The 72,089-nt window shown below is 33.8% G+C and overlaps 2 protein-coding genes across 41 annotated transcripts; both read left to right on the forward strand.

Moving 5' to 3' along the window:
* The first annotated feature begins 635 nt into the window (after nucleotides 1-635).
* Nucleotides 636-15,464, forward strand: LOC131160880 (F-box protein At4g22280-like). 40 transcript variants are annotated; one of them, XR_009138156.1, is made up of 11 exons: nucleotides 655-985; nucleotides 1,144-1,221; nucleotides 4,432-5,436; nucleotides 5,575-5,718; nucleotides 5,891-6,270; nucleotides 9,786-9,873; nucleotides 10,449-10,601; nucleotides 11,636-11,779; nucleotides 11,928-12,069; nucleotides 14,321-14,452; nucleotides 14,816-15,464. XR_009138156.1 is itself a non-coding variant. In XM_058116833.1 (5 exons), exons 3-5 carry the CDS (start codon nucleotides 4,507-4,509, stop codon nucleotides 6,182-6,184), a joined length of 1,368 nt encoding a protein of 455 aa, XP_057972816.1. In that variant the 5' UTR covers nucleotides 636-985; nucleotides 1,060-1,221; nucleotides 4,432-4,506; the 3' UTR covers nucleotides 6,185-6,461. The 40 variants fall into 40 exon arrangements, 5 of the variants coding, with proteins under 5 accessions (XP_057972816.1, XP_057972826.1, XP_057972788.1 ...); XR_009138151.1 differs by having other exon boundaries at nucleotides 655-1,221; nucleotides 9,759-9,873; XR_009138163.1 differs by lacking the exons at nucleotides 14,321-14,452; nucleotides 14,816-15,464 and adding an exon at nucleotides 12,324-12,827 and having other exon boundaries at nucleotides 4,354-5,436; nucleotides 9,759-9,873.
* A 2,398-nt stretch (nucleotides 15,465-17,862) lies between these two features.
* On the forward strand, nucleotides 17,863-33,440 carry LOC131157890 (small ribosomal subunit protein bS20c). The gene is made up of 3 exons (XM_058112342.1): nucleotides 17,863-18,188; nucleotides 18,266-18,432; nucleotides 32,988-33,440. Exons 1-3 carry the CDS (start codon nucleotides 18,020-18,022, stop codon nucleotides 33,216-33,218), a joined length of 567 nt encoding a protein of 188 aa, XP_057968325.1. The 5' UTR covers nucleotides 17,863-18,019; the 3' UTR covers nucleotides 33,219-33,440.
* Nucleotides 33,441-72,089: the final 38,649 nt, after the last annotated feature.

The following is a 72,089-nucleotide window of genomic DNA, read 5'->3' on the forward strand; positions in this document are numbered from 1 at the left end:
TGGGGGAGCCCATGGGTGGGCTTAATACACATGAGTGAACACCAACTTGACCCAAAAGCTTAAACCTATTGGGTCTTGGTCCCAACCATGTACATAAGCACCCATCATGCACTCAAATTTTCTAATATGAGATAAGCTTATAAGTAGAATTCTCAACAGGCGACGCAAACAGAGAGGATCAAGATTTGCAATGAAATAAAAACAACTCATGATAGATTATATTTTCTAATGTGTGTTAAGAGAAACTAAAAGTAACCGCCTCCCTTTCCAATTTATGTGTGTTTGATACCTATAAAATGTGTGCGTGTGTGTGTTTTAATTCTATGTATAACTAATTTACTATGCATTTTTTTTAAAGTTTTGTAACTTATTTAAAAATTCATTTTCACAATACAAATTATTATAAATTGTTGAAAATATGGTTCAACAAATATTTGATTGAAAATTTGATGTATAGAAATGTTTTAGACAAAAAGAGAGAAAAAATTATAGTTATGAATTGAATAGTCTATTTTGAAACGTGTGTATTTGAATTTGGAGAAACTAAATACAAAATGTATTATTCGGATTAAATTTTAAAATGTGTTTTTAAATTTGTGTCAAATACATAATCTATTTTAAAACTCAAAATACACGGATTTGAAATTACTTCCCAACCCATAAATTTCATATAGCCAAATTCATATCACAGCCTCGGACGGATCATGGCAGGAGCTCCTCCGGCAGTCTAGCAGGTTCTCCCTCGACCCCGCCCTCAGCCTCAGCCTCTATGGCTGAAGCTCCATGTTCCACAAGCTCACAGCTGCTGAACCACATCATCGTTGTCATCTTCTTCTTCTTGTTGCTCTCATGCTTCCCTTGCCTCTCCTTTTCATTTGTGCTTCTGTAGATCTATTTCATTTATGGATTGACCCCCTGAACTGGAAGGTTTTGCCAATTTTTCGACACCAATTGAAGAAGATCTGCCAATCAATCTTACATTCTGGTACAAATCGATTTTTTTTTCGTCATTTTTAATTTTGTGCTTTGGGAGTTAGGGTTTCGATCTCTCCACAGCAGAAGCTACAGCTACGCACGGGGTTCTTTTTTGTCCTTTCTTCTCTCATGGTAGCTGATCCTAATCATCTGTGATTCCATACTCAGAAATCCTTCTGCAGGTCTCCACAAATTTGTTTGGCTATCCCTGTGTTGTATTGTTGTGTGTTGCTGCAATAACTCACTGTAAGTATGCAATTTCATTCTAATACATTGAGCTGTCTATCTTTGTATATTTTTCAATTAATTAAGGTATAGGCCATATATGTTTGTGTAACTAGACACAAAAGACCAGGGGAAAAAAATGAATGAATTTCAACTCCTAATTTTGCTCTTGCAGCTGCAAGTCTGCAGAATACTCGACTATACCCAACAATCTGAGTTCATGTATCAACACTTAAACAATTCTTTAAAACAGAAAAAGCTCCCAAATTTGGGAATACTTCTAACCATGAGGTTTACATTGCTCCTAGATCTTTATTTTTGATTTGAAAAAAGCTTCACTGTGTGGTCATGCTAATGAGATTGCTAAGGTCTTCCATTGTTTTTAATTCCTTGACATTTGCAATTAAAATAATTATGTTTCCTTGGGAATTTTGACCTTGCATTAGGAGTTCTTTGAGCTGCCTCTATTATTACCTAGGATTATAAGAATATTGGAAGTTTTATATTGGAGTGCCATATTGGTACAGATTCACATGATAGTCCTCTTACAATGGCTTTGAAACCAAATGTAGCTGTTTTGGGCACAATTTTTGTGAGATATTGTCCACTTTAATTCACTGATAAGTTGCTTTACATAGTTAGAACTCAAATCAACCTGCCGAAAATTTCTATAGTACACATCTAATGTGGAGCTGTGACAGCTACTGTGTGTGTGTTCATTGTTTTAGCTGAATATTCTTGTCAATATTATCCAATTGGCATAGTTGTTTGATGCTTTGCTTATATTATGTTATAGATTAGATGGGAATTGCATGAAGTTGCTCTGCATATATGTATGTAGTATTATAATCATTGACAGCACATTGGCCTCCACATTTACATTTTTATTATTATTTGTTATGGCTGCATCTCTTAGCATTAGGAAACCATAATCTTGTCATTATGGATGTTGAAACCATTCTTGTTTCACCCCGATAAATGTATGTTCTTAAGAATCGTTTGGAGCCGCTTATGCATTAGTATATTTCAGAATAGGTGTTGAATTTAATAAGTGCTGATAATAAGTGTTCAACTCGAAAAGTACTGAAAGTTATAAGTGGTATTTAGTTCTGTTTAAAATAAGTGGTAGTTGGATACTTACTTTTATTGTAGTACCACTATAAGATTATTTTTAAACATATTTTAAATTATAAAAAAATTAATATTTTTAATTAACAATTTCTTTAATAATTATTTTAATTATTTATATTTAAAATTTAAATATTTTTTATTAAAAAATAATATAAGATTATTATTTTTTAATTAATAATAATCTTGTTATTAATGTATATTTATAACATATTACTATAAAATTAAATTATGATAAAAATAATATTATTAATTAAATTTAAAATTTTAATGTATTTAATATTAATTTAAATTAATAAATAATTCTTGTTCAATCTGTAATTGAACTATAATATTTAATATGTATTTTCAAATATATTTTAAATAAAAATATTAATATTTTTATAATTAAAAAATTAAATGATAATTATATTATTTTTAATTAAAATTTAAATATTTTTCTATTAACTAAGATAATATAATATTATTTATTAATTAACAATAATTTTGTTATTAATGTATATTTATAATATGATTATCATATTCTGTTAAAAATAGTATTAATAACTAAATTAAAAAATTTAATTTATTTAATATTAATTTAAATTTATTGGTGTTTTTTTTAATTCATTCTAGAATTTAATTGTATTTTATTAATAATTGATAGATTTAATTAGTTTTTTATTTTAACTATTATTTTTAATTAATATTTAAATATTTTATTAAGCAAAAATATTATTTTTTATTTAGAATGATCTTGTTCTTAATACATACTTATAAACATATGATTATCATATTCATTTATGTTAAAATAATATTATTAATTAATTTATTATTTTTAATTTTTAATATTAATTTAAATTAAGTGATGATTTTTCTTCTTTGTTCCAAAATTTGATTATGTTTCATTAATAATTTATATATTATAATATGTAGTAAAATAATATATGATTATCTTATAATATATTTTTTAAATTGTAAAATAGTCACTAAAGTTTCTTATATTTATAAAATTGATCCTGTTAGCACTTAAGTGTCCAAAAGTTATCTTAAATTGTTTCTTAAAATATACTTAAATAGTTTTTAAAAAAGTGATTCTAGAAAAGTAATATTTTTTTAAGTGTTTCTTGTGATGTAATCTAAATTTTATTTTATTTTTTATAAAAATATTTATTTTAAATGATAAGTGTTATAAATATATTTTTTTTATGTGCTCCCAAATGGTTGCTTAGTAGAAGATGCCTTTTAAGAATCCCTTGTGGCTTTGTAGATGCCTGAGTTTTACTCGGTGGTGGATGCCTTCAAGTATTTCCTTTTTCTACCTATAAATAAAATAAATGCATGACCCCTCTGCTAATAAATGTACATAAAAGTAATCCATCTTTTAATAATAATGCCTTTTTTAGAGTATAAAGTTTAGATTTTAGATTTGACTTTAATTAAATAAATGTACATAAAGTAATCCATCTTTTAATTATAATGCCTTTTTTAGAGTACAAAGTTTAGATTTTAGATTTGACTTTAAATTAATTAAATTTAAATATATATATATATATATATATATTATATTTTACTTAAATTTACGACCTCTTCAAACATAGATTAAGTAAACTTCCGATCTTTATACTTCACTTTAGAGCCCTTAAAAAAAATTTATATATGGTGCTTATCACTTAAATTAAGTATTTTTAATGAAAAAAAAGAGATGTTTATATTATATTGCTGTAAATATTTATAAAAAAATTATTTAAAAAAAAATTAATTAAGGGAAATTTGGGAAGCAATTTAAGATGATTTTTTGAATTGGGTCAATTTAGTAAATATAAAAAAATTTAATTGCTATTTTATAATTTAAACAAATAATTAAAGGATAATTATTTATTATTTTATTTTATATTATAATATATTTATTATTAATAAAATATAATTTCATTTTAAAATAAAAAAGAACAGCCATCTATTAATTTAAATTAATATTAAAAAAATAAAAAATACATGTATTTTAAATGTTAAAATTCATGTGTTTGAGCAAATACAAAATTGCAGTTTGCCAAGCACGGAATCAGAAAGAGAAGTTGAATAAAATCGCCAAACCGTAAACCCTAAAATCAAGTTGAATCTCAGGTCCCTGAATCGATTCTCCTGGACAAACCTAGCTCCGAAATTTCGAAGGATTGAGCTGCTCCATCCACACAAATCATGGATTCGCCGCAGAAATGCGAGAAGGTCCTTGAGGATTCCGAGGATAGAATCAGCAACCTTCCAGACTCCGTTCTCTGTTACATTCTCTCTTTTCTGCCCACAAAAGATGCAGGCAGAACCAGCGTCTTATCCACCCGGTGGAAGTACCTCTTCATCTCCAGCCCTAATCTCGACTTCGACGATTCTTTCCGCCGTAAAGGGTCTCGTCATAGATTCGTGAATTTCATCTACGGATTGTTGGCTTTGCGTGGTCCATCGCAAATGAATCGATTCCGTCTTAAATGCGATGTGTACCTCGATGTTCCACATGTTAATACGTGGGTATCTGCTGCTGTGCGCCGTAATGTTCAAGAACTTGACATTGACCTACAAATGGCGCATAATACAGGAGGCACAAACTTGAGTTTGCTGCCGTACGACCTCTTCACTTGTAGAACGCTAGTTGTTCTAAAACTTGATGTGGATTATGACCTCAATGTTCCTAGTAACGTTTCTTTACCACGTCTGAAGACCCTGCATCTTCAATATCTGTCTCTTCAGTATGACTCCTTTAAGAGAATGTTATCCGGCTGTCCTGTGCTTGAAGATTTGCTTACATGTGACTGTAGGTTTGAGGGGGTACAAATTTTTGATATTTCAGTTTCTACGCTTAAAAGGCTTGCTTTGCTCTATGCTCAAGTTGGCAACTTGGCGGAAGTAGTGATTGATGCTCCATATCTTCAATACCTACGCTATGAAGATGATATGGTGAGAAAAGGCTATACTTTGAAGGGGCTAACATGTCTAGTTGAAGCTCATTTATGCATTGAACTGAGTGCGCAGCAAGAGACTGAACAAAATTTGTTATTCTATGCTCCTCCTGTTGCCAAAATTTTTGAAGCAGTCTCTAAGGTGGTGTCTCTTCATTTAACTGGATATTCTGTGTCGGTAAGAAGCTGCAATAATTACATCTCTTGATCTCACAAACTTCTTTATTATGTGACCAAATTCGTTTCTGTTGATTTGTTGTTGGAGAAAAAATAAAAAATGAAAAGTGAAGCTTCTATAACTATTATCTGTATGCAGGTTCTTGAAGTCATCCAACGTTCTGTGCCTACATTTCCTAACTTGATCCGTTTGGAGGTTGATTCCCATAATGATACTGGATTGGAAATGCTGGCTGAATTACTTCGCTGTTCACCTAATCTTGAGGTGCTAGTAGTTGGACATGTGAGTTAAGCTAGATGCAATGAAACCAAGTTTCTTTGTGTGCTAAGCACATCACCACCATTCATTGGATCCACCAAATGAATGGTGGTGATGTGCTTGACACACTTTTCGCTTTCAACAGTTTTCCAATAAAGGATTTTTAACTTGCTTTGCTTCCCCATTTTCTCCATAGGTTTATAAAGATGTTGGGAGTTTGACGAGTTTCCGAATATTTACTGGTTATCTGTCATTACGTCTTAAGGAAGTTGAACTGCATGAATTCACTGGGAGCGAACATGAACTAGAGGTAGTAGAGTATTTATTAGAGAGTGCAGAGTCTTTGGAGAAGATGACAATTGGAATTCCTTCCTCCAGGAGGAAACCACATATCAGCAAAAAATTATTAACATTTCCAAGGCGGTCGAGGACTTGTCGCATCTTCGTCACTGGAAAAAGAAACAGAAGATATTTGTCTGATATTATGTGATTGAAGCAGAGTAAGAGAAGTTGCTTAATTACCACAATGAAGCAAATGAGAAGAAACTGCTACAGTGCTAGAGAATGTTTGTTTTGGTATGCATATTTTCATTTTCTTTGTCCTTCCCGGTTATAGTGGATTTGTCTTTGTTGTAACCATAGAGCTTTCATATGCAACTTTGATGAGTTATTGCGCATTCAATTGGTTTTTTTTTCCTGAACAACTTGTGGCATTATACTCTCTCTCTTTTTTTGATAGTCGGACTGAGGATTATGCTGTGGATAAACAGATGGTTTTATTTTCTTGCCCTTTTTTTGCCTCCTATATCACCCTTAGAAATTTTATATGCAACAATGATGGTAAGGGCTAGGTGGGCCAGTTTGATTTTTTTTCCCCCTTATTTTTGAAAGAAACTAGTAAACATTTCACATGCGTTCAATGTGATTGTATTTGACTAATATTATATAAAATATTCTTATAATTTATAATAAATTTTAGATATATTTTTAAAGCAAATTAATAGTATATTGCCATAACTTAGTCTACAAAATACTAAAGTGCAAATATTGAAAGGAGGTTGTAAAAATTAATATTTTGTTTAAAACATATAAAACACAAATATCCATATGAGATACTATTATGACCTCATGTAAATATAGGGATGTGAAAAATATTAAACAATATAAGATGCAATATGACACAAATATTCTAATTAAAATTATGAAAATTATTGAAATTTGATATTACATAACATTATAGATAAAAATTATAATAATTAAAATTTTAAAATTTTTTATTTGATAAAAATCAATCTCAACATATGACTTTTCCCGTGAAAATATTAATAAGTTTATTAGTATTTCTAAGTGCAATTTGCTATCTAAAATCTTAATTGTTAATGTTTTTTATTATTTATTTAATGGTCAATTATGAGCTTATTTTAAATAAATTAAAAATTTATCATTTGGAGGGTATTTCTAGGTTTACAATTTCATTTCTAAAATTTATCTTTTAGAAACCATATTATTATTTATCTAAATAATGTTAGATATTTTGCAATAATTTGTGAAGACAGAAGGGGAATTTACCTTTTTTGTCTGAGACGTTCATTTTATTTAACATTTGTAAACCATTGCATTTATATTTATATTTTGAATGAAATGGATTTTCTAGGTCCAAATCTTGACCTTTTCAAAATAAATTTTTTAAAGTCAGGTTTATCCAATATTATTGAATTTTTTTTAGAAATGCTTGTTTTGCTTCTAAAAGACAATAATATTTTGTCTTCAAAATTATTTACACTATTTTTACTTTTATATATATGATATGTATATACCCTTTGTTTTTTTTTTTTTTCAGTTAAATAGAAATTCTTTTTTAATTTCAAACTTTAACATATCTAAAGTAGATTTTATAAATGTAATTTTATCTAATTTTGCTTGAATTTATGAATGTTTTTGTGTTACTTTTAAAATAAGATATAGATATCTATATGTAATGTTAGTTTATTTTTTTTTTACAAATATATTTTTTTCATTGAGTTCGAATATAAACTTTTAGTCATTCCAAGTGTAATTTTATCTAATTTTGTGTAAATTTATTTTCTAATATGTATTATAAGAATTTATTTATTTTAAGACCATTTGCTTTTACTTTCAAAAGGTAAGTATGTTTATTTTAAGAATTTTGCTTTTTTTAGGAATGTTGGTCTTATATTATGACCCGGAAGTCCAACATGGTCTTATAGAAATTTACTTTTGAAAATAAATATACTTTTGTCATTGATTTAAAATTATATTCTTTATATGAGCTTTTAGTTTTTTTTTTTTTTCAAAAGATAAGGATATTTTTTGCCCATATAATGATTTATACCATTTGTACATTTATATATAATATAAATTTACTTTCTTTTAGGAATATTTTTTTCATACTTTAAAATTATAAAGTTTTTTTCTTAAAATGATTTATCTTATTTGTACTATTATTAATTTAAAGTATAGATATACTATTACCTTTTGTATAAGTACGGAATTTAGATGTTGGATTTGGATTTATATAGATTTTGGCAAAATGTAGTATAAGATTGTTGAGTTTAATTTTTGTTGAATTACTTTATATTATAGCAACTTATTTCTACTAAGAATATTCGATCTTACTTTTAAAAGATAAATAATATATATTTTTTTTGTACAAAATAAATTACACTATTTACACTTCTATATATAGTATAAAAATATATTTCGTTTTAAAATATTAAGTCTTACTTTTAAAAGATTATATTTTTGTCTACAAATTGATTTTCCATTATTTATACTTTTATACATCGTAAGAAATTTGTTTCTTTAGAATTTTTTTGTCTTAATCTAAAAAGATAAGGACATTTTAGTCGATAATTACTCTCTTTCTAATAGTAACTTACATCTTTTATCTGAAGCCCCAACTCTTATTTGTTAATATTGCATTCAACTCATCTTTTTCTTGAAAATGATTCCTTCATGAGTTGTGGATGGTTATTGATTTCTGTGCAATTAACATATTCATTGTTAATCATGGAATTATATAGTTATTAATTGCACCTTGTCAAATTACATGCTAAACCTGGGGCAATCCCTTAGTGCTGAACAAAGAAAACCGTATAAGCTGAGCACCCAATAAGAAAATATAAAAGAAATGTACCTAAATTGTCAAGAGCAAAACGGTAAAAGGAAAAAACCAAAACCAAAAAAAAAAACAAAAAAATAAAAAAATTAAAGAAAGGAAAATTGAAAGAGCAATTTCGATGGAAAGATAGCCATAGTGTATTGCTCAAGGATGGTAAATATGGGAACTTTATCTTGATAGATAATGTTGTAACATTAGTTCTTATATGGACAGCATACTGTAATTCTCTTTTTATGGCAGAACTAAAATTATCTCTTGGACAGCCTAAATGCAGCCAGTCTTAAGGTCTTTTTGCTAATACTACTTGTCTAACATTGTTGACCATTTCATTTTAAATTTTTTAATGTGTCATTGGCATTATGCATTGCTCACCCAAAAATGGTGTCAGCTTTGGTTCCTAGTCATGCCAAGTCTTGTTTGAACTGTTGCATTGCCGACATTGGCTGATGTTTGCACTGTAGCCTTGTAGAGGGAAGTATTGTATTGTTAAAGAGGAAGTTTGGTTCCTCTTGTAAGCTTTTTTAGAGCCTTACCCTCAGTGTGCTAATAATTGGAAGGTACCATGTAGCTTCTCGCAAGATTGGCTGGCTACAAGCTTTATAACTGATCAAAATTATTTATGAAAGTCTTTCTTTGTCATTACGTCATTTAGGGGATTGTTGGGATGACTTAAGAAAACAACTTAGGGCCTGTTTGGAAACACTTAAAAATATGTACTTAAAAGTATTTTTACTTAAATAAATGATTGTAATTTAATTAAATAGTGTTTGCATAATTATAAATAAGTATTATGTTAAATATATTTATTACTTAGTTAAGAGGATAAGCATAAGTAGAAAATCTTCACTTCTACCTGCAAGAAATTTCTTTCTATATGATTTCTTTTTTACTTTTTAAAGCTAGTCATTTATTTCTTTTTAAGGAGCTGCCTGATACTCTCCTGCAACAGCCCCGATCCTTCATGCTAGAGCGATTCTCTCCGAAAAAGACGACGATGAAAATCTGTAACAATTCTCTCATCAAGAATCAGATTTCATGTAAGTCTCGACTGAATTCAAGTTTGATTTGATTAATTGGTTGATTTATCAAGTTCAGTTCAAGCAGGAGTTTTGATTTTTCAAATCCGATTTCAATTTCAATTCACTTTTGATTTGAAGAGTTTGATTCATTTTTGGGATCTGATTTAAACTTCAATCTCTCAAGTTTGATTCAATTTGTTGCATTCTAAATTTATTGTATTTTACTGTGTATAATCTGCTTGTGTTCACTCTCAAATTGCCTATGCCCTATGGGTGTTGATTTGAGCGTCTTCAGGTTTTTGAGTATATGTTTGTAACTTTTTGGACAAAAATGCTTGCTTCAGCATGAGCATAATATGTTTGAGGAAATATCTAGCAGAAAAATGTTGTCCTGGAAGGGGTGCTTCCCTTTCTTTTATCTAATCATTTTTCTTTTCTTGCCTAATTTTCATGTCAAAAACATAATTCTACTATTAGATTATATTTGCCACCATATCTTTTTATTTCACTACATTATTTTCCATTTCAAAAACATAGTTCTACTAAAAGACTGTATAGGCCACAATAAATGTGATACTATACGTGGAATATAGGTGTGGGAGAAGAATATGAGTATCCCTCTTGACTTAGCTGGAAGAAGAATGTGAGTATCCTTGTTGACTTAGCTAACATGTAGTTACAGCTGACAGCTACGCCTGCTGTGGCCTCTGCTGAAGTACACAGTTTACTTGCAAACAACTTAAAAGGTAAGAACCAATTTTTTTTAACTTAAATAAACACTGTTTGGAAACGCCTTTGAACAAAGGTTAGGCTTAATTCTGGCTTTAAACAATCCCAGCATCTGCAGGTGTATCTGTATCTTGTTTGATACAACTTGGTTCTCTTTATTTTTCTTGCTGATATTTATGATGATATTGTCCCTTGTATTTGAGGATTATTACACTCAAATACAAAAATTGCATTTAATCATGATATTGTCCTAAATTTATGGGTACTATCAGGGGCTGAGTTTGAATGAACACTATTCTGCCAGTGTAAATCTAAATTAATTAGTGTTAATCTAAACGCACTGTTAAATGCATGATTATTTAAAGGCACTGTTCTTTTTTTTAAGAAGTAGAAGAATTTTCTGTTTGTAAATGGTGGACTTTTGTTTCTTTCTTTGAGATAATGTTTTTATCTCATTTTATCATCTCTCTGCTTTATATCCATGAATCAGAGATGGTGGATAGCCTTTCTTTAAATAATTTTTCATTTGGTTAGTATGTTTTTTGAACCTCCTTTTTATTATCTTTTTGATGGGTGATTTTGTCTTATTTCTTACCGTTCACTGTAACTTGATATTATTGTTAAACATTTCTTAAGTTTGTAGTTTTGCCAGTCACCATGCTTAGTTTGCATGTGTTTAATTTTATTTATTTTTGTATGTTTGATAAGTTTAGGTAGATTATATTAATATTCAAAATTATTGGCTATGACAATCCAAATTTTCCTATTCACCAATAAACTTGAACATGTTTACTTAGCTTCAATAGTAAGAGAAAAAAAATAAAAAAAAATAAACAGAACATGTGTGTAGTTGGATGTTAATTGATACTTGCTGTAGAATTCATTGTCATGTTTATAACTCTGAGGCAATCGTTGTCTCTCAAACACTCTGAAAAGTTCCATTAGAATATAGTTTTTGCAATTCTGGGAACCTGCTTGGGAGTGATTTATTTTGGACATTTGTGAGGCATGGCTAAATTTTGACTTTTTCCCCTCTCTGATATTGAGCTAGGTAAAGGAACAGAAGCTTATATCTCAGTTTCTTGAAGTCATGTCCTACCGTCTTTTTCTTGTACCCCCTTTCCACATGAATTAAACCCTTTCCAAAAGTGAAACAATAAGGCCCAGTTTGGAGCTCAGAATATATTATGGGAAGGTAAAGAAAATATTAAGGAATTCACATTTTCATGTTTTGTTATCAAGGAAACTTTAAAAAAGAAAAAAATATCAAATTTATGAACAAAATTTTGATTTTACAAATCATTAATATTTGAATTTTCTCAATTTTTTTTTGGATGACCCAGGGACTCCAGCCACCACCGCACCACTTTGTGATCGGTGGTGTGGCACCAAAACTGGGGGCAGCCTAACACACCCCAATGCCGGCCACCTGATAAATCACGTGTCTCCAAAGGCAGCAGCGGGTTTCAAACCCTCGACCATCCGGTAAAGGGCCTGGAACTATACCACCCGAGCAACCCCGTGGGGGTGAATTTTCCTAATTTTTAATTGTATTTAAACAAACTTTCATTTTTAATGGTATTTTTTCATATGGAAGGAAAGAATAATGGAAAATGAGTTTTCTTCGTATTTTCATTTGCTTTCCTTTTCCTATCAAAATCCTTGATCCAAAAGGACCCTAAATGAGAAATTTTTTTTTCCCCAATTATTTATCTTCTGTTTTCTGTTTTCCATTTTAGATCGCTCTTAGTGGGGGCTTCCAGACCCAAAAGCAAAACTGATGAAACAGCACAAAGAACCTGTTCAAGCCTATAGTAGTTGGGTTTTCATTCGCTTAGCTTTAGAAGTTGAAAAGGATGAGGAAATGTGGCAGTCATTGTACACTCATCTGCTTTAATTTGACCAGTCCGTTCTGCCCAAAAAGCTATGCTTATCGGCACATTTTGATTCACAAAAATTTGAATGCGCTTTGAGTAACTTCGGTGTCAAGGCTTTATGTAAATATTTGTTCTGGTTGGGAAAAAAAGAAGGAAGGATTGTGGTTATCTTTAGTATTGATAAATTGGGCTTTCTGGTAGTATTGAAAAAAATCCTGCTGCTGAGTTTTGGTTTGTTTGTGTTTGTTGCTGCTGGTTTTGATGTGTGTTGTGCTTGTTGCTGCTGTTGAAGAACTGGAACTGGTTGGTTGTTAATAATGAAGTTGCAACCTTAAAATATTATTTATCGTACTTATTGTTTTGTTTGAATTTTGTTACTGTTTCTATTGTTGAATATCATTACCGTTTAGCTTAATTTTATGAATGGATTAAATTACAACTATTAATATAGCTGACCCAACCTAGTGGGACTAAGGCTTGGTTTTGTTGTTGTTAAACATCCTGACTGCAAGGACTTTCGGAAAAAGCAATTGGCAAATGCAAAAAAATAAAAAAATAAAAAATTGAACATCCTCTTTTGTGGTACAATAGCTATGGGAAAGCATTCATGGGCACCCTCTCAAGTGACACTCCCGTCATTCACTTTTGAAGATTATATATATGTAGAGGGGACTGCTTAGTTGAAGGAGGAATTGCTATTGGAGAGCAAAGTGCTACTAAAGACATGGTTTTTAAATGGTGCCGGATTGTGGCATGATTGGTTGCAATTTATGAGACCATACTCGAGCAGTCGAGCCAATACAAGCCCTAGTTAATTTCATTTCTAACGAATAGTTAATTTCATTTCTAATGAATAGTACTAATACTCTTGGAATATCAATTTTCCTTCCTTCACTAAAATCTATGGCTTATGACAATTACTTGTCCAAATTTAAGGATTTTATGACTGTTGTTGGCAAAGGATTTTAGATCATTATTAGTAAACTATAATTGATTTGAGCTTTATATCTTCCTTTTACATATATTATAATTTTGCCAATGTTTGTTTTTTTTTTTTTTTAATTGAAATGATGGCTAATCTGATAAGGGCACCAAGTCGGTGAATCAATTAGACTGGTGGGTTAACATTGTGATCAAACTAGTGATGTTTGGACCAATTTTCGATGTGCAAATTCATAATTATAAATAATAAATAATAAAAAATATGTTATTTAAATTATAATAAATTAAACTGAGTTGACCTAGGTTATGAACCCAAGTTTGGCCAATTTAGATTGAGTTGGTTGATTTTGGATTGGGTTGCTCTGTTTGCAGTTTTCCATCTTCCATGTTGAATAGGTGGCAGGTCTGGTCCGCCTAAAAGTGAATAGAAGCACTTTTGATTTGAAGAGTTTGATTCATTTTTGGGATCTGATTTAATCTTCAATCTCTCGAGTTTGATTCAATTTATTCCATTATAAATTTATTGTATTTTAATGTGTATAATCTGCTTATGTTCACTCTCAAATTGCCTATGCCCTGCGGTTGTTGATTTGAGCATCTTCTGGTTTTTGAGTATATGTTTGTAATTTTTTGGACAAACATGCTTGCTTCAGCATGAGCATAATATGTTTGAGGAAATATCTAGCAGAAAAATGTTGTCCTGGAAGGGGTGCTTCCCTTTCTTGTATCTTATCATTTTTCTTTTCTTGCCTAATTTTCATGTCAAAAACATAATTCTACTAATAGACTTTATATATGTATGCCACCTTATCTTTTTATTTCACTACATTATTTTCCATTTCAAAAACATAGTTCTACTAGAAGACTGTATTTGCCACAATAAATGTGATTTTTGATGCACTATACGTGGAATATAGGTGTGGAAGAAGAATATGAGTATCCCTCCTGACTTAGCTAACATGTAATTACAGCTGACAGCTACCCCTGCTGTGGCCTCTGCTGAAGTCTACTAATATATTTACACGGTTTACTTGCAGACAAATTAAAAGGTAAGAAACAATTTTATTTTAACTTAAATAAACCCTGTTTGGAAACACTGTTGAACAAAGGTTACGCTTAATTCTGGCTTTAAACGGTCCCAACATCTGCAGGTGTATCTGTATATTCTTTGATACAACTTGGTTATCTCTTTCTTTTTCTTGCTGATATTAATGATGATATTGCCCCCTATATTTGAAAATTGTTACACTCAAATACAAAAATTGCATTTAATCTTTGATATTGTCCCCTAAATTTATGGATACTTGATGTGTTTAATTTCTGTACAAGTTTTGTCATATTTTCACTCTTATTTTTATGCTAGTTTGTGTTTAATTTTATTATTTATTTGAGTTTTGATTTATTTTGTTTAGGAATAAATAAATTAAAGTAGTCATGGGGTAAGGAGGAAACCTTCCTTTTCAAATTCAAAGTCCCTTCATCAAGATTCCTTTTCAAACTCAAATTCTTCTCTCGAATTTCTTGACACGCCCTTCAGTATTTGAAGCATAACTTTTGCTAAAGAACTCCAAAAAGGGTGATCTGGGTATCTATGGAAAGTTAAGAAAAAATCTCACAACTTTTGTGTTGAAGATTTTTAAAGATGGAAGATCTCGATAGAGAAAATCGCACATCAAGGTCGCGGCATAAAAGAAGGGAATTTGGAGAATCTTATTTTGGGGAGATAAGAAGGGAGGACGATCAGAGCTTTATAGAAGGAGGAGATTCGAAGATAAAAAAATAAGGAAGAGAATTTTCTTCACCATTAGAGAGGGGAATTCAAAGCTTGGAAAAGAAGAAGAGAGAGGCCGAATTGGAGTTGTTGATGATTGAGATTCTTAATCTACATACAGTTTCCTTTTTAATTATTTTATCTTCTCTTTGTACAATTTTCATTATGAATTTTAGAATTATTTTGGTTTGTTTTGATTCTATAATGAGCTAATTGTTATTGCTAAGGTTACGATGTAACCTCTCCATGACAATTCCGAATCTTATTTCTATGTGATCATAATTTTATCATTTCTTTTGAGTATACATCATTGAGTTTAATGCTTTCAATTATTTGGTCAATAGTTGAGTGATTTGTCGTTCATGTTAATTCGAGAGATGATGCATGTTGTTTAGCTTCTTATGATGTATGCCATGAATTGAACGAAAAATAGGAATGTGCCAACGTGATTTGTGTGGCTTTTATGTCAAATATTTTTAATCTGTACTTAAAATGCTTTTACATTCGCATAGACATATCGTGGGTTATCATATTTTGGGTAATTCTAATTCTACTCGAGAGAGGGTCTTAGAGAAGTTAGAATATTTTGCCGTCAAATAGGATGATGATTGATTGCATGATTAGGATTTGAGATTAGATTGCTCAGGTGAGGCGGATGCCTTAGTGTTTTCTTTTTAGGTGAAATCTTTTTCTTTTTAAGTATTTAGTTGATTTAATTTTCTTTGTTTTTATTTTACTTTTTAGATTTAAAATCCATCACTTTTCTTGATTTTCAAATAATTTATAATTAGAACAATTATAATAGTTAATAGGTAAATAGTCCTCATGGTTCGACACCCTTCTTTATCATTATATTACTTGTTACGATTTCTTGCACTTGCGAAACTATTAGGTGCTGAGTTTGATTGAACAATATACTGCCATTGTATGTCTAAATTAGTTAGTGTTAATCTAAATGCACTGTTAAATACATGGTTATTTAAAGGCACTGCTCTTTTGTTTTTTAAGAAGTAGAAGAATTTTCTGCTTGTAAATGGTGGAATTTTATCTCTTTCTTTGAGATAATGTTTTTATCTCATTGTATCATCTCTGTGCTCTAAACTTCATACAATTGTTGAACATTTCTTAAGTTTGTAGTCTTGCGAGACAGCATGCTTAGTTTGCATGTGGGAGTGATTTATTTTGGACATTTGTGAGGCATAGCTAAATTTGACTGTGCTTTGAGTAACTTAAGTGTTCAGGCTTTATGTAAGAGGCTATCCATTCGATTTCGTAACTAGTTGGTGTGTTTGAATAATCAAAAGAGGTTCTGTTTTGATAAATTGGGCTTTCTGGTAGTATTAAAAAAATCCTGCTGCTGGCTTTGGTGTGTTCGTGTTTGCAGCAGCTGGTTTTGATGTGTGCTGTGTTTGTTGCTGCTGTTGAAGGACTGGTTGGTTAATAATGAAGTTGAACCTTAAAATATTTTTTATGGTACTCATGACTCTTTTTTTGTTGAATATTGTTGAATATTACTGGTTAGCTTAAATTTATGAATGGATTAAACTACAACTATTACATTATTATTTTACATGAACATCCTGGCTGCAAGGACTTTCGGAAAAAGCAATTGGCATATGCAAAAATAATTGAGCATTCTCTTTGGTGCTACAATAGCCATAGTTAGCATTCATGGGCACCATCTCAAGTGACACTCCCATCATTCATTTCTGAAGACTATATTTGTAGAGGGGACTGCTTAGTTGAAGGAGGAATTGCTACTGCAGAGCAAAGTGCTACTAAAGACATGGCTTTTAGATGGAACCGGATTGTGGCATAGTTGGTTGCAATTTATTAGACCACACTCAAGCTGTCGAGCCATTACTAGCCCTAGTTAATTTCATTTCTAACTAATGATACTAATTCTCTTGTAATATTGATTTTTCTTTGTTTTTATGACAATCCAAATTTAAGGATTTTAAGATCTTTGTTGGCAAAGGATTTTAAGGATTGCGCTCACTAAACTATAATATCATACGTTAAGATTGTAAGAAAGTAATTTTATCTAAATGCACAAAAAGTATTGTAAAGTGTTTTGATTATATTATAAGAAATTAAATATTTTTAAGATTGTTATCTACTATTCTTGATTTTGGAAAAAAAAAATAAAAATACAAGAGTAATGAAAAAGGTCAGTTGAAAGTTTTTGATACAAAAATCTTGATCGTTGTAAGATAAAGTGATATACAAGGTGAAAAAAAGATTTATTATTTTTGACATGTGATCATAAATCGAAATCAGTTGTGCTTGGATTTTCATCTTATGCGTTTTATTTATTTTTTATGTTATTTTCAAAATTAATTAGCATTTTTTTAGATTTCTTACTAGTGCAATGTTTTAATTTAATTTAGTTCTAAAATATAATTTATTCCAATCATCTCATGATTTGTTTGGTATGCAGTGATTGTTCATTTCATTTTAACATATCAATATTATGTCAGACATCAACTTTAAAAATTAATTTGTTTTATTAAATTATTTATTATTTATTATTTTTGAAAGATGCCCTTCTATAGTTTCTTAAATTTTTTTTTTTATAAATTAATTAAAATATTTACGTTACTATTTATTTTATAAAAACTCATTTCTATTTGTAAGTCGTCAAATTTTGTACTACAACTATTTAAATCATAAAAATAAACATTGAGCAGATCAGCAATGTTAAATTTTATAAAAAACGATGATACGCCGTCGTTTTGAAGGAAGAACTCCCACCCTCCCCCCGGGTCCAATTCCGTGGATAACGATCGAGTAAAACCCCCAGGAGGAATGCAGATTACAGAGTAGTTCGCAGGGAGTGCGAGAGATGGCTGTATCAGCTGTTCAATCCATATATTCTTCTTGTTTGGCTCTTCCTTGCAAGCTTAGAAATCTCTCTCTTAGTAGCTATTCTTCTGCTTCTACTTGCTCCAACCCGGCCCCTTACAGGTCTCTCAGCTTCTCGGCAAACCTGTCTCACGATGTCTTCTCCAAAGGTGACGCATTGCCCCAGCCCGCCCCTTGTCACTCTCTCGTTTTGTCGGTTTTCAGTTTTTGGGTATGTGAATTTCAGGGTGTTTGTCGATGAGCACAACCCAGAAGCCAATTGGTAGCGCCGTAGTTTGCCAGGCAGCTCCAACGAAGAAAGCCGACTCGGCTGCGAAGAGAGCCCGTCAAGCTGAGAAAAGGCGCATCTACAACAAAGCTCGAAAGTCTGAAATCAGAACCCGGATGAAGAAGGTACCCCGTAATCCGGAATTTAGTATTTGAATTTATCTGTTTGTACTATACTTTCTTTTGTTTGTGAGAAAATTTAGGAACCCATTGATATGGTAAAAAAGGTTGTGCGGGGATGTGGGCGGGGTGCGAGGAATGTGAAATATTGGGTGTATTCGTAAAAATTTTCCAAGCTTCTAATAACGAATTTGTATGGAAATGCCTAGGGAATGTGGTTCATGGACTGGTGCAGCTTGCACCGTCGGTAAATGGAATAAGGATATTGGGAAACGGAGATCAGTAAAATTAAAGGGTGGTAGGAAATTAGACGAAATGAGATGGAAAGAGAGAATTGTAGGTAGATAGCAAAAGGGGTGGGGGAAGGAATTTAATTGTACTGAACTAACTGCAGGAAAATAATTGACTTAGAATGGAAATCCATACGAGCTTTTTGATCTTGAGGAAGATTCTTTACAATAAGAGCTCACCCCTCATTACTACTAATTACAATCCTTTTCTCCCAAGCTTCCTTACCTTAAGTATCCATTTGGATCAAGGATTATGCTTGGAGAAAGGAAAAGAAAAGAAAATAAGAAAGAAAAATTTATTTTCCCTTGTATTTTCCTTTTCTATGAATTACTATAAAAAAATGAAAGTTTGCTTTAATATGAATAAAAATTGAAAAAACTAAATATTAATGATGTGTAAAATTAAAATTTTGTTCATAGATTTGGTATATTTTTTATTTTCTTTTCCACTTTCCTTGATAACCAAACATGAAGATGTGGATTCTTTGATATTTTTCTTTCCTTTCCATAATATTTTCCAAGTTCCAAAAGGAGCCTAATGGAATTACATTTCCACTAAAAAAAAAAGAATCTATTTAAAGATAAAAAAGAACAGAATAAAAATTAGATAAAGAATACCAATCCTAAACAATCATGAACTCTCTTCTCCCATACGAAGTTTTTTGATTATTGAGTTTAGTATAGTCTCCTTAACTTGGCTGATATATATGCATGTTAATTAACTAATACACGCAGCCACTTGGTCGCCCTGTAATAACTTCACTCGCTGCCAAGTGCCAAGCATTAGTTGAAAAACAACCACGGTTGGCTATGTATGGATGATGGTCCAATATTGAAACTTCTTGATTGGTACAACTTGTAGTCATTTAATGTATTGAGAAAAGGATTGCTCTTTGCTTGGACAAATTCACATGTTTCATTTGCTTGAGCCATGCATTCTTCACCTTAGATCCTTGATTTATCATGGCTTTGCAAAGACCACTTTGCATTTTGCTTCCTTGGCTGATTAACTCAACCATAATCAACATGAGTCCCACTTGACCATATCTAACTATTTATTTTCTGCCAACTTTTATTAACCAAATTGGCTTCGCTCATCATGAATTCATCCTAAATAAATTCATACCACTCAAACATAAAATAAGAATTTTATTTTTTCCTTAGCTGAGTGGTCTCTTGGTTAGTCAAATGACAATACAAACAATAACATGTTGAGTGGAAGGAGTATAATTCACCTTGCAGCCTTCCCAAGGATTTGGTTGAGCCATGACTTATGATGAACTAATTCATCAAAGTTTGGCCATTTTCAGATCCCTTGAGGGGCAAATGATGAGGGGCAAGTGTTTACCCAACCATTTGGCTGGATCCAATAGCTTGAGGGGCATCAGAATTCTTCTTTGGGCATTGTTACTATGATGATTATAAGGATCTTGCACTCGTCGATTATGTTGACAATTATGAAAATCCCAAGCTTGTGATAATGGAGAGGATCATGTGCTCGCCAATTATCTTGATGAGCACAAGAATACTTAGCCCACTAACAAAGAAGATTACGAGGATCCTGTGCTTGTTATTTTCACAATGATTATGAAAATTCCAACCCAAGCTCATAAAAAATGGAGGTTTATAAGGGTTTTGCTGTTGTTGTTCATCTAAACAATTATGAGAATCTCAAGCTTGTTAAACATGGAAGTGCCATTTATGAGGGCCCCATGTTTGCGCATCCTCCATAATATTTGGATCCTAAGCATGTCAATTATGAGGGCCTCATTCCCTATATAGAGGCTTCAATGATTGAAGAAACTGCATATTTAAATGAAGGTAAGTTTGTTGGAAAACCAATGATAATGAGCTATGTGAGGGGTTTAGAACCCAAATAAGGATGATTGAATTGTGCATATGACACCTAATAGGTTAAATAAGCTTTGAGAGGACATCTCTTAATCTTCCTTGACAGTTAGGTAAAGAGATGGGGGGCATTGTTTGTACCATTATTTGGTTGAGGAGATCAATTGGAAGAGGAAAAAGTAATGAAATTTATTGCTTATTATGGCCAAATGGTATAAGTTCATGTTGAACCAAGCCATTTGGGAGAATACACTTGGAAAAAAAATAAATAGTAAAATATGGCCAAATAGGACTCATGTTTTTCATGGCTGAATTAACCTATCAAGGAAACGAAATGCTAAGAGACCAAAATTGCGTGTAGAAATAGATTTTTCCAAAGCAATGGCAAAGCAAAGATCTGCATGAGGAATGCATGACCCATGAAATGAACCATGTGAATTTGGTTAGGAAAAGTGTAATCCTTTTCTCAATAGATCAATTGAATGCAAATGTTATCCATCAAGTAGGGCCACAAATGAGCCAAACCGTTCGTGAGCTACTCAGTGCTCGGCTTGATAATGACTCGTTCGAGTGTGTTCATTAAGATAAATGAGCCAAGGTTGAGCTTAGATTTAAAGTTTGAAAACTAAAAGAGCCGAACTTGAGCGAGATGATACTCTACTTGCCAAGTTTGCGAGTCGCTCATTTAACTAGGTTGCAAGTTGGCTTATTTAAAAACTCAAACTAGGCTTGTTTAATAGGCTTCCAAGTTAACTAGTCAAAATTTATTCGCTTGCTTGCTCATTAAGAGGCTCATTAATTTATATATTTCGTTTGTAGTTCATTTTAAATTGACAACATTTCAAAAGTATTTTATGCCTAGCGATTACTAATTAGTAATTACATATTTTTATTATCTTTTAGAACTTATTTCAGATTGTAGGAACACAAATTATAATATTACATTTATGTTTTAAATAAACTAAATTATTTATTTGTTTAAACTCCGCCCGTGATGCACTTAATGTCCTAATTTTTTCACACACAACCGGTCCCAAGCCCGGATAAAGGAGGAGGGTTGCGTTAGGTAGTTGACGGCCAGCGTAAAATTTGTTAGATCACTATGATATGAATCCTTACTGAATATTTGTTGGGGCGTGCCCTACGAGTGACGCGTTGCACTTGAAGCACCCGGGTGTAGTGAAAAGTGGGCAAAAGTGAGCTAGGTAGTCGCCCCAAAGCGACGCGCCGTGTCGGCGTCCGGTTACGGTGTCAAATATGCGAGGGTTCTTGCATTATTCTGGACGTGGGCAGGTAAAGACGTTAGTTAAGGAAGCTAAGATTAGATTAGCAACTTGGAATATAGGGACACTTACGGGTAAAAGTATGGACATTGTGGATACAATGATTAGAAGAAGAATTAATATAATTTGCTTTCAAGAAACTAAGTGGGTGGGGGAGAAAGTTAGAGAAATCTATAAATCAGGATTTAAACTTTGGTACACTAGAAAAGAAAAAACATAAGAATGGAGTAGACATTATTATAGACAAAAACTTAAAAGATAGCGTTGTGGATGTAACTAGAGTAAGGGATAGAATTATAAAAATCAAGATGGTATTAGGATGAGATAATAAATATCATTAGTGCTTATGCTCCTCAAGTTGGCTTAGTAGAAAATCTTAAGAGACAATTTTGGAAAGATATGGATAGTATTATACAAGGCATACCAGGGACTGAGAAAATATTTATAGGAGGAGATCTGAATGGACACGTTGGAAGAGATAATAAAAATTATGAGAGGATACATAGAGGATATGGATATGGAGACGAAAATGAGTCTGGGGAGATGATCTTAGATTTTGCTATGTCATATGATTTTAGTATAATGAATACTTGCTTTAAGAGAAAAGAACACTTAATAACCTTTAAAAGTGGACGAAATAGAAGTCAAATAGAATTTTTTTTTTAAATAGGAGAGTAGATCGTTTATCATGCAAGGATTGTAAAGTTATTCCAGGTGAAAGCCTAACCACACAACATAAAGTCTTAGTGTTAGATATATGTATTAAAAAATGGAAGAAAAAAGGATAAAATAAACCAGTGTAAGAGAACTAGATGATCGAACCTAAAAGGAGAAAATATAATAAAATTTAAAGATAAAATGATCAAAGATGGGGATTGGACCATAGAGGATGGGATAGATACAAATACTCTTTGGAATAGATTAGCTAGCTCTATTTAAAAGATAGCAAAAGAGATTTTAGGTGAATCAAGGGGAAGATTCTTGAATAGCAAAGAGAGTTGGTGGTGGGATAAAGATGTACAAAAAATCATAAAGACAAAAAGAATTTGGTATAAAACGTGGAAAAAATGTAGAAACAGAGATAACTTTGAAAAATACAAGGAGGAAAGAAAAGATGCAAAAAAGGCCGTTAGTGAAGCTAAATATAGATCATTTAATAGTTTGTATGATAGATTAGGTACAAAAGAAGGGGAAAGAGATATATTTAAACTTGCTAAAGTTAGAAAAAGGAAGAGTAAGGACTTAGGAAATGTAAAATGTATAAAAAGTGAGGATGATATTGTCTTGGTTAAGGACGAAGATATTAAAGAAAGTTGGCGAAGTTACTTTAGTAAGTTGTTTACCGAAAACCAAATAGAAGACTTAAACTTAGAATTGTCAAATGAGGAAAAGATTAAAAATATAAGATTTATTTGCAAAATTAGAGTTAATAAAGTTAAGTTTGTATTAAAAAAGATGAAAAATGGGAAAGCTATGGGAGTTGATAACATCCCAATTGAAGTTTGGAAATGCTTGGGTGATAACGGAATTATATGGTTAAGTAATTTATTTAATACAATTGTAAAAACTAAGAAAGTGCCATATGAATGGAGGAAAAACACTTAAATACCTATATACAAAAATAAAAGAGATATTCAAAATTGTAATAACTATCGTGGAATTAAACTTATGAGTCATACGATGAAATTATGGGAAAGAGTAGTTGAACAAAGATTAAGGTTAGAAATGAAGATCTCAGAAAATCAATTTGGTTTTATGACTGGGGGATCTACCACAAAAGCTATTTATCTTTTAAGAAGATTAATTGAAAAGTTTAGGGAAAAGAAGAGGGACTTGCATATGATATTTATTGACCTTGAGAAAGCATATGATAGGATACCTAGGGAAGTTCTATGGTGGGTTTTAGAAAAAAAAGGTGTATGTTGTAGATATACCATTGTCATTAAGGATATGTACGATGGAGTAATGACTAGTGTAAGGACTATAGATGGAGAAACTAGAGAATTTCCAATTACCATAGGTGTACATCAAGGATCTGCTTTAAGTCCTTATCTTTTTGCTTTCTTGATGGACCAATTGACTAAGAGTATTGAAAAGGAGGTTCCATGGTGTATGTTGTTTGCAGATGATATTATATTAATTGATGAAACTAGGGATCAAGTAGAGACTGAGTTAGAATTATGGAGAGAAGCTTTGGAATCTAGAGGCTTTAGGATAAGTAGAAATAAAACAGAATATATGAAATGTAATTTTAGTAATGATAGGAGGAATATTGGAGACAAAGTTAAACTTGATGATGAAGAAATAAATATCATTTGTTTCGATATCTTGGATCTATTATGCAAGCTGAAGGAGAAATTGAAGATGATGTAATGCATAGAGTTAAAGCAGGTTGGGCATAATGGAGAAGTGTTTCAAGTGTGTTATGTGATCATAGAATACCCTTAAAATTGAAAGGGAAGTTTTATAGGACAACTATAAGACCAGCTATGTTATACGGATCGGAATGTTGGACGATGAAGAAACATAATATCCAAAAAGTAAAAGTTGCCAAGATGAGAATGCTTAGATGGATGAGTGGTATAACATTGAAAGATAAATTAAGGAATGAACATATTTTTGGTAAGTTAGGTGTAGCTCCTATAGAAGATAAGATAAGGGAGGGACGACTCAGATGGTATGGGCACTTGCAACGTAGGCCACATAGTGCACCTGTGAGGAAGAGTGACTTAGTTACTGTGGGGGGCAGTAGAAGGGGTATAGGGGTAGACCTAAAATGACTTGAGAGGAGATAGTTAATAAGGATTTAATATCCTTGAATCTATCAAAAGAAATGGTCCATGATCGCATAAATTGGCGGAATATGATTCATATAACCGACCCCACTTAGTGAGACTAAGGCTTGGTTTTGTTGTTATTGTTTATTTGTTTACATTAATGAGTAGTTTTAGGTTTAATTTAAGGCTCATTAATGTATAACTAAAATTTTTATGGGATTAGAGGTGGCTCCTTTAGGCTCGTTTAAGACAACTATTATTCCTTGTATAATTTTATTCTGCTTTTATATTTTTCTTTAATGGAGTCCCTATTTGAGTGGAATGCGATTCTGGGATGGTAAAAACTCTTATGAGATGAGGATTGCATGTAAGTAAAGGGTCTCATTGGTAATGGTTTTCCTCAAGATCAAAACACCCATATCAGTTAAATTTTATTTCAATTATTTTCTTGCAATTAGTTTACTGCAGTTAAATTCCTTAATTTTTATAATATTGTCTAGTTCTCATCCTCTTCTTGCTACCTCCCTACAATTCCCTCTCTCTCAACAATTTCTATCTTCATTCATGTTTCACATATTCTTGTTCAGCTCACTGAGGATATGACATGGTTTCTAGTCACTAAATTGAATTTCCATAAATATTCCCAATTCCCAGTTTGAGAAAATTTTTATTAGAAACTGTTAGATCACCGCTTTACCTAAAAGCTTAAGCTATTAGGTTGTGTGCCAACAATGTATATCAAACTTTAACACTCCCTCACACGTGCAGCTTGACAACACGTGGAGAGATAAACCGACAATAAATATCCATTACAAGGATTACAATTATTATTTTTAAAACACCACATAGTAAACACAGGCAACAAGACTAGAACCCAAGACCTCCTAGTAACCAGCTCTAATACCATGTTAGATCACCACTTTACTTAAAAGCTTAATCTCTTAGGTTGAAGGCCAACAATGTATATCAAGCTTTAACAGAAACAGTATATTGGCATGCCTGGTGGGACTAGCATGGTGCAAAATATTAGGAATGAGAATAAGAATTTAGCCTCCAGGGACTCTTGGGGCCCCTCATGGAAGAGGTGCGGGCTAGTCAACATTGTTTGTGCCCTCAACTGCCTCACTGATGGTATTGCAGGGATGGTCATGACCCAGTTGTGGATGTCATTCACAGTGGTAAGGTTTCACACCCAAGTTGGCTGAACCATCACTTACGATCGAGACTAATGTGTCTGGTGCCTATCATCCTTAAATTTCTTTTGGGGCAAAACCTAAAGGGTTATCTCATTCACATATTGCCTCCCCAAGAATTTGGCCAAACCTTCACTCATGGTTGAATTGATCTATTTTTGTTTGGCCATCCTCAAATTCTTCAAAGGTAGACCTCATGTGGCTAATGTTTCCTATGCCGCTTGGCCAAGGGGCACCAATATTCTTCTTTGGGCATCACTGACGATTGTGAGGGTACTACACTCACTAATTATCTTGACGATTATGAGAATTTATCTTATTATGGGTTGTGCAAATACATGAAATTAGTTCATTGGATTGGAATCGAGGACAGTCATCAGTAATCATGAGATTTCTTTACTGAAGTCATTTCTCCAGTGCCATATAAATGTTTGAAAATGCAGTTTTGTTGAAATTATACGAAGCCTGTGTAAGTGAAGGTTCTAAAACCCTATATAGATGAGGTTTGTGTGTGTGTGAGTGTGGCATTTGATGGTGTAATGCAGCTGAATTGTTGATTTTACGAACTGATCTTCAGAAAAGAAGAGTCTATGTATTCAAGTCTATTAGAATTTGAATGAAATTGTCAGCACACCGCTCGTAATGTAGCTGTTATGCTATGTTGCTAAATCATGCAGAATAGTAGAAGAGGATTCATGTAGCCAACCCCGCGGAGTAGGACTTAAGGCTTAGTTGTTATTGTTGACGTTGTTATAAGAGTTGAAGGACTTTAGGCACTCGCAATGAACAGAGATCAGTGTCAACTGCGGTCAGCTGTCTCTTTCACACAATGAATAATCTTTATATTTAATTTAGAGGATGAATATTCAGCCTATATTCTAAATATTAGATATATTATGCTGATTTGAGCCAATGTCTCTTGAGTTCAGCCTCTACTTATGTGCAGGTGAAATGATTCTAGCAATGAAAAGACAATTTTCCTAAGGAGGCTTGTATGCTAGTTCTGACGATGGTAAGCTCTCAGTAAAGTTACTTTGCAATTCTATGATGATGGAAAGAGGGAAATCAATTTCCTAGTTAGTTTGAAATTAGCTATTATTTCTCTTAGAGCTTTAGAAGTGTCAGGTCTTTGGAGTTGGCTTCCTTAGCTGGGTTTGGCATTCTTAAGTGTCACTTTTCTTATTTAGGAGTTCCTTTGCTGGGTAAAATTAGGTCTGTTGGGTTATTGGATCCAGTATTGGGGAAGTGCTTTATTTTCACTAAGTGGTTGTATCACGCGTATCTAGGCTTGTCTCTCTAGTATCCCTCTTTCTTATTTATTTGTTTTTTAGAATCCCGGTTGAGGTAGCCAGTAAAATTGAGAAAGAGAGATTTGTTTTGGTCAGGGGTAGGGGAGAAGAGAGATCATTTGGTAGTTGGCAGGATTTGTGTAGATCTGGGTTGGAGGGTTGTTAGGGCCTTGGAAATTTGGTGTCTAAAAACACTGCCTTGTTGGGTAAATGGCTGTTGAATTTTCCTTTAGAGGAGAACTCTCTTTAGCTTAAAGTTATAAAAAATAAATTTAGCTTACATTTTAATGCGTTAGGGGAATTTTAAGAGAGTAAGCTTTTCGGATATGCAGCGCAATTGGCGATATGTGTTGGTTTGATATTGTGGGCTGGAATATTTTGTTTGTTTTTATTTTTCTTTCTTGTATATATATATATATTTTTTTTTGTATTTTTATCTAGTTTATCCCAGATTTTGTTGAGGAGGTGTCTTATTCTCCTGGCTCCAGATTCTTAATCTATTCTTCTCTTGCTGTAAAAAAATAATTTTTTAAGATGTTCTATGGAGAGTCCTTGGAAAAGTAGTGCTCATATTTATCATTTGATTATTTCTTATTTAAAATATGTTGTGGTAATAGGTCTTGGATCCTCTTTCGGGAATCATGTGCTTTCTTCTTCATTCCCTTGTTTATATTCTCTTTTTAGTGCATAATAATGTCATTACTGCCTCCTATAATTCAAATGCACTTATCTTTCTTTGAGCATTTAACCAAAATTTTTCAATCCATTCCACTTCATTGTTTCATCTGGAAAGGTATCGTCTCCTCTCAGAGAAGACGACTTTGTTGGTTGGTCTTAATAGAGTTAGTACCAACAATCTGCTGCAACCGTAGGATGCCTTTGGAGGCATTATCTTCAGATGTTTGTTTCTTGTGTTTTGATAGCTCAGAATCTACTTTGCATCTATTTTTGTGTTGCCCTTTCTCTTAGGGGATCTGGAAGAGGATATTTGCTGTTTTTGGGGAGATTTGAGTTTGGGCAGATTCAATGGAGAAACTATTACATTTCTCTTTTATAGGTTTTGGGAAGAGTCATGATGGTTTAGCATTGTGGACTTGTGGCATCTTTGCAGTTTTATGGGGAATTTGAATGGAAAGGAATGCTCTTATATTTTTGGGAAAAGGAGTTCTAATATTTTACTTTGGGACAGAATTTAGTGCTTGGCTTCTCTCTGGTCGCACCTGGCAGTTTTAAAGGGGTGCCTTTCTGGGATCTTCAGAAAGATTAGAAGACATGTTTATTTTGATTGTTTTTCGCCTAATTTGATTCTTCTTTTAATAGGAGGATCTTTTCTCCTTTTTGTACATTCTTTCCTCTTCAATGTCAATTGGAATTTCCTTTTATATTTACTTAGGAGAATGGGATTTGGGGATCTTTGTTGCAGCTGGATTGCACAATGCATCAAAACTCCAAGTTTCCTGGCAGTTTTAAAGGGGTGCCTTTCTGGGATCTTCAGAGTGATTAGAAGACATTTTTATTTTGATTGTTTTTAGCCTATTTTGATTCTTCTTTTAATGGGAGGATCTTTTCTCCTTTTTGTACATTCTTTCCTCTTCAATGTCAATTGGAATTTCCTTTTATATTTACTTAGGAGAATGGGATTTGGGGATCTTTGTTGCAGCTGGATTGCCCAATGCATCAAAACTCCAAGCTTCTCAGTACTTATAAATAGCTGTCTATTTGACTTCTTTTGCTCCTTTAGAGGATTGAGGCCAGGGGATCGCCTGTCCCCCTTTTGGTTTATCTTGGCGATGGGGGTGTTAAGCCTCATGTTGATGGAAGCTACTAAAGGAGGGCATTTTAAAGGTCTCAAGGGGGCAAAAATGGAAAGTTTGTGGAAGTTTCATATCTTCTCTTCGCAGGTGATACCATCATTTTTTGCGAAGACAGCACCCTTAATATCCTTTGATGCATTTTGGTAGGGTTTGAGGCTGTCTTTGGCTTGAAAGTGAACCTTGGAAAAAGTGAGCCCATTCCGATTGGTGATGGCACAGTGGGGAGCTTTCCTCACTGGTCTTCTGGGTTGTAAGATGGGAACCTTCCCCATTAGTTACCTCGGACTCCCTTTTGGAGACAAATTCAAAGATAAAGGAGTGTGGGACCCCATTGTTGAGAAGTGTGAAACAAGATTGGCAGGCTGGAAAGGGAAATTCTTGTCAAAAGGTGGTCTCTACCACTCTTATCAAGAACACTTTGACAAGCCTTCTCGACTACTACACGTTCCTCTTTCCCTTACTGGCGTTAGTTGCTAGGAAATTGGAGGGAATTCAAAGTAGAATTCTTTGTGGAAGCTTGGGGGAGGAGTTTAAATTTCACCTCATTAAATGTGGGATGGTCAAACAACCTTTTCATTGGGAGGTTTGGTTGAGATCCCTTCGCACATTCAACAAAACCCTTCTCAGGAAATGGTTGTGGATGTTCATGAAGGAGAATGATCACCTTTGGTGGGGAATCATCGCTTCTAAATGTGGGTTTGAGCATAATGAATGGATCACCCATACTAGCAAAGGAAACTTTGGAGTGGGAGGGTTGAAATTCATCAGGAAAAGCTGAGATGACTTCTTCCCCTGTGTCAGATTTCAAGTGGGGAATGGGGACAATGTTTACTTTTGGCATGATGCCTGGGTCTGGCGCAATGTATCTGAGAGCTGCATTCGTCTATAGTTTGGCCTGTGACAAGGATACCCTCATCAATCATGATCTTGAAATCTCAGATCAGGGGATCTTTTGGAATATTCCCTTTACAAGAAATGTGGCAGATTGGGAACTATGTGCTCTCCCTTGACATTTACTGCAATCTCTTTAATTTCCGGTACCAAAACATCCCCAACGAAGCAAAATGGACTTTGGACGGTAATGGCGTCTTCACTGTCAGATCTTTCTACAGGAAGCTATCTCCAGTGGGAACAAATTGCAACAAACTCACTTGGATTCATATTTGGAAGAAAGCAGCCCCTTCAAAGGTCGCCTTTCTTGCCTGGGAGGCAACACGTGGAAAAATTTTAACCTTGGAGAACTTGCAGAAAAGGCTTTGTATGGCTGTTTCAGGATCAGTCAACCACATCCTTCGTCACTGTCCCTGGACTAGATATCTGTGGAATATGGCTCTGTCCCTGACCAGACATCAGTGTGTTGCTGCCAACTCTGTGAGAGGGGAGCTTTGGGCTTGGAAATGCATAAGAGCCAACTAGGAGAAGAGAAAGGCTTTGAATCTGATTCCTCTTGCCATTTTTGGTGTGCTTGGAAAGAAAGGAAGAACTTTCTAATATTCAATTACTTCAGTGTTGCAAAGAGCAGTAGGTTGCTGATGTTTCAAGCTGGCACAGTGGGCAAATTGTGAATCATAATGTAATTCTTTGATTTGTGGACACCTTGCAAGATGGTTGGCTGCTTGCACCCTGGGTTGTGGATGCCCAGCTAATAATAGTTCTTTCATTGATTAAAAAAAAACTTGTTTATTTAAAGGGCCCAACAACTTTGTAAAATAATTAGCACATTTAATTGTTGTTTTTCGTTTGTGATTTATATAATTTAATTGTGTAAGAATAATAATAATGTAGTTATGTTTCCCCCATTCAAATTTTTTCTTAAAAAAAAGAAATTTGTAAATTTTTTAATTTTTAGTTCTTTAATTTTGTATATACATTGTCCTATTCATTTACTTTTCAAATTGTTAAAACAATGAAATGATTTTTTAAAAATATAGGTGGGGCACTGTAGTTATTCTTATAACTTCACTTATATATGTATGAACTATGAACTATAATGTGATTTATGCTTTTCTATATTCTATATTCCATCCTAAGTAAATTCAAAAAATACTATGATCTGACATAGCATATCAACTAATGAACCCAAATATGTGGTTCATGCGCACTGCTATCCAAAATGGTGTACTAAATAAGCCTACCCCCCAAGAATCACATATATCTTTTCCATACCCCTACCACAACCCGAAACACACCGCATTCCAAGTAACTATGAACTAGCACCTCTCTCCATTTGACGACAGCACCCTGCAAAAATAGCCCTTGATGCGTAGTCATGGTGATAAGAGTGCTCAAACCCCTCCCCTTTTAACCCCACTTCTCTGAAATATTGCACCTGGCAGACTTGTAAGTGACACCGCACCGTCCTTCACAAAAGAACCTTCAACCTTCAACATTGATATATGCGTGTTTTTTTTGGTTTTTGCAGTTATCTAGCCTCTAACTCCCTTGTATTGGCTGTGATTCATTGACAAAGCTGATCTCTTCAATGTTTTTGCTGTTTTTTCTTTTTCTCTCGTGTACATCCTGTGTAATGAGCTTCTACCCCATGCAATCATTCGTGCTACACCTACATCTATAATGAAAAAAAAGAGGTCTGTGATGTCTATTGATGTTGTTATGAACATTTCTGAAAGGGTTCCCATGCTTTTTATTTTTTTGGGAGGTGGGGTGGTGGTGTTAATTAGCATTATAATTATAATTGATGATGAATCGACAGTTACAATAAGAACATTACATGAGGCTCAATTTGAAACCTACTAATTTTTCATTGAAATTGTTTGTATATGAATTCGGAGCTCATCTTTGTTTGATTGCTGACTAGATATGAAATAATTGTAGGACTTTTTTTTTTTTTTTTCCTTTTGATAACATCAGAAAGTATATTGGATAGAAAGAAGAAAAGGTGCAATGTGCGGGGACAAGGAGTCCACCATGTAAAAATAAAAACAGAAAACAAAGAAACACAAGATCCAAAATAGAACTAAAAGAAATTAACTGAGAAACCCCCTTTCAAACCCTTTTTGTCATAATTTACCGAACTCTTCAAACTCGCTAATTCCCTTTAACCCTTCACCTTTCAACTTTTGCCACCATCCAAACGCACTAGATGTCCTCCAATGTCACTCATCTTTAAATCCATTTTATCCATAAGAATTTGAGCTTCTAACTCCTCCATTGAAATCTCCTCCACTGGTGCAGGTAAATTTCTCCCTATGCTGAAACTTATTCACTAACCCGTCATTATCAAAAATAGAAACTCCCTCCAGACCTTCCAACCAGCCTTTTGGGGGGGCGGGGGGTTGAAAATAAGAGAAATCCCCCTATATCAATGCAGGAGTTAGAAACGTCCTATATTGTTAACTAATCTCATCCTACAAAAACCACCCCCCAAAAAAAAAAAATCAAATCGAAATCGCTATTATTGCCCCTTTTTGAATCTGAAAAATCCCTCCATTTCTTTACCTCCTTACCTTTTCTAATCTCATTAGAACCTCCGACATTCTTCTCAACTTGAGGAACTTCCACAATATTGAACCTCTCCTTTAGAATCTCTCCTTAGTACCATTGTCGGCGACTCACCAGGATTTTCTCTCTTATCTTCAAATATCTTCTTCATTTCAGCACCCAAACAAGCTGCCTTGAGAGGCACTATGTGAATAGATTCAAAATTGACACTCTTGATATGTGCACATGCCGTGAACCACATTTATCAAAGGTAAAAGGTAGCCTGTTAATGCTAGTTAATGGCTTTAGAAGGATGAAGGATATGTATAGATTCCAGTACAAGATTTTGGTTGTATTTTTGACTGATATATATATTGATAGGCTTAAAGGTAGAAACTAGATTTATGTTGCTGAAATAGTGTGAAAATATGGCAGTCACTGCATCTGTCATATTCTGCTTGCATAGACATTCATGATATCATTTTCACCTTAAACAATGGAAGAGGGAAGCTTGTGTGTGGCTCAAGGAAATCTATTCAACGACCCACCAAAAAGCAGTAATAATGGCACTTTGTTTTAAGGCCAAATATTTTTTCTCTGAAAACTATGCTACCCATTTTTGATAGGCTTTGGAAGCATTGGATGTGCTGAAGAAGAAACCTGATGCGCAAGCTGAAGAAGTACTTCCAATCGAGAAACTGATTGGTGAGGCATATTCTGTCATTGACAAAGCCATAAAAGTAGGAACCTTACACAGGAATACTGGCGCACGCAGAAAATCACGGCTTGCTAGAAGAAAGAAGGCAGTGGAGATCCATCATGGCTGGTACACCCCTGCTCCCACGGTGAATGCCTAATGGCATTGCTCTTTTGGGCCAGATTTAACAGTGCAGACATGGGAAAAAAAAAATCTATTTTCACTTTCCAGAGAATGATAGCCGTGTCATTTTTGTTGGAACTGTTGTACTCCATTCATAATTTCAGTGTTCATGTAATCCACACTTCTATTGTTTGTTTGTTTGTCTGTATATTTGGCATTCCAATTTTTTTTACTGAATTTGAGTTCTCTTTGGTCGAAAGAGTAAAAATGGCCATTACTTATTCTAATTAGACAACCAAGGCTTCTTATAGGGAAATTACAGGTTGTCCCTGAGGACTAGCTTAGTGTCCTTGGCGGTTCTCTCAGACTGATCAATGAGTGCTAACTTCTTGTGATGTTAGTTGTGAGACCTGCAATTTGTCAGATCAGTGTAATCCAAGGAGACATTCATCAAGGGAAAAGAAAAGGCACACAAGAAAAATGCAGAGTCGGGAAGACTGGATGGAATTTATTCATCCCCACTCTCTCTCTCTCTCTCTCCCCCCCCCCCACTGTAGATCAGTAGATAAGATCCAATAAAGCAAGACATTGTCTTTTTCTTCAATTCTACAGCAAATCGGTCGATTTCCTTCGATTAACTTTGTAGATCCATCAATTTCTTTGATCCCCTCTCCCACCTCCCTCCACCATACCAGAGGGCATGCAACTCACGATATATTTGTTGATTCCCTTCAATTTCCGCGTCTTTTCTTGGACCAAAGCCTTAACTTAATCATTTGACTACATAACAGGGGATCAACTTGAAACAGATAGAAGTGTGATGTTGGCACCTTGCAGCAAATCAATTATGTTCATTTTCTTGTGCACTCGTTCTACTCCCTCGTGCAACCAATAGAGAAGCGAGCAAAGTTCCAACGGAAGGTATTTACTTTTATTTTTCCTGATTCTATGGCTTAAGTTGATGACATATACCATAATGACAATTGCTTGATTGTTCTGCAAGTTTTTTTTTTTCCTTATATTCTTTTTTTCCATCTGGAATGATGTTATTTTTTAGAGTTAGGGATATTGGAATTTTCTTCTGCATGGTGGTTGCATGATTTTCCAAGAACATGTGCATGCTAAAATGGAGTTTTATGGTTGAGGATTAAATGAGTTGTCTTGAGATCGCCCTGCCTAATATAACTGGTTAATTTTTTTTTATCAACGATATTCTTCTTGTAAGGGGGTGTGGTTTGGATGGTTTGATGTTTCATAAACTGTTTGCTATGGCATAAAAATATTGATAATTTAATAATTAAGACATTGCATTTTAGTTTGTTTGGACAGAATTTTATGCTGGTTCTTCTTGTTTATTGGTATAGGAAAAGACTTTGCTTTGTTGATGGACTGTATTTTACTTGGTTAATATAGTATTTATAGTTTGCTTGGTATTTAGTGAACTGGTTGATATTTGGATATTTAATGGAAAAGAATTTAATGTTTGTGTCTTTGTTGTTGGTTAAGAACACTGTATTTGAAGTGTGTAGATCTGTTGATTAACTTCCAGCAAGGTAAACAGCTCCACCTCGATTTTAGACATGTACATTGTTTAGCTTATAATTTATTGATCGTGCTGGAATTTCTTTTTGCTTTTTGTGAATATGAAGCTATGTTTGATTGTATTATCGTGTTTGCTGTGTTTTATTTCTCTGTATGATTCTATTAATGATTTTTTTAGCAGTGTTAAGGCTTGATATGCATTGATGACTCAACCAAAATGCTTAAGCTTTGAGGTAAACTGTGATGTAACAAAGCGTGTTTTTTGCTGTTTTCATTATTCGAAGTTGAATTGATTTTTTTTTTTCTCACCAAACTCAGTTTTTTCTTTTTTGATAGCAAAAGAAAATTTTATTCATAGGAAGAGAATTCACACAAGGGAGAGTGAGACTTCTCCCCCAAAAGGCCTGGAATTATCCAGTAAAACCAGCTAAAAAATACCAAAAAATAATAAATCAGCAATCTTAAATGTTCCCCCAGTTTCTATGCAACTTGTGGAAACTAATTCCTCTGAAAAAACCCAAACTAGCCACCACAGAGAGGCCAACTGCTGAATTTTTGCCCAAACCAGCACCCCATTCAATTTCTTCCCCCATTGAATATCCTTGCATTATGCTCCAATCTTAACCCCATAAACTCTGAATAGTCTACACTTCCATAGGACTGCCTTCTCCTTTCTCCTGCCAAAGCCTTTGAACCGAAGAAGGGCAAACCTAGCTCTTTCCAGAAATACCAAAAAGCATATTCTAAAATTCTCCAAGAATATTTCACAGTGCAAAAGAAGATGAGAAATCGTCTCTGAATTTTTGTAACAGAGCACACACGCATAGGGATAGAGGGCCTTCAAATGGTTCCTAATGTGCAGTAAGTTAATATTAATTTTGTTGAGCACAACCAACCAAGTGAAGGACTTAATTTTAGGACCCTTAGCCTTCTCGATGAAACAATAGAGTGGGAAGGAAGAATTAGAGAGTCAAGAATTCAAAAAAAGATCTACAAGAAAAACACACTTGATTGATCTAAAGACAAGGACTGAACATTCCTCCCCGATGAAAGATTACTCTCAGTGAATAAAGATAATAAAGAAGATAGCTAATATAAATATTTATAGCCTGCCGTATAATATCTTAACATTAAATTAACCTTTTTAGGTCAAATTTATTATTAAATATATCATAGCTATTCGATAAAATATTAAGTTAATAGCAATAAAATATTATCAATAATTTAAATATATCCATCTCCCTATCATTAAAAGGTCTCCTAAAATGAAGATACTCAAATTCCCACAAAGAAAGATATAGCTCTAAAAAAAGAAGAAGAAGAAGAAGGGAGAATACGAGGGAATGAATTGGATGAGGATGCATATCCAGCCAAGGGTAGTGGACCTTGCTTATAACTAGTGGAGGATGGTGTCACAATGAGGACTGCCATTTAAAAAAAAAAAAAAAAAATTCACTTGAGTTCGCATTGGACTGCAATATGTGTAGTGATTAGAGTTGCAAAATACTATTCTTAAACCAAGCAGATTTAAAGACTAAAACCACTATGGTGTAATTTTCCAAATATTATTGAGGGTCTTTGACAATAATTTTGAATTTTAATGTGTAATTTGTTCAAATTGTTATGTTTGTGCCTTGGTTTTGCCTACTCACATTTATTTATTTATTTATGAAGGGGAGTTCAGGTGCAACGGTAAGGTTGTCGCCGTGTGCCCTAGAGGTCACGGGTTCAAGGTGTGGAAATAACCTCTTGTAAAAATGTAAGATAATGTTGCGTACTATAGACCCATTGTGGTCCGCCCTTTCTCAGACCCCACATACGTGGGAGCTTTGTGCATCGGGTTGCCCCCCTATGATAAACAAATTAGAAAGGGAAAGGAAAAGAAAGAAGAAAAGACCCGCCGGGGGGGGGGGGGGGGGGGTGGAGAGGAATAAGTAGTCCTCCCTTTACATTGATAGAAACTAGTTACAATGAAAGCAACCTACACAAAGAACGGCCAACCAATCTTGCCACAAATCTTTTGGAGAAACATGACGAAAAAAAACCATTTGTGGATACCTATAGCGACGTAAGATATACCACTCCACTCCAAAGCAAATTGTTAGTAGTAGGTACACCTTTGAATATTCTAGCATTCCTTTCCAACCAAACACACCAAATAATAGTCATAACGAATCAACACCATAGAGTTTCCCTGTTCTTTCCTTCACCAAAGCCCCTAAAAATAATGGTATAAAAGGCTTCAAAGTGTATGGACAGATCCAATTTTCACCATATAGACCACAAAACTTATTCCAAATAGCCACCTGAAAGGGCAATGAAGAAAAAAAGATTTGCATGAGTCTCTTCACTCTTTATACAAAGGACTCAAATGTTGGGGGACAGGGTCTTATTAGGTCTTCTTTTTTGAAGCAGATCATTGGTATTAATTCTTTCTAGTATCACAAGCCAAATAAAAGATTTTATTTTTGAGGGAGCTTTAGCTTTCCAAATCAAGGGATACAAAGAAAAAGGATCCGCACTAGAGTCACAAGTTAAGTAGGTGAAAAACGATTTACAAGAGAATTCCCTAGATAGATCTAAACTCTAAACCTATTATCACTGAATTGAGCAACCCAATCAAAAGAACCATCTCATTAATCTCTCTCTCATTTAGATTTTTTCTAAAATGAAAGTTCCAAGAATGCCCATATTCTTGTAAAAGAAAAGCAGAAGTCGGGGTGTCATGAAGCTTCGATAAACAAAAAAGATGAGGGAAAGTACTAGCCAAAGGCATCTTGACCACCCAATGATCCTTCCAAAAGTGAATACGCTCTCAATTACCCACTTTTTAATGGACTTTAGGAATGAAATAAGCATAAATCTAAGACACAAACTTCCAAGGACTCAAAGAAGAGGTTTTAATCCCCACTTTAGCATTCCACTCATTTTGTAGCATTCCAAATTTATTGAGAATTATCCTATGCCAAAGAGAATTAGATTGTAAAGGAAAGCACCATAACCATTTCCCCACCAAAGATAAAATTTGGACACCAAGTTACCAAGACCAAAGCCTCCCTTCATTTTAGGCCTACAAATAGTCTTCCAACTTACAAGATGATCTTTACTACCCTCTCCCCTGCTTGACCATAAGAAATTCCTCATTGACTTCTCAAGCCTCCATGCCAATCTCACAGGGATTCTAAAAAGAGAAAGGTAATACAAAGGGATGGAAGATAGAGAAGCGTGGATAAAGGTTATACAACCCCTTAAAGTGAATAATGCTCCTTTCCACCTGTCTAGTCTCCTAGTCACTCTTTAAAAAGCAAGCTTCTAAAAAGAGTCTGCATTGGGATTACCTCCTAGGGGACACCTAAATATATAATAGGCCTAGTTAAAATAGCACAACCAACTAGCCTAGAAAAAGGATCCATGTTAATACCTAGACCCACCAAAATGCTCTTAAAGAAATGAAATTTCATCTCAGATACTTTCTCAAACATCTATATAATAATCAACAAATTAGAGAAGCAGTTTATGTTATTTGATAGGAAGAGAATAGTATCTTCTTATTTATCTATGAATTAAAGATGTGAAATAATGAAATGCTCATAACCCACCTTAATCCCCTCAACCAACTCTCTATCTACATTTCTCTCAATTATCTTACTCAACAAGATGTAGAATTCCAAATTTTGGATTATACAGAAGAAGAGACAAAAGAAGACATCAACACGATAGTAAAGAGACAGGTAGAAAGAGGATCTTCCTATGTTAGATCCTTGGATGCACGAAACCAAGACTTGGCCTCGTCATTATGAAGATAGAAAAGACCACAAAAGATAGACAACCTATAACCCATTGCATCCACCTAAAGCCAAAATCTTTTCTATACATTATCTTGTCCAAGTAGCTCCGGCTCACCCTATCTTAAGCTTTCTCAAAATCCAATCTCAACACAAGATCTCTCTTATTCCTACGAAGAGCATCTTTAACCACCTCATTAGCTATTGAGGCAGCTTCTAGGATTTGTCTGTTACCTACAAAAGCACTTTTGCTAAGAAAGATAGTGTCCTCCTAAGCAATAGCCAACCTCTTAGATAACACCTTAGTAAAAAATTTATAAATATAAGTTACCAAGCTAATAGGCCTAAAGTCCTTGACTTTAACTGCAACATCTTTTTTGGGAATCAAGGTAATATAAGTGGAATTCAAACTCCTCCCTACTACTCCACTGTGAAAGAACTCAAGAAAAACTTTGAGGAGGTCTCCTTTCAAGGTCTCCCAACCATTTTGAAAGAAACTCAATAGTAAAATCGTTTGGCCTAGGAGCCTTTTCTCTATCCACCTCAAAAATCAAGCTTTTAATCTTCTCTTCCTCAAAAGGTCTCTTTAGCCAAACCACTTTATTATTTCATATAGGACACCAATCTAATCCCTTAATCTTAAATCTACCCTCATCTTCCTCTAAAAAAAAATTGAAATGTATTTGGCTTGTTCTACTTTAAATTTCAATGAATGTCTATAAAAAAATTGACTACTACTTATACTTGGGAGAACCATATGTTGAAAATCCCATAGTTCTTGTAGGGTTCTTGAGACAGTGTATGTTCATTGATCTTAAGGGTTGGAAGTTGGAGTGATAGAAGGTTTTTTTGTAACCAGGAATATTGCTTTGGGTCTTTTTCACTGATATCATTTGCTTGTTTGCATCCGAGGCGGGGAAGTGAAAAATCCCTATGGACCCCCCTTGCCTAGCATATCTAAGTGAGTATTCTTTACGTTATCTACATCAAGTCGTGCTTGTTTGCATGTAATGGTTCCTAGTTTTCTGTCTTTCCGCACTATGTTATGCCTTTTGCAGGTTATGGTTCTTGGTTTCCTATCTTTCCACACCAAGCCATGTATTTTGTAGGTAATGGCTCCTGGTTTCCTATTTTCCACATTAGATCACACCTTTTGCATGTAATGGCTCCAGGCCTCTAGTCTTTCCACACCAAGTCGTGCCTTTTTGCACGTAATGGCTCTTGGTTTCCTATCGTTCACTACAAAAAATAAAGTTATTAGTGCAGGATTAAAACCCTCACTAATAATCACAAACCCGTCACTAATAGTATTAGTGACGGTTTTATAAGTATTAGTGATGGTTTTGAATTAGTTGCTCTACCTGCGGTTATTAATAATTATTAGGGACGAATTTTAAAAATATCATTAATAATAGAATATTAGTGACAGATTATAACCGTCACTAAAACTTTAATACCGTCACTATAAATTTTATATTGGCTCGGCTCAAAACTATCACTAATAGTTGAGTATTAGTGACAAATTTCAAAACCATCACTAATAATATATTATTAGTGACAAATTTAAAACCGTCACTAATACTTGGACTTTAGTGATGCTTTTGAAATTCGCAACTGATACTCTACTATTAGTGACGGTTTTGAATCCTTCACTAATACTAAAAAAATGGACAATTATTAGTGATAATTTTAAAACCATCACTGATAATTTAAAAATAATAATTTTTTAAATTATTAATTCCTGTCAAAATTTGTAATTACATTTTTCACATACATAACATTAAACCATAATTAAAGATTCATAAATTATTCAAAATTCTAATTCAAATTCAAATATAAATACAAATACATTACACAAATTCAATTAAAATATATAAATTCCATTTGTTCAGATAACAAAAAAATTTAAAATTCAAATTCAAATACATTATACAAATTCAAATTAAAATACAAAAATTCCATCTGTTAATATAACAAAAAAAAATAATCAAAAGTTGCATCCGACTGTAGTGCATGACATCGTACTAATGTTGTGATAGTCATAAATCCAACAAATTAAGAATTATAAAAAAAAATAGTATATGATTTTTGAACATATATGTATACGTACTATAAGTATCAATGATTTGATAGCAAAATAATCGAACATTCAGACATAGTTAAAAAAATGATACAATTTTAAATAGTTAAGTTTTATTAGTTTAGAAAAATTTTGGTAGCATTTCGTCTGTAAATAAGACATTTTTCATAGAGATATGCTCCAAACCTGAGTGTTTACAATAAACAGTTCACAATAATCCAACTAGTAATAAATTTTATGAGTGCACAAGAGCTTCTTACAATAAACATTAAATAATGTAATGTGTTCATGCATCCCACAAACAATCTATATCTATGTATAGTTTTATGAAAAAATAGAATGTGATGTTCATGGTTTACATGACTTCTTTAGGACTAAAAAACAACTATAATAATCAAATAATGCAAATGAGTCCATGATTGATAAAATTTTCACTTAGCATATACAAAAATAAATTTAGAGATGAAGTTCAAAATTCATTTGAATTTCACTCATCCTTTTAAAAATGTTTTAACATTCATAACACTATAATTATTCTCACAAATATGATATATGACCTTGATTATTTTGGGAAAAATTTAACAAATTTTTGACAGCATGCCGTCTATAAATAGAACATTTTTCAAACCTACAAGTCACAAAAGCATGCAATTCACAAGATTTTCGCATCATACAGATGCTCAATGTGCTTAAGATAACCTTAGGACTCAAAAATAAAGACAATGATATGCATGAAAGTCTATAGGATTACATTTTCTAAAATTATAGCAGTTTAGAAAAATTTTAGCCGCATTTCGTCTGTAAATAGGACACTTTCCGAGATATGTTCCAAACCTAGTTGTTTATAATAAACAGTTTACAATAATCCAACCAGTAATGAATTTTATGAGTACACAAGAGTTTCATATTAGCAGACAATGAAAAACACACACAACATACAACTAAGGATGCTGCATAGCCTAACTGAGAGGAAGAGTGTCCCTAAACAACTCTCAAACCAAACAGAAAACCAAATTTGAGAGCCAACAAAGGAAAGATAAGGGGAAAGAAACATAAAACAGAGCATCCAATAATCAACTCAGATGAATCAAATTTAGAGGAGATCAATACTATGATACCATGTTGTAAAGTTAGAGATGTAGAAGAGGAAAGAGAAGAAGATAAGAAAAAAATTAGGCGGCAATTTCTTGGAGCATACATACAACTCCAAGTTCACCCTCTTATATATTAATAATAATAAGACACGAAAGACAAAAATACCCCCACTCACACCACAAAATTACAAAAATAGCAACTCTTTTAATAGAGATTTCTAGTGATAAAGGGGAAGAGGATAACAATTGGGAGGTCAGTGTGGTTCTCATGAATTTGCCAAGATTGACGTGTGCCATTTGAAGGATGAAGAAAATTCAACAATATTGGTCTTGGCTTCTAGGATGAAGTTTAATATTCGTTTAACTTTCACTTATCCATTCAAAAATATTTTAACATTCATTTTATCATAATTATCTTTATACATGGTTTTATTTTAGGAAAATTTTAACAAAATTTCGACAGCATGTTATTTGTAAATTGGACATTTTCCTATAAAACTTGTACCTCAAATCTGGTTGTTTTTAGCAAATAAATCATTTCAAGTATGCAATAACCTAAATCCATCACCAGCATGCAATTCACAATACACTGTATTAGCTATGCAGTTGTTGTTCAATACAAGCATGTATTTCAGTAGTTCAATTTACAATTCATATAACATAATACCATCAATCAAAAAGATTTAGTCATTCAGTGCATTATGGATAGTAATCTGCAATTATGTTCACATAAAGACATATTGACATAAAGAGAATAATCATAAGAGCATTTAATTAATATAGCTATGAAGGACAAATGCTTCCCCTCAGTTATGCGCTATCACTCATTATATGCCCTTTTCATTGTTTAATTTCTTAGCAAGTGTTTTAGATTTTCTCGTTTTGTTTCTTCATTTACAGTGCCTTTTGGCATATTGGTTTGCATAATCACATCATGATAAAATATCATTTTTCTCTCTTTTTGGATATCTTTTCAAACTTCATTATCTTATTAGTAAAAACCATTCTGTTCAAATTTATTATTTCAAAGTCGTTGAATTTGGTAATTGTTAGTCTCAAAGAGCACGCTAGCCTAGGAGCCAACTAGTGTTATTATTATAAAAATAAATAAATGAGTGAATATGAGTTTTTGAAGGGAAAATGGTAACACACACTAGTTATCGTGTTTACATATGTAGTGTAGATATTTATATTTATACAGATTAAGCAAAGTGCCCAAAATCATAATCAGCACAACTTGTACATCAAAATGTATAGGAACTTTAACCAGTCATTAGTCGAGCACCATGCATAATCATATTGATAATAGACAATAGAAAAAAGAAATTTATTTCTTACAAATAATCATGAACATAGAAGAGCAGCTCTCTTATCTTCCAAAGACAGCTATGATTCTATCTCAAATGAATGCACAATAAACAATACACAGTAAAACATATAATTTAAAATAATCATATACTAAATATATTACAAGATTGAGTGTATAATGTCTTAAGGGGCTATTTTTATAATAACCCCTTCATTCTCTCTATTTATGTTTTCTCTCCCATTTCTTTGGGTGGTTTGGGGATAAGGAAGGTAACATAGTTTAATGAAGCTTTGCTTGGGAAGTGGTTATGGAGATTTGGGATGGAGAAGGTTGCTCTTTGGAGGCAAGTGATAGAGGTGAAATACGGTTGTGAATGGGATGGTTGGTGTACTAGGCCTATTAATGGTCCACATGGTGTTGGCTTGTGGAAAAATATTAGTTGGGGATGGCCCTTTTTTTTTTTTTCTTGTCACATTCTATATGATATTGGAAATGGGTCTAAGGTGAAATTTTGGCCAAGACCATTGGTGTGATGAGATGTCTCTTGCAGTTAGCTATCCTGATTTGTATAGATTTTTTCGAGATAAAGAAGGTAGCGTGCCTGAGCTTATGAAGTTTGATAATGGAGTCTTGTTTTGGGATGTAAGTTTCTTTAGGGGTATGCATCTTCGGGAGTTAAAGGCCTTGACTGGTTTTATGGATACCATATATGGTGCATCGGTGAAGGGGTCCGGTTAGGATAAGATGTGCTGGAAATCTGATAGAGAGAAGGGCTTCTTGGTTAAAGGTTATTATGGTATTTTAATGGGCTCAAAAGATTGTGGCTTTCCTTGGAAAATATTTGGAAACAGAAAATTCCATCTAGAGTAGCTTTTCCTTGTTTGGACTGTTGCTTTAGGGGAATGCTTAACAATTGACAATTTACAAAAAAGAAAGGTTTGGATATTGAATTGGTGCTACATGTGCAAGTGTAATAATGAGACGGTTGATCATCTTTTTATTCATTGTCTATTGCAGTGAACTTGTGGGTTATGGTGTTTGGTTTGTTTGGAGGGAGTTGGGTGATGTTGCAATCTGTAGTGGGACTTCTAGCATGTTGGCAAGGTAGATTTGGTCGTTATCGAAATGGGTTTATTTGGTTGATAGTTCCTCATTGTTTATTGTGGTGTCTTTGGAGGGAAAGAAATAGTAGGTGTTTTGAAGATAAGGAAAGATCCATTTTGGACTTGAAGCTATTTTTATTTACAACTTTGATGGATTGGTTGGCTGCTTTGCGAAACCAATCATTTTCTTCTGTTTTTGATTTACTAGATTCTTGTAATTTCTATTCAGAAGCAACGAATAATGCATCTCCTACCATAACTTAGTAATATAGTGCATAAATAACAGTATAAATATATACTTAACCCTAAAAGTCTATATCGTTGAGAATTCCGCTTATTAGTTAATGCAACCACGGAACTACCTTAATTTGATTCAAATTTTTTGCATTAGTTTAGATTTGCTTGTGCGAAAATTAAAAAAATATTAACTATTATTTATTAACGAGTGAAGTATTATAAGGTGAAATTTTCTATTTTAGTAAGTCTATTATTTGTAATTTCCTAATTAACCTCATTTATTTCAATTCATCTTCTATATGTACTATTTTTTGCATTCTGTTTGTGAGAGAAGAAAAGCATGCACTGTAAATTAAAAAAATAAAAACACACATTGGTAATTTGCAATAATCTAATTAATTAATGCAATTCGTTGCAACTCTTGGATACTATGTTACTATATGTGGCCTTTAATTTGCTGTGTCTCTCCTACAAACAATTAGTTGCATAATTTTTTTTTTTTATCAAAAATATATTAACCTAATGAATAAGATTGAAAACAACCAAATTAAATTAATTAATTAATTAAACAATAAGATTGTTGTTTCACATCTCCTGCTATATTATTGAGAATTTCGCTTCTTGTTCCCTCGGTACTTGGAGAGTTGTAGATTACATATTTTTGAGTGGGGATTAATTCTTATCTTTAAAAACCAGATCAATATATATATATATAGTTTTGGATTCCAACCTGGTACCCATACTAGTGATCCTAACCAATTCCCACAACCCAGACAAACCCAAAACCCAATTCTTACAAGCCTTGTCCCAAAAAATTTTGATCTGTGGCCCATTTTTTTTTTTTATTTTAATAAACAAGCCCTAGTTCAAGTTTTTAATCTATGGCCCATTTTAAAATAAGCACATTTTTCTAAAAATATATATAAAAAATAATAATACAAGAGCCCATTATTTTTAAAATCAATTAAATCAAAACTAAGTGACATAGGCGAGTCAACTCACTATAAAAAATAGTACTCAATGAGTTGGCTCGTTCTTGGAATCCCTAGGTTCAAATGTTCAATCACCTAACAACCTATTTCCCACAAACTCAGACCAAAACAGATCAAAGTGATATGTTCAAATCAAATGCAAACAAATAAAATAAGAAAAAAAAAGTAACTTATCTCAAATCTCTAATTTGGGGACTTTTGTTTTTTTTTAAAAAATTTTAACCTGCAAAACAAATCAAAAGAAAACATAGAAAAAATTAGGAATACCCAGAAAAATCAATGTCGCAAACGAGAAATAAACACAAGAAAAACAAAAACATGTCAAATGTTAGATCAGAAAAAAAAACAAAACAAAATACAAATTGGAGTAGATCCATATAGATTGGAGTAGATCTGAGGAGGGTTTGGCGAGCCAAAGATTTCCATCATCGTTTCTTGGAAGACAACAATGACCTCCTCGGTGGAAGTGATCAGGATGGATCTGGAGCGTCAGCGGCAGCGGCGATGATGTAGCCGATGACGAAGAGAGAAGGAGAGACTGAGAGAGAGAGACTAGAGAGATTGAGAGATAGAAAGATTGAGAGATGGAGGGAAAGGAGGAGGATTAGAGGGAAAGGAGGGAGATTGGGGAAAGGATCGGGTGTCGTGGGGAGTGGAGGGAAATGAGGGAGGATTGGGGGAACCCGCGCGAGTTTTTCAATGTGAGAATATTAGTGACAAATCCTTTAAATCGTCACTAATAGTATTAAATAAATTATTTACATTTTTTTTAAATAAAAAGACTATTAGTGACGAATCCTCTAAACTGTTACTAATAGTGTTAAAAAAAATTATTTTCATATTTTTTAAATAAAAAGACTATTAGTGATGGTTTCAAAAATAGTCACTAATAACTGACAATAGTGACGAATCCTTTGAACCGTTACTAATAGTGTTAAATAAATTATTTTCATATTTTTTAAATAAAAAGACTATTAGTGATGGTTTCAAAAACCGTTGCTAATAACTAGCCATTAGTGACGAATCCTCTAAACCGTCACTAATAGTTTTAAATAAATTATTTTCATATTTTTTAAATAAAAAATTATTAGTGACAGTTTACAAAACCAACACTAATAATTGGCTATGAGTGACAAATCTTCTGAATCGTCACTAATAGTGTTAAATAAATTATTTTTCATATTTTTTAAATAAAAAGACTATTAGTGACGGTTTCAAAAACTGTCACTAATAATTGGCTATTAGTGACAAATCCTCTGAACTGTCACTAATAGTGTTAAATAAATTATTTTCATATTTTTTAAATTAAAAAACTATTAGTAACGATTTACAAAACCATCACTAATAATTGGCTTTTAGTGACGAATCCTTTGAATCGTCACTAATAGTGTTAAATAAATTATTTTCATATTTTTTAAATAAAAAAACTATTAGTGATGGTTTATAAAACCGTCACTAATAATTGGCTATTAGTGACGTATCCTTTGAACCGTCACTAATAATGTTAAATAAATTATTTTTATATTTTTTAAATTAAAAACTATTAGCGACGGTTTAAAAAATCATCACTACTAACTGGCTATTAGTAACGAATCCTCTGAACCGTCACTAATAGTGTTAAATAAATTATTTTCATATTTTTTAAATAAAAAAACTATTAGTGACGGTTTACAAGGGTCACTACTAACTGACTATTATTGACGAGTTTTCTAAACCGTTACCAATAGTATTAAATAAATTATTTTTATTTATTAATAAATACTAGTAGTGACGGTTACTTAATCGTCACTAATAAGTGACTTTTAGTAACGGATTCAATTTGTCACTAATACCCCAATAATCGTCACTAATTTTTTCCCGGGATAATTTCTTTGCAAAAAATGATTTTCCGCGATAGTTTGAACAAGAAAATTAGTTTTTAGTGACGAAAATATTAGTGATGATTTTAAATTCGTCACTAATAGTGTTGTATTAGTGACGGTTCTTAAAAACCATTACGAATACCCACTTTAGTGACGAAATTGAAATCGTCACTAATACTTTCGTCACTAAAAACTAGTTTTTGTTGTTGTTGTTGTTGTTGTTGTGGTTCAACAACAGGTTGTGTTAGAAAAGGAGTAGTCCCAAAAAGAAGGGAAGGGGGGGGGGGTGAATTGGGTGTTTAAAAATTTAAGCAAATATTTAAACAATTTTCAACTTAGTTTATACACGTGTTCTACGTATGCAAAAGTAATCAATATTCACAACAAATATGAATAAATATAAATATGCTCAAATTAAATAGATTAGGAAAGAGAGAATAAAACTCGTATTTTTACAAGGTTCAACAATCCTTACCTACGTCCTTGCCTCAAGCAACCCACTTGAGGATTCCACTATGCACTCCTTCAATAGGCAGATAAACCTCTCTCTTTTAGTAGGTGGAGATGCCTTTTACAAAACTCCTTTAGTAGGTGGAGCCGCCTCTCTTCTTTACGTAGGTGAAGTTACCTCTTTCCTTTGCTTGGGCGGAGCACCCCATTCCTTCACTAGGCTGAGTAGCCTCTCTCATTTTAGTAGGTGGAGTTACCTCTCTCCTTCAATAGGCGGAGATACCTTTACAAGTGGAATCAATGAAAATGATGTACAAAAAATGCTCCTCAAATGAGCGAATAAGTATAATAAAAATACAACACCAATACACTCTCAAAAGATTATGAATGAAGCTCAAGGAGTAACTAGAAGGTTTCTCTTCAATGAATGAATTTCAAGAAAGATTTATGAGGAAGATAGTAAAATGTGCACTTGAAAAATGAATTAGAAATGCAAAGTGCATGAAAAAGATTTTCAATCAAGATGAAAAAATTGGATGTGTACAATTGATGTATATCTCTCTTTTCTTCTTAATAAAACAAGTTAGAAACCTTGTATTTATAGGCAAGATGGCCTACTAGCTATTTTATGGCCGTTAGGCTTTGAAAATAATTAATTATTTTCAAAACTAGTCGTTTTATGGCCATTGTGGTGCTTTGACACTATTTTCGGTCGACTCAATTGAGACTCGGTCGCCCGAATGGCTTGGTTCGGTCGCTCCAACTATTGGTTCGATTGCCTGAGTTTCTAGGAAATTTTAGTCGCAAACATCCTTCAGTATTTGGGGCATAACTTTTGCTAGAGAACTCTAAATTAGGCGGTCTTGGTATCAACATAAAGCTAAAAAAAAATCTCACAACTTTCATGTTAAACATTTTTTAATATGAGAAGCTATTGATCGAGAAAATCGCACATCAATGCAGTAGCATAAAAAAAAAGGATTTGGAGAATCTTGTTTTGGGGTTTTTCATTCCAAAAATGATTTTAACACTTCGAAATAATTTTTGCACATTTATAAAATAATTTTCATGAAATTATAAAGTGCCTAGGGTCCAACTAAGGTCACCTATGAGTTTCTTCACATAACCAATGATAGTGTACTTATATAGGTCATATATGTAAAATACATGAAATAAGTTTTTTAATTTCTTCAAGATTGGACTTCATATACTCTATAATCATAGCCATATTCTTCAAGCTTCGTCTTTATATGCTTTGTAGAGACCCAAAAAATTGAATTAATAAAAAATAAAAAAAGAAGGAAATTTGATTTGGTGTAGACCAAACTGTCGATGGTTTGGTGGGAGGCCAGAAAATCGTCGACGATTTTGTGTAATTGCGGCCTAGTAACGGTAAAACGGTGAAAAAAATGGAAGGGTTAAAATCCAAACCATCGACGGTTTGGGAAAGCGTCGACTGTTTCGTCTGACAGTGATGAATTAAAGGAAAATCCTACAAGCTCATTTCATTTAAACAAAAATAAATCTCTCTCTCTCTCTCTCTCTCTCTAAACCACGAAAACCCTCTTCCTTTTCTCTTCGATTTCTCTCCAATTATAGCTTGATTCGGCGATCAGACACCACCATGGGGGTCCTAGGAGCGACCCTTAGCAAATTCATCTGTGCAGTTTTGTGTTTTGGGGTTCTAGGCACCACTCCAAAGTTGGGGTAAGGATGATAATTGTGTTATCTGTTTGGAATTTAATTGATTAAATGGAGTGTATGGGCTCAGGATTTTGAATATGATTATAATTCTGGGGTTGAACTGATTGAATTAGGATATATGATTTCAGGGTTTTGAGTTTCGAACGCCACAGGTGTGGGTTTAGAGATCGTAGTAAACGCCCTCTCAGTAAGCAAGTAAGGGGAATAAATTATAACATATATTTTTGGAAAATTAACTGTTGATTAAAGTATGTGAAATTGAGAATATGGTATATAGTTTGAAAAACTATGATATGGATATTTCCTTGTAATTATTATATTATGATTATTAGTTAAAAATTTGTGTGGCGTGAGAAATATGAAATAATCGTTTTATATGGGGAATGTGCTTTATATTGTGATATATATATGATTTGCACTGAGAAGTAATGATATGAGTTATAAAAAATGTTTTATATAGAAATGAAAATATGAGATATATTGATTTTTTTGATACTGATATGAAGATATGAGAAATATAGATATGTTTTTATAGAAATGATGGTATATGTTTTATTTAGTAATGATGAAATGAGATACACATATATGCTTTTATTGGGAAATGATGAAAATGTGTTATATAGATATGTTTTCAATGAGAAACGATGAAATATGATATAAAATTATGTTTCTATTGAGAAATGATGATACATGTGATATACATATATGTTTTACAGAAGGAAATGAGAAATACAGATATGTTTTATACTAAAAATGATTACATGTGATATACACGGAGATGTTTTATATGGAAATGTTGAATTGACATATATACAGACATGAGATGAGATATACATAGATATGATGAGAATTATATGGAAATGATGAGAACTGTACAAATATGATGAGATATACATACATGATAAAATACAAATACAGAAATATGGAAATAAGAACCCTGATGAACCAGAGCTATATTGAGAGCACGGTACCGTTGCCAGATATTGTGTTAGTGCAACCACACTGCTTCGTTAGAGTGTGGCAATAACAGTGGCTTGGGCCTGTGTAGAGATGTTGACCACCCCTGGGTCCAGATCAGGCTGCGGTAGGCCAATCGCACTACAAACGCGTATAGTTTTGATCTAACTTGGTAGGCCAACCATGGTTCGGTCCCGCCTTCGGGCCACACAACTCAATCATGTCGGGTGAATAGATGACGATGTGATATGAATATCCTCAGGATGGTTACTTATTACAGACGCGATAATTGTGATACAGATATGATAAATAGCCACTAGCTACAGACACTTCATGTTGCATACTAGTGGATGCTCATGAGCTAGAACTTGTTTATGAAAAGTGAAATGAAAGAAAATTGTATATCTCAGATATGATGAGCAACCATAAGTTACAGACGCGTAGTGCTATATATTGGTGGATACTCATGGGCTAGAATATGGTTATGAGAAATGAAAGCTTATGAAAAGATGTTGATATATGACTTTGAGAAATAAAAGCTTATGAAATATGATATATATATATATATATATATATGATTATGAGTACATATATGTATATTTTTCCCAGTTGATATATTTATTTATAATGAATGTGGTATAATATATTAAACTCATGTTCCCACACACTGTGAATAATTTATTCCGTCTTACTGAGAGGTGTCTTACCTAGAATTTAAACATTTTAGGAAATCAAGATAGACAAGCAGAGAGAGTTCTGAGGGAGAAGAGACCATATTATCTTAGTAGTCAGGGTAAGTGTTTTTGAGCTGGGGATGTGTTTCGTATGACTCTAGAATATTTTGTGGATGTATATGGATTTGTGGATGTATAGATGTATAGAACTCTGGTATTTGTATTTGGGATGGTGTATATATTGACTTTCGCTATTTGGTATACTTTTATGAGATGGACTGATCACTCGGTACCCTATTTCGGGTTAGGTCATGTTAATATGGTATCAAAGATAATTGATAGATACTTGATAGAGATATTTGATAGATGTGTGACATATTATTGTTTATTTATATAATAAAAAAATGGTAGAAAATCGGTTCGTCATAGTTTGGTATCAGAGCTTAGGTTGTTAGGTTCTGTAGACTGCAGTGGAATACAATACCAGAGTATAGGAATGGACCTTGATGAGAGTAGGAGATGGGTAAATTGGGATATGAGTTAGTTATTGTAGGACGATAAGATTGAAATTTAGGATTCTATCTTGCAGATTGGAGGCAGGATATTTTGTGGTGGTTTTTGTGATTTTCCTGGGGTGATGATTTCAAGAAAGCTATGGTAAACTGTCGCCGGTTCTTGTTTTTGAGTGGTAAGGCTGAATCTTAAATTGGGAAATATGAGGGCATTAAGATGAATGAATATAGGAGAATATCTTATGGTTCTTAGTTTGATGAGTGTATTGGTTGTGTTATGATGATAGAGTTCTAAGACCATGTTGTTCCATTTTTAGGATGGACCTTGGAAGTAGTAATGGACATGCTGGAGGTGATGATGTAGGGCCTTCTAGTATGGGCGGAGGAGATTCAGATGCGGTGTTATGTAGTTTCACCCAGTAGGTGATGGTAGAGATGGCCAGGAGTTCAGGCGAGCGGAGCTGAACGATTGAGCAGTTGACACGTATGGATCCCCCGTTATTCTTCGGAGGGGCCGACCCACTTGTGGCTGAGGACTGGGTCTAGGAGATAGAGGAGATGTTGGTTGTTCTCCCTTTTACAGATGAGTAGAAAGTTTTGTTTGCTACGTTTAAATTGACAGGAGAGGCTAAACATTGGTGGAGATCAGCGAGATTGTTGGAGGAGCAGATGAGCCTATAGCTATGATATGGAGCCGCTTTAGGGAGATATTTTTAAAGCGGTATTTCCCCGCTACTTATCTAAATGCTAAAGCGGCAGAATTTTTAAATCTAACTCAGGGATATATGACAGTACAGTAGTATGTCGCCAGATTCATTGAGCTGTCCCGTTTTGCCCCCTACTTGGTGCTAGATGAGGGAAATGAGGCAAGGAAGTTCGATAGCGTCCTGAGGCAAGGTTTATATGAGTAGGTAGTGGGCTTTCAAGTCCAGAATTTTTCAGATCTGGTAGATAAAGCTACAGTTATTGAGTCTAGCCTACAGAGAGGTGCCCCAGCACAGGGCTAGAGGAAAAGGCCCACGCCTCCCAATTTTCAGGCAGGTACCAACCAGGGACCTTGGAGGAGGCAGGGTGGTAGAAGAGGTTAGAGACAGGAGATAGGAGACTGAGTTGTATAGGATAGACCGTTGCACCCTCCCTGTCCCAAGTGCCATAGGAGACATCTAGGAGAATGCCGGGTCAGAGAGGTAATTTGTTACCGATGCAATCGACCTGGCCACATAGTAAGAGATTGTCGAGCACCGCTAGCTAATGCGCTCACTCCTAGATCGTATCGAGGAGATCACCAGGCACCTCGAAGCGGTTAGTAGAGGAATACCGCCCTAGCATGTGTCTATGCTCTGACATCAGGAGACGCTGAGGCGGAAGGAAATGTAGTGACAAAAATTGTTTCAATTTTGTCATGTCTTATTTGATTTAAGGACGACTCACTCTTTTATAACCCAGGTGTAAGGACCCAAACCCAAATGAGTTCCTAAATATAAATTTTCAGCAGAAGCAAATAAAACTCAATTATTACTTAATATTACCAGAGCATTAATTGATCCCATTACATCAATAGTTTCAATATCATAAAAAAGAAAACATTTAAAATGTAACCATTTAATATTACATCAATATTATTTCTAACAACTCTTTCTAATCCCCACCCATGCATTTGCTACTCCTGATTTCTTGTATGCTTTTAAAGGTTATCTGAAATGTAAAATAACGATTAGAGTGAGACGACATTCAGTAAGTAAATAAGATTATTATTAGTGTGTGGCCAAAATGAGCTTTCATAATATTATAATTTCGTAAAATAACATTTAATACTATAACTTCAAAATTGCTTTTAACATAAATGTAAATTTAAAAATTTCTACATAAAACTTTTACTATCAACTACAACAATAAAATTTTATAACTATATATTGTAATTGTTAAATTAAACTTTTAATTTTAAAACTGTAACTATAATATTTAATTATATACATATATACTTTTCCTTACACGTTTCCTTTAGATCATCATTTAGGCATAAAAATGGTCGTGTTCACATAAACATATATTTTTCCTTCAAATCATCAATAGCTCTATACACACAATTAAATATGTATATACATATACTGTAAAAATCACCCTTAGACTTGTTAATTGTAAGTCATGTTTACCCCCATAACTGGGTTGTACGGTCCGAAGACTGGACTTAACTGGTTGGCTGACTAAATTAAATTAACGTACATCATCGTTAAGTGAGATTTTCCTTATTAAGCACTGGTTCGATCCAGATGTGCACTCAGGAAAAACTCACTATCATATAAAAACCACTCTGTAAATAGTGTGGGTACACTCTAATCCGTTTAAACTTTAAGTTACGGTACTGAGCATTCGTAATTTTCTGTATCTTTTGAGTTATAAAGAGTTTTGAAAAAATTTTATTATATAATTTATGCAATTAAAAATAATATCATAAAAATCTTATTTTTACTCATATTTTCATAAAATATGTAATGTAAAAATAAACTCATGTCATCTTTACTTATGCTTTCGTGAAATATGCAACATAGAAATTAACTCATGCCACACGATTTTCGTGTTAAAAATATTTTCTTAAATAGAAATTAATGTTGTAAAACACCTGAGGAGTTTAGAACATTTTTTAATTAAAAAATAAATGCAAGTATATTAAAAATAAAACAGGTATAATTAAATAAGCGTAAAAATAAACCTGAAATTTTTTTATGAAAATAAATAACATAATCAAATTTACTTACAAATAAACTCGGGTATAAATTTTAATAAAAATATAACAAAATCAAATTTACTTACTCTTACTTAACCTCATGAGATGATCACAACGAATATCTCTGAAAAACGAGACCGAAAAAAGTGGGTGAGTGAGAATTTTAATTATAACAAAAATTCTCCCTCCACCACTAATTCTTTCACTCACTAATTTTTCTCTTCCTTTGGAAATTTTTTGTGAAAAATGAAGATTGAGAGTTTCCTATTTATAGGAAAATTTTGGAGAAGAAAATGAAATTTGTAAAAGTGTAGGGAGGAGTGAAATTATAATTTTTTAAAAAATAAAGGAATGAGCAAGGAATGAACATGTAATGAGCATGTGATGGGCTTGGGATGAGAGCTATGGGATGGGGATGAGGGTACATATGGGGAAAATGGGAGTGCTTGCCGACACTCTCATTTAATTAATTTTTAATTAATTTACTTAAATAAATAATTTTTTTGAAATCATTATTATTATTATTATTATTATTATTATTATTATTATTAAGTTATGTCTTAGTATTTATTATGAAAGAAGAATTAAGTTCGAATTTCAAAAACTCATATGGACCCTACTGCACTTCGAAACCCAAGTGAACCCTACGTAACTCCAATAGTCTTCACACGATATTATGAGCCACAGTTTCGAAACTCATGCGAACCTCACACGACTTCGAGACTCATGTAGGCCCCACACAGTCATGTGGGCACCACATAGGATACCTTTATTATTATTATTATTATTATTATTATTATTATTATTATTATTATTATATATTTCTACAAATTATGTCAGTCAAAACATTATTTTATGTATATGTACTTATTTATGTGTACAAATTGTGTCTACCCTGTTTATCTTATGAAATTCCATTTTGACCAGACCAACCTCTAGGGAGCGACTGAGCTGTAATGGTATCTGAGCACTCGCTTAGATAAAGTTTTTCTTAGGCATTAAACATGAAATTAAGGATCCTAACAGAGAAACACTTTCATTTTGATACTAACTAAATGACCATTATTTAGGGTTATTACATCATCCCCTTCTAATAAAAATTTCGTCCTTGAAATTTACTAAAATTAAAATGAGTACCTTGTATAATGTTGTGCTTTTATCCGATCTTGCTATCATCGAAAAGATGTGGGTATTTCTGACGTATTTATACTTCTAGTTCCCATGATGCTTCCTCAATGTTATGGTTGCGCCAGAGCACTTTTACCAATGGAATCTTCTTTGTGCGTAATTCCTGATCCTTCTTGTCTAAAATCTAAATTGGTACTTCTTCATATGATAGAGTATCACTAACTTTTAACGACTCATAGCTTATCACATGAGAAGTGTTGACTTTTTGAGTCCGATCTCTATTTTGATGCTAATATAGCACAAATATCTTATGTGTGTTTAAGTATGTGAAAATGTCCAAATTTCAGTACACATAAGATCAAGGGACTTGAAAGTCAGAAGAAACTCCAAGATCATATGTATCTGGCACATTCCATGATGACACACGAGTAAGAAAATTGAAGACATTTGTTTTTATTGTAATTGCATTTGGTTTTGAGGTCTATAATTATAATATGGCCTGTAATATTTGCATTGCATACATGATGTGGATGAAAAGTTCAATATGATCATAGATTGACCGTAGGGAACCAAACCAGACTTCGGTCGACTTACATTGGATTTTTAGGGTTAAAATTTTATTTTTGAATGGGCCCGGTCGATTGAACCCGTCTGGTAATAACCAGCTTAGTCAACCGAACACATTGTTGGCTAAAAAGACTAAGCCTCGGTCGAACGAATCCTTGGAAATGTAAAAGCCTCGGTTGACCGAACCGGTCAGAAGTCAACATGTTGACTTCTCTCCGTCGACCATTCTGAAATGAACGAACTGTCCCTAGTCGACCGAATAAAAAAGTGGCTGACCCCCCAACTGTTTGGCCGACCAAATGTGTAGTTCATTTTGACCACAGTCGACCGAACCTGGATGAGTAGCCGACTGTCCTTTATCTTGGTTGACCGAATCTACGAACGACTCAAAATTGCCTTGAGACGGTCAACCATATCTTCAGTTCAAAATTGCCACGGTTGGCCGAAATCGTTAAAGTGGTCGACCAAATCTTGAAAATGGTCGACCAAATCTCTCGGGTTGGCGAAATTTTTACCGTAGTTAAACAGGGTTAATTTTCATTAAACATAATTAAATAATTTTTAAAATACTCTTGATGTCCTCAACGGTTATATTTTTTAGAAAAATCTATATATACCTCCTCATTTGTTAAGATTAGTAAGAGATTGGCATTTCAATTAACACATTGTTCTCTACAAATTTTATTGTGCTAAAATTTTTTATACTCCCACATCTTCTCAAGCATAGTGTTTAAATCTCTTCTTCATACACTTTTGATCATAAATCTTTAGAAAGGGCATATTTCCTCACCTTCTTCACTTGCATATTGATTACATTTTGAAGTTAGGTTGAGTGTTATTTTTGTGAGAAAATTTCATACCACTTGTCGCGACGTCTTAGATGGAACGAGGCGAATGAAAAATGTTATTTTATTTTTTGGGAAAAATAAGAATGAAGTCGCCACTAACCTTTTAGTGTGGTTAGAACACTTGATTACTACCTAATTAAGGGTAGAATTGGTCTACGTTACCAAAGCATGGATCGGGAGTCCGGTTACACGAGGAGAAGGTATGAGCACCCTCTACATGCTCATTCTTACTAACGGTACCTAACTAATAAAAAATTATTCCACCAATTAAATTTAATAAATCTTTAAAATTACTCTCTTTCATGAATTTGTGAAATACACATGCATAAAAATTAATCACACAAAAATATACATAATATATATATATATATTCCCTCAAAACTGCGGTACAGGGAGCTTGAAAAGCTCATACCCTTTTGTTACAATCATAGGGATAAAATTGAGAAAATATTTAATTATAAAAATAAACATAGTAATAAAATAATAATTAAGTTAATAAAAATATATAATACTAAAAATAATACAGCATATGATGCAAATCAAAATAATAATAATGATAAATATTAGTACATACTAAAATACTAAAAAAATATTAACAATAATAAAATACATGATTCTATATATGCTGAAAAATACTATAATGAATATTACAATATTGACATACTAAACATACGTAATACTAAACATTTTAAAATAAATAATACTAGATATATTAATGTACTACAATAGTTAATACGAAGTATATTAAAATACTAAATATGTTAATATACTAAAAATAGTTAATACTTAATATATTAAGATACTAAAAATAAATTAGAATGGTTAACACTAAATATATTAAGATACTAAATATATTAATATTCTAAAAATAGTTAATATTGTATATTAAGATACTAAATATATTAATATATTAAAAACAGGGAATACTAAATATGCTACTAAAATACTAATGTACTAAATATATAATATCAATTAAATCATAAGTCACTAAATATATATTATTACAAAAATACAAAAATACTAAATATGTAATATTTACTAGAATACTAACATGTAATATACATATAGCTAGAAATATTAATTTACTAAATATATAATATCAATAAAACATAAAGTTATTAAATATGTAATACAACATTACCAAAATAGTAAATATACAATATTATTAAAATGCTAACACCAAAATACTAATATTATAAATATATAATATCACTAAAAATTCTACAACCATAATAATTTATATATACAATAGATACCACAAACATCCAAACATGAATATAAATACAACAACGATAAAAAATCCTACAATATGAATATCCACAACAATAACAACAACAGTTCAAACCTTAAATATTAATGCTACAAAAATTCCACAATAAAAATTTTACCCTAAAAAAATGAACATGAATATTACTATAAAAACAAACATTGTAACGTAAAAAAAGAAAAGAAAAAGAGGCTACAGCAGCTTATAAAGCTGCTGTGCACAGCACTTAAGAGGCAGGGGGCAGACACACAGCACGACTGTGAGGGGAAGACCATTCTAAAAAAAAAACCTAAGCCATATCTACTCTCCCTCTCTTTCACGCACCCAGTCGCTACCCACTCTCTCTCTCCATCTCTTCTTCTCACAGCCGCAACCATTTAAAAATAACCTTGACTCAAATTTGAAATAAAACGGGACTTAGTTTTGAAGTAAACTTGGACTTAATCGGATCCTTCTATTCCCGAGATACAGAGTCAACTTTTATCACGCTGGGTCTTCTCAAAACGATTTGGTTAGAATTGGGGTGTCTACACCACTCAGAAGCTTAAACTCTCTCCCATACTTGCATTTGTTGATTATTGATTTTGGAGAGTAACTTAAAGTTTTTCCCATTGTATTTTACATATAAATATTGGATTGGGAAAAACTCTTCATTTGTTTAAGAACTTGCATCCTTATTGCAAGTTTTATAAGCTTGCTTTGTGTTTTGATAAAAATATTTTGCGAGTTTAAACCCTAATATCCATTGTACTTGATATTTGAAAAATACTATTGTGATATTTTCTTAGGGTTGTAGAGACTCTTTGACTATGCATATTGTGAATATATTAACTTGGATCAAATGTCTCACTTACTCACACATATACATATAGATACACATATTGTTGTGTGTTGATATTCTGATTAAATAAGATCTCACTTGAGCTTATTATCCCATAATACGTGAGTGTATTGAACATACAGTTGTACATCATCTGTTTAGTTTAGAAGCACATCTGTTTGTACACAAAAATTATTGATTATCTGTTATATTCTTGGTGTGTTGTTGGAAAAGGGAGACTAACCCTGTGAATAGTCTTGAATTGCTCTAACTCTGTTAGGAGAGCACCAGACTGGTTTAGACCCAGTTAAGAGAATTAGGTGCACCATCCTGTTAAGGTGTTGTAATCGGTGTTGCTCCACCCGTTAAGCGAGCAACTAGTGGAATCCTCTTACTTGTGAGCTTAAGGCGGGGACGTAGGCAGTATTGGCCGAACCCCGATAATATATTTTGTGTCGGTTCTCTATTTAATTTTCGCACTTTCAATTCTACACATGTATATGCTAGTACTTGAACTGTTGTGAATGTTTTAATTGCTTTTAACATCTGCATACATATTTATTTTGGGAATACTGAGTTTACTATATTTGTTTTGATCATTTGCTCAGTTTTATATTAGTGGTATTTCTGTTTGCATAGAAAAACCCTAGGTTGTGCAATACTATTCGTGAATTTGAACCTAACTTAGGAAAAATTTTTAAATACCAAATTCACCCCCCTCTTGGGATTACACCAATTCCAACAAGAAGGGTCTGAAACGTACTTTTTTAACATTGAGACGTGGAATACATCATGAATTCTCGACAGTGCAGGAGGTGGGGAAATTCTATAAGCGACTGGACCAATCTTCTTCAATACCTCGAATGGTCCAATATACTTGGGGCTTAGTTTGCCCTTTTCCCCAAACCTTATGATTCTTTTCATTGGAGTGACTTTAAAAATATATTATCCCCCACTTCAAACTCTATCTCACACCGACGGGTATTCGCATAGCTCCTTTACCGACTTTGATTGGTTTCTATTTTGTCCTAGATGAGCTTAATTTTTTCAGAGGTCCTCTGTATAATCTCGGGACCTAAAAGTCGTCGTTCGCCAACCTCATCCCAATATAATGGGGATCAACACTTTCGACCATATAACGCTTCATACGATGCCATCTTTATGCTGGACTGATAACTGTTGTTATAGGCTAACTCAACTAACGGTAGATACTAAATCTAATTTCCTTTAAAATCCAGTACATAGACTCTCAACATATCCTCCAATATTTGAATGGTTCTCTCCGATTGTCCATCAGTTTGAAGATGAAATGTCGTGCTAAAAGTAAGTCGGGATCCCAAGGCTCTTTGCAAACTCTTCCAAAATTGTGATGTGAATCGTGGATCTCGATTTGATACGATAGACACGGTGTGACACCCCAATTTTCATACCATTTTTTTTTATATTAAATCAATAATACTCAAGCATCGACCACATCAGAAACTCTGACACCGTATCAGCATAACCCGACCTGAAACGGGTACCGGGTAATCAGTCAAACTTATATAAGCAACTCTAACAGCGGAAGTCAATAATTATAAACCATCTAGAATACAAATACCTAGAGTACTATACATATATATTTACATATCTAACACATTCCCAAAAATCAACCAAAAACTCTAGGGGAATCATACATCCCTAGCTCAAAACACTCACCTTGTCTATCAGGATACTAGCTCCTCCCTATCTCGGAGCTCTATCTTTTGGTCTGTCATGATTCCTTGAAATATTTAGATATTTGGGTGAGACACATTTTAGTAAGATGAAATAAATTATTTACAGTGTGTGGCAGTAAGAGTTTCGTTATATCATAATATTCTCATTTCAATGATAATATCATCTAAGAAAAATATACCAATTATACTTATAACTATATAGATATAAAACACAAGCTTTTATAAACTTTAATTTCATTTTTCAACTCATTCACATATAACCCATATTTATCAGCGAAAGTTCTTGAGGATAGGGGAGATTACACGCCCATACATGTAGCTCCCCTCTGCTCTGATATCGTTTGTAACCCTGCTTGAGTATGGCTACAACTGATACTTATTAGGGTACTCACCTTATTCAGTAAGCCCTCAGGCGGAGAGTTTTACTTCACCTTTTTTTATTTATGTTATTAAACTCACACTCTTTCTTTTCTCATTTCCATTTCATCATCTAGCATATTAGTGTCCTCGGTAACCAATACTTGCGTGTCTGTAACCCATGGCTGCCTTGAGGATATTCTCCACGCCATGCTTCCCCCCATGGTTGAGGTTGTGCGGCCTAAAGGCTGGATCTAAACCGCGGTTGGCCTATCCAGTTAGATCAAAATAAATAATTCATATACTTGTCTATAGTACAAATAACCTGCCTAACCCTGGTCCGGACTCTAAAGGGCAAACTACCCTTCTCATTTGCTCATTCAACTACCACGCTACACTCTCCATGAGACCGTGTGGTTGCACTTATCATCCGCTAGCATTTGTACTATGCTTTCTATCACAATCCATCCATCAGGGTTCTCATTTTCACATTTACACATTCATATTCCAGTATTCCCATTTCCACATTCACATTTCACTATTCACAATTCAGTATTCACATTGCAGTATTCGCATTGCAATATTCACATTCCAACATTCTCATTTTCATACTCTCATTTCAATATTCACATTACAGTATTCACATTACAATACTCACATTTCCATATTCACATTTCAATATTCACAATAGGTTCTCATTTCACGTATTTCAACATTTCTCAATATAAAACATATCATTATTTCATACTGCCACATTTTTCATAGAAATCATTTCTATACATATATATATATATATCATGTTCCATCAATTTTCCCGGCAAACATATCCATGTTACATATTTCATCATTTCTTAGAAAATACTCTTCGATGTATCACTTTTTCATTGTTTCTCAATAAAACAATTCTCTTATCATTACAGTTCAGTAGATAAACATCACTAGGTTTCTCTTATATTTTTTTCTGCACAAAACATTTCAATATATGTTTATCTCATATTCTCATAATTCACCATGCAGTTCACACAGCCCAGTTTCAAACATGTTCTCAGTATAACTCATATGCCACACAATTTCGTCTGTTATTTATATCATAATATATACAGTTAATATATCATATCACTAATTTCACATATTTATTCAACTCATAATTTCTAAAATGCTGCTATAATTTATTCCCCTTACCTGACTTACTGAGAGGTCCACTAACACCCCAGATCCTACGCTTAACGGCGTTCGCAGTTTAAAAGCCTGAAATTCGCATTTCCCCAAATTAGTCAACTCAACTCCCAGAAAAATTCTCATTTAGTACTTCCTAGGTTCCGAATACTTCAAATAACCCATAAAACCCTAAAATACCTCATTTACCCTGATTTTGAGATGGTTCCTTGGAATCCCAAATCAACAATTCTGTAACGTCCCTCAATTTCTTAACATAAAATATCATATAATAAATAAAATGGTCAACCCGAACCCGTGGGTAGCGGGGACACCTGTCAAACACAGCGGAAAACCTAGCAGCAGTAAACATAAAATCTCAAACATCCAATCATAAAACATAATACCAGAGCTTTCTATAACATTATGATACTGTACTACTATACATCCTCATATACATCAAAATATCTCTAGGGTCAAACACAAAATAATTCTAACCCTAGTACAAAATTTTACCCTCCTCACGGGGTAATCTCACTAATCTCAACGGCGGCCTTGACCCGCCGGTCTCTCAGGGACTCCTGAAAAATGTAATAATATTGGGGGTGAGACACTTCTCAGTAAGGGAAAATAAACTAAATACAGCTGTGTGGCAACATGAATATTTAATGCATTTATACGTATATAGTACATTTCATAATTCCATAAACATCATCATATCGTACTGGGTAAACATATATTTTCACATCTGTTAATAATTCATATCATACATAAAATCATTTGTTATAACTGTAGTACTGAAAATAAACACAGGATGAATAGCTAGCTGGTGTCATGTATTACCCCCCATGACGGGTTGTGCAGCCCGAAGGCGGGACCCGACAATGGCTGGCCGACCACTGCCGAATCAAATATGTCTGTAAGTACGATGAGCCCGCCACACCCTGGTCCGGACCGCCAGGTGGACGTCCACACTCTACTGAAAGCCACATCGACTATCCATCTCCCATCCCCTCGTGGGACGGTAGCACTAATAAGGCCTCGTGCCAAAATGAACCCATAGCTACGGTACCGAGCTCCTGGTCTGAACTAAACTAATATCCTGGTTGTGAAAACATATAATACATGATCATACGTAACATCATTACGGCCTCGTGCCGAAAACATAGATACGGCCTCCCGCCGAAATCATACATATGGCCTCGCGCCAAAATCATAGTAAATATGGCCTCGCGCCAATAATATAAATACGGCCTCGTGCCGATAGCATAGATTCGGCCTCGTGCCGATAACATAAATACATGGCCTCGCGCCAATAACATAAATACGGCCTCGTGCCGATAACATAAATACATGGCCTCGCGCCAAAATTGTTTCAGGTATATATATACTGAAAATATCTCATTTATCACACAATCGTCAAAACCATCACAACATAACTCATATTTTCATAAATGCCTGAAATCATGCTTGGTTCGTAAAATCTTTCACATCATAATACATTTCACATAAAATAATATTCATGCCACACATATGCTGTTAAAAGTCATACTTCATATTCTAAAAACGTGAATTATTTACATCTCATACATACATATACATTTTAATCATCATAGCAGTATTTTCCCAATCGTACATTTCATGCGTAATACACAATATAACATATGCTTTTCTGAAAATAAATTTACTCATAATCAATAATAATTTGTATGAAAAATTACTGCTTTAGTTTATTCCCTTACCTGACTATTGAGAAATTCCTTAGAACCCAAAATTTCACGCCCTTGGCGCCCGAAATCTAATTCCTGCAATTTACATTTTTCCCCAAATTTATTAATCTATTTCTCCAAAATAATACTCATCTAGCCTTCCTTAGGCTCCATATACCTCAAATTAATATTTAAACTATTATTTAATATCCCTACTTAATTTTTCAAATTTTGCCTGCGGGTCCCAAAATTACACCCGCGGCGCTCACCCGAGCCCTAAATTTCAGAAATCCTATTTCAGTCGCAGATGCTTAATATTTTAGCATTTCTAAATTAATTCTAATTAATTAAAAATAAGCCCCTTAATAATCGCCGCACCCCAAATTTGGAGTTTTGGCCCGACACCCCCACGAGAATTCCGTCCCACTAGACTTGTAGAGAATCATCCCTAGATTCTCGTGGTGGTGTCCGTTCGTCAATTGGGCTTATATTTTGCAAGAAATTAAAGAAAAAGGGGGAAATGACTTACCCCAAGGAATATGCCTACGCCGCTCCTACCATCGATCCGCTCCAGTAGAAATGACGGCAGCAGCGAATGGAGTCCAGTGGTATCTTCGGATTTTCGATCGGGCGAAAATCCGTCGCAAAATCGAGGAGAGAGGGAGAGAGAATGAGAGGAGAGAGAGAGAGCTCAGAGAGTTACAGAGAAAGAAAAGAAAAGAAAAGAAAAGAACAGAATGGAGAAGAAGAAAGGTGGGGGGGGGGGCATGAATCATATTTGAGAAGTCACTTGAAGCTTCTTTGAAGCTTCAGGTGATTATAATAATAATAATAATAATAATAATAATAATATATTTAATTAATATTAATAATAATATATTTTATTAATAAAATAAAAATAAATTTTAATTAATTATTTTTTTTCTTTTTCTTTTAAAATCTGATTAATTAATTAATTAATTAATATTTTTTTTAATTTTTTTTTTTTTTTTTGGAAATCAATTCGCCAATCTTTTATTTATCTTTTTGGGATTTTTACAAATTCGCTCCGGCTAAGTTGCAGAGAATCTCCCCATGAACCTCGTGGTGGTTCCTAATCGTTAATTTGGGCAATAACAAAGACGAAATTGAAGAGAGAGAGAAGGAAAACTGTAAGGTAGAGAGAGAGAACGAGAGGAGAGAGAAATTGTCATTGGAAATGACGGAAAACCTATTTATAGGCTAGGCTTCGTCGACGAGTTTAAGTGATTCATCGACGAGCCCACAAAGGCACTTTGTCGATGAGGAGGCTGGTTCGTCGACGAACCTGAAATTCTCTGAAATTCCCTTTACTTTCGGCATTTTCTCGTCGAGGAGACACATGTACTTCGTTGATGAGACCTAGATGGATATTCGTTGACAAGGACAATTGGTTCATCAACGAACCTCTTCTGATCCCCCCTTTTCCATTTTCCTTCTCTTTCATTTATTTTATTTTATTACTTTCATTAATTAAATTTTATGGGTCTTTACACATTGATTGAAATAAAATGAATAGTATTTGTTAGACAATCAACCACCACCCAAATGACGTTTGCCCCATGGAGTGCTGGAGGTAACCCGGTTACAAAATCTATGGAGATGTGCTCCCATTTTCACTCGGGAATGTGGAGTGGTTGCAGTGGCCCTGCTAGCCTCTGATGTTCAACCTTCACTCGCTGACAAGTAAGGCATTGTTCCACGAATTGTGCAATCTCTTTTTTCATGTTATTCCACTAAAAAGACTCTCTCAAGTCTCGATACATCTTCGTGTTTCCCAATGCATTGTATAAAGAGATCGATGAACTTCTTCCAAGATTGTTTTTTTGATATTATTGTCATTGGGCACACACAATCTGGTTTGGAACCTCAAAACCCCATCGTCAGAGATGTTAAAGTCTGCCTTCAGTCCACTTTGTACCTTACCCATGATCTTCACTAGTTTTGCACCTTCTATCTATACAGCTTTAATCTTTTCCAATAAATTCGGTTGGATTACCAGATTAGCAATGAGAGTTTGATGATTTCTCTCCACTATTTCCACACTAAATCTTTCCAGATCCATCATGATTTGATATTGGGTCACCATAATTGAGACTGATGCATTCAATGACTTTCAACTTAAGCATCTACTACCACATTGGCTTTTCCCGAGTGATAGTTGATGGTGCAATCATAACCTTTGATTAATTCTAACCATCTTCTCTGCTTCATGTTTAATTCCTTTTGCGTGAAGAAGTACTTGAGACTTTTATGGTATGTGAAAATCTTACACCTTTCACCATATAGGTAGTGTCTCAAGATCTTTAGTGCGAATACCATAGCTGTCAATTCTAAATTGTGTGTAGGATAACTATTTTCGTACTCCTTGAGTTGTCGAGAAGCATATGCAATGACCTTCCCCTTTTGCATTAATACACACCCGAACCCTTTCCAAGATATATCATTGTAAATCACAAAATCACCTTCTTGATGGAATTATTAGCACCGGGGCAGTGATGAGTCGTTGTTTTAATTCTTGAAAGTTTTGCTCACAATCATCAGTCCACTCATACTTCACATTATTTTTTGTCAACCTAATCAAAGGACCAGATATTTTATAAAATTCTTTAACAAATCGGCGATAATATTTGGCCAAACCTAAGAAACTCTTGATCTCATGAATATTTTTCGGTCTCGCCCAATCTACTACTGCCTCTATTTTACTTAGGTCCACAGAAATACCATCCTTAGATATCACGTGTCCTAAGAATGCAACTCTTTCTAACCAAAGCTCACATTTTTTAAGTTTGGCATAGTGTTTCTTTTCTCTTAGTACTTTGAGTATTAGCCTCAAATGGTTCTCATGTTCCTTAGGGTTTTGTGAATAAATGAAAATATCATCAATGAAGACCACTACAAATTGATCTAGATATTCACGAAAAACCTTGTTTATAAGGTTGATAAATGCAGTAGGGGAATTGGTTAGTTTGAATGGCATGACTAAGGATTCATAGTGACCCTATCTAGTTTGGAATGCAGTCTTTGGAATATCTTCTGACTTGACTTTCACTTGATGGTACCCTGATCGGAGATCGATCTTAGAGAAAACTTGTGTTCCTTAGAGTTGATCAAACAAGTCATCTATGTGAGGTATTGGGTACTTGTTCTTAATTGTTACTTTATTTATTTCCTGATAATCAATACACATTCTCATCGATCCGTCTTTCTTTTTAACGAATAGTACCGGTGCTTCCTATGGTGACACACTGGGTCTGATGAACCCTTTATCCATCAACTCTTGTAATTACTCCTTCAATTCTACCGATAAAATTCTGTATGGGGCTTTGGATATTGGTGTCGTTCCTAGTCGTGGGTTGATAACAAACTCGATTTCGCGATCAAGGGGTAGCTCAGGTACATCCTTAGGGAATACATCTGAGAATTCCCTTACTATTGGGATATCTTCAAGCTTTAATTCTTCCCTTGGTGCCTCCACTACGCATGCTAGATACCCCTGACATCCATTTAAGAGTAGTCTCTTTTCCTGGATGGCCGACAATATTTGTGGTGAAGGGTGTACACGAGTTCCATTGAACTTGTATTCTTGCGCTCTAGGAGGTCTAAACACCACCTCCTTATTATGTCAATTTATACTAGCATATCTAGAAGCTAGCTAGTCTATCCCACGAATTATGTCAAACCCGTGCATAATAAATACTACCAAGTTAGCCGGTAGTATTCTTTCCTCAACACAAATTGGGTAACCTTTAAGTATTTATTACATACTACCGAGGTTCCTATTGGTGTAACCATAGATAACTCAGTTTCTAATGGCCGAGTCTCTACCCCACACATTTTAACATAAGCCGCAGATATAAAGGAGTGTGTGACTTCAGAATCAAATAATACTATTACTTTCTTGGAGAATATGAGAATAATACCTGTCACCACATCATTAGTATTTTCTACATCCCCTGGAGTGAGGGCATAGACACATGCCTGAGCGGTGTTCTATTGATTATCGTTTTTAGGTGCCTAATTGCCTCCCCTTTGTTGATTTGGGTTGTAGGAGTTGTTTTGTGGGCATTCTCTTTGCAAGTTACCAGCTTTACTGCATTGATAACAGACCCCTAATCCAGCCCGACACTTACCGTAATGCATTTTGTTGCATTTTGGATAAGGGGTGCTTTGTGCATTATTTGGATTTCTTGTTATTTGCCTTTGTCCCAAATTGTTGTTGTTGTTGTTTTCGTTGCTCATCTTCCAAGGTCCGTGATTTCTACCAGAGTGAAACCCTTGTGGCATGGGCCTCTTTTTCTGGTTGGATATTCCTGCACTCATTTGAAGACATTCTTCTGCCACTGTTGTTTTGTTTACCAATTTGGAGAAGTTTTCGACCTGGAGTACTACTACCAGTTCATAAATCCTTGAGTTCAAGCCTCGTTCAAACTTTTGAGCTTTCTTTGATTCGTCCATAACTATATATGATGCAAACTGAGATAATTCAACGAATTTTGCCGCATATTGTTGGACATCCATATTTCCTTGTTTTAACTCCAGAAATTCCATGGCTTAATCTCTAGTAGTTGTGGGGAAAATTCGTTCAAAGAAGGTCGTTCTTCGACGAAGATAATGGGTTTTTCGATGAGTCATAGAAGGCCATTCATCAAAGAAGATAATGAGTTCGTCGACGAACCCTTAAATTAAGGGCCTAAAATATTATGCTCTCAGGATCTCCTTGTCGACGAGCGCAGGGCACTCGCTGACGAGTTATTGCTGATGCCCCTTTTAAAATTTTTTTCCTTCTTTTTCTCTCTCTTTCTTTTCCTTTTTTATTTTCCTTTGTCATTTTCATTGTTATTATTTTTCCGGGTCCCTACATCCTCCCTTTCTTATAAAAATTTTCTCCTCGAAATTTACAATTCATTCCTTGCACCAATCCTTAAAGAAAAACGTTAAAATTTTATTAATTACTCTCAATTACGATGAAGGAACACCGTGGTTACATTTACGGTTCTAGGAGATTGCAATAACCAAACAAAATTCTCCCAAAACCAACCACAATAGAAAACTATTACATACAATTGATTAACCTGCACAAAAACCTACCTATTTACATGATTTCTTACTTGAACCATTAGCTTCCTTTCTGATTACTGCTGGACCCACTAAAAAGGTGTGAGTACTTCTGACGCATCTCCTCCTTTAACTCCCATGAAGCCTTCTCAACTGCATGATTCCTCTAGAGTACTTTCACTAGTGGGATTTTCTTGGTACGTAATTTATGCTCTTTATGATCTAAGACTTGAAATGGTATTTCTTCATAAGATAAGGTCTCACCAATCTCCAGTGCTTCATAACTTATTATGTGAGGTGGATCTAGAATGTATTTCTTCAACATGGACACGTGAAATACATCGTGGATTCTGGATAGCGTTGGGGGTAACGCTAACCTATAGGCAACTAGGCCAACTTTTTCCAATATCTCAAACGACCCAATATACCTAGGGGTAAGCTTACCCTTCTTCCCGAATCTCATTATTCCTTTCATCGACGCAATTTCTAAGAAAACATTATCACCTACATCAAATTCCAACGGTCGTCATCAGATATCTGCATAGCTTTTCTGTCGATTCTGAGCTGTTTTAATCCTTTTCTGAATAAGTTTGATTTTCTCATAAGCCTGTTGTACCATCTCTAGCCCCAATATATGTTTTTCTCCAATTTCATCCCAATATAACAGAGATCGACATCTCTGACCATACAATGCCTCATACAGGGCCATCCCAATACTGACCTAGTAACTGTTGTTGTAAGCAAACTCCATTAATGGCAGGTACTGAATCCAGCTGTCTCCAAAATCTAGCACGCATGCCCACAACATATCCTCTAATATTTGAATAGTCCTCTCAGTCTATCCATCGGTCTAAGGATGAAAGGTCGTGCTAAAAGCCAAATGGGACCCCAAAGCTCTCTATAAGCTTTTCCAGAACTGAGATGTGAAACGTGGATCTCGATTAGAAACGATGGACATAGACACTCCATGCAGTCTGACTATTTCCTATATATACAGTTCTGCCAATCTACCCATGGAGTAGTTAACTCTGATAGGAAGAAAATGGACGGTCTTCGTCAGTCTATCAACGACCACCTAGATGGTGTCCTGTCCATGCTGTGCTGGCGGTAACCCCGATACGAAATCCATAGAAATATGCTCCCACTTCCATTTGGGAATGTGAAGTGGTTGCAATGGCCTTACCGATCTTTGATGCTCAGCCTTCACCTGTTGGTATGTCAAACACTATTGTACATATTCAACAATCTCTCTCTTCATATTGCTCCACCAGAAGGATAACCTCAAATTCCTGTACATTTTCGTACCCACAGGATGTACTGTATACAGGGAACGATGCGCTTCTTCCATAATGGTTCTTTTAATCTCAACATCTGTAGGCACACAAAGTCTGGAAAGGAACCTCAAAGTTCCGTCACCGCCCTCTGTCCACTCTGTACCTTATCCATAATCTTCATTAACTCCACATCTGTAACAACCTGCCTAATTTACCATATTATTTATTAATTTATTTTATATAATAATCCTAATATCCTATGCAACTGAGTAACATAATTAACTTGGACCCATGGGTATGAGGGATATACCCAAAATACAACTCTGATACCTAAGCAGCAGGAAACGTAATTTACAACATACCATACAACCAATCATAATACCAGAGTCCTACTAAAACTGTTCTATATATATATAATCATCCACAAAAAATCAAAAGTAGCCTAGGGTCACTTCCCAAAAATAAATCCAACCCTACCTCTACAACTCACCCTTCTGTCAGGGTAGCTCATTCGGACTCTACTGTTGCGGAGTTTTATCCGCTCCTCCACTTGGATTTCCTAAAATATTTATACAGTTAGGGTGAGGCATCTCTCAGTAAGGGAAATAAACCAATATCATTGTCTGACAACATGAGTGTTTTTTGTGTTATATATAATATAAGTACATACGTCATATATGATAAAAACTGTTGATATCAAATTTGAATAAAACATGATTCCTTATAACAAAATATAACGTACTAAATTACTAACATGAAAATCATCTTATATAACTATACAATACTAAAATAACACTCAGAATGGATAGTTAGTTGATGTCATGTCTTACCCCTACATGACTAGGTTGTACAGCCTGAAGGCGGGACCTAGCAATGGTTGGCCGACCCTGCTGGATCAAATATAAGTTTGTAAGTACGATGGGCCTGTCCCACCTAGTCCCAGACTTCTAGGGGAATAACTCCACTCTACACTAAAGCCACATCGACCGCCATCTCTCACACTACTAGTTGTGTGGTAGCACTATCATAATTCTGAACATATAGCTACGGTACCGTGCTCCTAAAACTGAACTAAACCATACCATCCGGGTTCTGATATCATATAATAAGTTTTATACACTAAACATAACTATTTCATATTTCATAATAATGATAATATTTCATGAATTCTATCTTATCATACATGATTATGACATCTGCGCCAACATGAATCACGACATCTGCGCCGGCATATCATAATATACTGAACATAATTTCTCTGTACTATTTAATATTACAATCATAAAATCATGGTTCCTGTATTGTTTTATAATTGTTCTAAAAACTATCATATCATGCTTGATATGAATAAACATATTATTTTGACAAACTTAACTATACGAAAATTTAAACTCATGCCACACAGTAAAAAGGTAACCACCTGAATGTAAAATCTGTTCCAAAACCATATTTTCAGATAAAACACGTTTAAATCATATCCGTGATCATAACAGTTTTTCCCAAACATAATTATACAATATACGCATTTTCCCGAAATTTAATGATGTAGAATAATAAATAATTTCATGACAAATTCTGACTTAATTTATCCCCTTACCTAACTTACTGAGAAGCCCAAAAGACACCCAATTATACATCAGCAGTGTTCCCAGCACAATATCCTGAAATTAATATTTTCCCCAACAAAACTTCAGTATTATCTTCACTAAGACATTCTCCTTAGTTCAGAAACTCCAAATACCCAATAAAACTGAAATTAACTAACTTACCTAAATTTTGGGATAGTTCCCAAGTTAGCCTAACCAATGATCCACTCTTGCAGAAATGAAGAGAAACTTCCTAAAAGTAGCGTGGCGGCTTCAGATCGTCAAATCTGAGGAAGATTTGGGCCAGAAAACTAGAGAGAAGGTGAGGAGGGCGAAAAATTTTAGAGAGAGAGACTCCACATGCAAAATTTTCTCGC

Source organism: Malania oleifera, chromosome 1 (assembly GCF_029873635.1).
Source record: "Malania oleifera isolate guangnan ecotype guangnan chromosome 1, ASM2987363v1, whole genome shotgun sequence".
Taxonomy (NCBI): domain Eukaryota; kingdom Viridiplantae; phylum Streptophyta; class Magnoliopsida; order Santalales; family Ximeniaceae; genus Malania; species Malania oleifera.

What these genes read in the sequence shown, in the direction of transcription:
- LOC131157890 (XM_058112342.1), top strand. Translation starts at nt 18,020, where the DNA reads ATGGCTGTATCAGCTGTTCAATCCATATATTCTTCTTGTTTGGCTCTT. An exon ending in TCACGATGTCTTCTCCAAAG is followed by an intron (nt 18,189 to 18,265) that starts GTGACGCATTGC and finishes TGTGAATTTCAG; the next exon opens with GGTGTTTGTCGATGAGCACA. An exon ending in TCAGAACCCGGATGAAGAAG is followed by an intron (nt 18,433 to 32,987) that starts GTACCCCGTAAT and finishes CATTTTTGATAG; the next exon opens with GCTTTGGAAGCATTGGATGT.
- LOC131160880 (XM_058116833.1), top strand. Translation starts at nt 4,507, where the DNA reads ATGGATTCGCCGCAGAAATGCGAGAAGGTCCTTGAGGATTCCGAGGAT. An exon ending in TAACTGGATATTCTGTGTCG is followed by an intron (nt 5,437 to 5,574) that starts GTAAGAAGCTGC and finishes ATCTGTATGCAG; the next exon opens with GTTCTTGAAGTCATCCAACG. An exon ending in AGGTGCTAGTAGTTGGACAT is followed by an intron (nt 5,719 to 5,890) that starts GTGAGTTAAGCT and finishes TTTTCTCCATAG; the next exon opens with GTTTATAAAGATGTTGGGAG.